General features: G+C 38.0%; 1 protein-coding gene across 1 annotated transcript; it reads left to right on the forward strand.

Annotated features, from left to right (window-relative positions):
* The first annotated feature begins 14263 nt into the window (after positions 1-14263).
* Positions 14264-55489, forward strand: LOC122107736 (serine/arginine-rich splicing factor 10-like). Its single transcript, XM_042679539.1, is given in 4 exon segments — positions 14264-14713; positions 54082-54214; positions 54649-55392; positions 55395-55489. Coding segments are annotated over 4 exon segments (1422 nt in total).
* Positions 55490-72089: the final 16600 nt, after the last annotated feature.

Consider the following 72089-nt stretch of genomic DNA (forward strand, 5'->3'; position numbering starts at 1 on the left):
TGATCACAGCATCTAGTGACTGCCCACTACACTATAAATTTGCTTTCCTGTGAAGGTGGGGTAGGGATTTTGTTTGTTTGTTTACTAATGTAGCATCTGAACCTAGCATGCTCCCTGAAAAATCACAGCGGAACACAGGGCTCCAAAATCATGTGTTGAATTCGTAAGTATATTTGCCAATTTCCATATTTGAGGGATTCAGGAATTGAGTGTTTCAAATGTTATACTTTTGCTATTACTTTGTGACTTAATTTTGACATGTAAGCATATATATTCAAAAGATATCTTCAAAAATGTGGATAAATACTTAAGATATACATTAATGATGTTTTTCATATCAACAAACAATTGAAATAGAAATATCCAACAATATGAGATTTGTCAGTAAGATTGTGATGTAGAAAGGAAAATCACATAAAGATTGAAATAAAATAAATACATGCATAAAAAGCCTGAATGAAATGCACTATTTTCCTAATTCCTATGAGAAAAGTGTGTGAGAATGTTGAAAGAGGTGGCATTGATCAAGACACACTGTTTTCAAAATTGCTTTGTTGAGTGGCAACTCCTTTGTATAACCTTAAAGATAATAAAAATATATATATTTTTAATCTGAAGGATCAGGAAAGAAAATATTCAGAGCAATTTAGTACATAAAATTGATCATTTTATGAATTTCGGGGAAGATGGCGGAGGAGAAGCTGGAATCTGAACAAGCTCTTGCATAGAAAACAGTTTCAGAGTTCCAGTGAACAGTCCCAAGCCAGAGAATCACACCAAGTGTGCCATCACAGGACAGAGAGTTAGTCAAGAGAGGGGAAGCCAAGCAGACACATCTGAGCAGCTGCCGCTGCGGCGGCAGGGTCGCGGGGCGACCACCGCCGCGGAGGCATACCTGAGACGCAGTCCGGGACGAAGGAGCCAGACGCAGCAGACGAGCGGATTCTACTCAACACCAGCAAGAACCGACAAGGAGCGGACAACTTCATCTAGCACTTTGCAGACCAGAGACGACCCGGGATCCAAGACTCCGCGTGAGTAGAAGCCCCACTTCCTCACTCCTTCTCTGGGAGCAGAGGAGGGAAGGCCACCCCTCCCCCCCCAGCACCGGTGATCTCCATCTTGGATACCGACAAAGCTCGGAGGAGCGGCTAGCTCCAGCTCAGGCCTTGGAATAAAACGAGTCATTTAGCAGGTCACAAGAACTTAACGGCGAAGTGACCTCACAGACTCAGTTCCATCCAGGGAAAAGTCACCCAGCTCAGGCACCAGCCATTGGAGTGGCTCTCCTCACCGGGTAACCAGAGCCAGAGGCTGCCCCTCCCTCTAGCAGCCACCACAATCAATTGAAAAACAGAAACCCTGAGAATGGCTCCAGGCTGGATGCTGTGAGTTTTTTTTTTTCACAAAATAGCCCCAGGGAAAAGCTACTGTTCATTGAAAGGCCTCAACTCTACCCTGAACCTAGCCTCATCACTGCATCCCCCTCTTTTGTGATTCTCAAAGCAGATCACCCTCCCAGTAAACTAACCTGGGAGGGGGATCTCAAAAACTTGGGTAAAGCAGAGCATTTTTCTGCTTGTTCCAACAAACTGACTTAAGAAACCAATCAAGCCACAGGACCTCAAGCTGACCAGAGACTCCAACCAGACTCTGGTTACAGACAAAAGGGAGATACAGGACTCTTCCCACCCCTCCCAAAAAAAAAAAAAAAAAAAATCAAAGAACTTTTTTTTTCTTCTTCTTCTTTTCTTTTTTTCTCTTTTCCTTGTTTTGTTTTTTTTTTCATTTTTTGTTACCTTATATATATATAAAATTTTTTTTTGCTTTTCTAAAACTTTTATTAATCTTTAATTTTTGCCTCTTCTGAAAAAATAATTGTTTTCCATTAACTTTTTTTTTTTCTCCTCTTATAATTTTTATTTTAGGAATACGTGAATGTGTGTTTTCTTTTCTTTTCTTGTCTTCTTTCTCTTTTTCTTTCATTCTTAATTATCTTTTTGTTTTTTTTTCTAGCTCTACTGAACTTCTGATCTTTTCTTCTCACTTTCCTATCCTTTCCATCTTTTCCTCTTTGTTCATCTTTATGTGACTTAACTCTTGTCCTGCACATCCTCAGATAAACCCGTAGTTAACCAGTAGACCCTATCCCCCATTGTGTACACACTTAATCCACAAACTTATTACTCAATTCAAAACCTCTGAGACTTAAATTCATTAATAGCAGTACTACCTCTTTATACCTATATAATATTTTAAGCATTTTTTTAAAGTTTTTCTCATCTCCTCTATGTCCCTCCCTTTCTCTCAACATATTCATATTCCTCTATAAATAGATGGTCTTTTAATCTCTAAAATAACATTAATTTTTACGTTTCTATTTTATTTTCTGGTCTCTTTCCATTCCCCTTTCCCTTTCTTCTTTTTCTCTCTCTCCCTACTTACATCCTACCCAACCTATTTCCTGCATTGTGATTAGGACATAGTTAACTCTCCCTGTGCCTCCCCACACCAATCTATTCCTATTTTTTACCCACATCTCTCCCTAACCCTAATAATTTCTGGTTTTCCAAATTCTTCTCTGCGGTTCGAAGTCCTTTAACATATAGTTGTTTGATGTCGAATAGATGTATCTGTTGAACTAGATTGTATCTGTAGACTATTGACTGTACAAATGCAAACTTTGGTTGATGGTTGCCTTAAGATAGTGTTCTAGCACAAAACTGGTGCTATCTTCATCTCAAATGGGCAGAGTAAGCCGGAAAAACACAAGAAAAATGGCAAATTCGGGTATCTCAATTCCCAATCTTGATAATCAGGGGTTAGAACAGATAATGAATAATCCAGAGGAGAGTTCCCAAACAGCTCTACAAACACTGCTGGCAAACATGATAAATGAAAAGTTTGACAACGTACAAAGGACTCTGTATGAGCGTGATAGGGAGAGAGAGGAGGCATCCCAGAAGTTTATACAGGAATATCATAAGCGTGAGGAAGCTACTCAAAAACTGATACAGGATTTGCGTGAACAACTTGAGAATACTCAAAGAGAAAGGGAGGAATGGCGTGAGCAGGCTGAGAACACTCAAAGAGATCTGCAGGAATCCCACGAACGGGAGGAAGCTAATCAAAGAGTAATACAGGAATTGAGAGACCAGATAGAGAACACACAAAGATCACTAAAGGCATTCATGGAATCCATTAACAAAGAGCTGAAGGAAGTCAGGGAGACCACAAAGGGAATGCTGAATGGAACCCAACAGAAGGAATGGGAGCCCAAAGAAACCATAACCAATCAACTAAGCGATTTGAGGACAAACACTGAACACCAAATTAAGGAAGTAAAGAAATTCATACAAGACCTAAAACAGAGCTTCAACAAAGAACTTGAAGCCATCAAAGCTGACCAACTAGAAGGAAAAGAGATAAAAAACAAAGTAGAGAGTCTTGACAGCAGGTTAGACCATGCAGAAGATCGAATCTCAGGGATTGAAGACAGCCTAGATATTATAGAGAAAGAACATACAACCATCCAAGACAAGTCCAAGAAATATGATAGATCTATCCAACACCTGGAAGACACCATCAGAAGGCCTAATCTAAGGATAATGGGTGTAGAGGAGCACCTAGAAACAGAAGTTAATGGTCTAGGAAATTTGTTTAACAGGATCCTAGCAGAGAACTTCCCAAACATGCAAAAAGATAGGCCTGTCCAGATACAAGAAGCCTTTAGAACCCCAAATAGACCAGACCAGAATAGGACATCCCACCGCCACTTTATAATCCACACAGGATCAACTCAGAACAAGGAAAAGATCCTTAAAGCTGTCAGAGAGAAAAGGGTAATCACTTATAAAGGGAAACCAATTAGAATCACCTCAGATTTCTCAGCAGAGACAATCAAAGCAAGAAGAGCCTGGAATGATGTATGCCATGCCCTAAAAACAAACAACTATCAACCAAGAATACTGTACCCAGCTAAACTCTCCTTCATAACTGAAGGCCAAATAAAAACCTTCCATAGCAAAGAAAAATTGAAACAATACATCTCCACCAAACCAGCCCTACAAAAGATTCTTAAAGATGTCCTACACATAGAAAACCAACAAGACCGCAATAAAGGCCAAGAAACTGCACCCAAACTGAGAATCCAAGAACCATAGGAAGAACCCAGTTTTCGCAGCCCCCACGAAGGTAGATAACATGGCAGGAACTCCCAAATACCTCTCAGTCCTATCTCTAAATGTTAACGGACTGAACTCTCCAATTAAGCGACATAGACTGTCTAGTTGGATTAAAAAACAAGACCCTTCTATCTGCTGCCTACAGGAGTCACATCTTGCCCGTAAAAACAAACACATTTTCAATGTTAAAGGCTGGAACAAAATCTACCAAGCAAACGGACCGCATAAACAGGCGGGAGTTGCAATCCTAATATCAGATAAAATAGACTTCAAATTAAAATTCGTGAAAAGAGATAAAGAAGGTCGCTACATACTAATTAAAGGATCTCTCCTTCAGGAGGATATTACAATTCTAAATATCTACTCGCCAAACAATGGAGCACCCAAATTTATCAAAGAAACACTACTTTCCCTCAAATCCCATATAGATCCAAAGACATTAATTGTTGGGGATTTTAACACACCACTCTCCCCACTAGATAGATCAACTCGGCAAAAACTCAACAGAGAAACCGCAGATCTAAACAGCTGCATAGATCAACTAGACTTAAGAGACATTTACCGAACATTTCACCCAGCAGCATCAGAATACACGTTTTTCTCAGCAGCACATGGAACGTTTTCTAAAATAGACCACATTTTAGGCCACAAAGCAAACTTGTCTAAATTCAGAAACATTGAAGTTATACCTTGCATTCTCTCTGACCACAAGGGAATAAAGTTAGAACTCAACACCAAAAGCCACCAAAGAAAGTCCGGTATCACATGGAGGCTGAACAACACACTGCTGAATCATGAGTGGGTCATGGAAGAGATTAGAAAGGAAATTCAAATGTTAATGCTATTCAACAAAAATGAACACACAAAATACCAGCTCCTCTGGGACACAGCAAAGGCAGTACTCAGAGGCAAGTTTATAGCTCTGAGCTCCTACATCAAAAAATTGGAGAGATCTGAAACTAACAATTTAATGACACATCTAAACCTCCTTGAAAAAGAGCAGCAAGATAAACCCCAATCCAGTAGACGGAAAGAAATAATCAAAATTAAATCAGAATTAAATGAATTAGAATCCAAAAAAACTATAGAAAGAATCAACAAAACAAAGAGTTGGTTCTTCGAAAAACTTAACAAAATTGACAGACCCTTAGCAAATCTTATCAGAAAAAGAAGAGAACACACCCAAATTAATAAACTCAGAGATGAGAATGGAAACATCACCACGGAAACAACCAAGATTCAGAACATTATAAGGGAATACTTCTCAAAACTTTATGCTAATAAGTTTGAGAACTTGACAGAAATGGACCTCTTCCTAGCAAATATTGACATGCCAAAACTAAACCAAGATGAGTTAAACTATCTTAACAGGCCCATATCAAGCATTGAAATAGAAACAGCAATAAGAGACCTCCCAGCTAAGAAAAGTCCAGGACCAGATGGTTTCACAGCGGAATTTTACAAGGCCTTCAAAGCAGAGCTCACACCAATTCTCCTCCAACTCTTCAATGAAATTGAAAGAGAAAGCTCACTACCGAACACATTCTATGAAGCCATCATAACCCTCATCCCAAAACCAGGCAGGGACTCATCAAAGAAAGAGAACTATAGACCCATTTCTTTGATGAACATTGATGCAAAACTTCTCAACAAAATTTTGGCCAACCGACTTCAACAATTCATCCAAAAAATCATACACCACGATCAAACAGGATTCATTTCAGGGATGCAAAGCTGGTTCAATATACGCAAATCAATTCATATTATTCATCACATCAACAGGAGCAAGAATAAGAACCACATGGTTATCTCAATAGACGCAGAAAAAGCATTCGACAAGATCCAACACCCCTTTATGATGAAGGTTTTGGAAAAATTAGGAATCCATGGAACATTCCTCAATACAATAAAGGCTGTATATGACAAACCTACAGCCAGCATTATACTCAATGGTGAAAAACTAAAGCCATTTCCTCTTAACTCAGGGACAAGACAAGGATGCCCACTCTCTCCACTTCTCTTCAATCTAGTATTAGAATGCCTAGCTACAGCAATAAGACAAGATGCAGACATAAAGGGGATCCAAATAGGGAAAGAAGAAATAAAACTCTCCCTCTTTGCAGATGACATGATCTTGTATTTAAAGAATCCCATAGACTCCACTCCCAAATTACTCAAGCTGATTCAAAACTTTGGCAAAGTAGCAGGTTATAAAATTAACCCCCAAAAATCAATGGCTTTTCTGTATGCCAACAATGAGAAAAGTGTGGCTGAAGTTAGGAAAGCAACTCCATTTGTAATAGCCCCACAAAAAATAAAATACCTAGGAATTAACTTAACTAAAGAAGTGAAGGACCTCTATGATGAAAACTTTAAAATCTTGAAAAAGGAAATCAACACAGAACTTAAAAAATGGCAAAACCTCCCATGCTCCTGGATTGGAAAGATTAACATCGTGAAAATGGCAATACTTCCCAAGGCTATCTACAAATTCAACGCAGTACCTATCAAAATTCCACCCTCATTCTTCAAGGAAATAGAAGAGGCAATCCAAAAATTCATATGGAACAATAAAAGACCCCGAATAGCAAAAACGCTCCTCAACGGAAAGAACACGGCTGGAGGAATATCAATACCAAATTTCAAACTCTACTATAAAGCCATAGTAATCAAAACAGCTTGGTATTGGCATAAGAACAGACCTCAGGACCAATGGAATAGAATTGAAAACCCAGAAATGAACCTACAGACCTATAGCCATCTAATCTTCGATAAGGGAGCTAAAACAATAGAATGGAAGACAGACAGCCTCTTCAGTAAATGGTGCTGGCAAAACTGGTTAACTACATGTAGAAAACTAAAGCTAGATCCTTATATATCACCCTGCACCAGAATCAACTCCAAATGGATCAAAGACCTTGAACTCAAAGCAGACACTCTGAAAACATTACAGGATGGAATAGGAGAAACCCTGGGTCTCCTTGGCTCAGGCCGAAATTTTCTGAATAGAGACCCGGAAACACAACAAATCAAAGAAAGGCTGGACAAATGGGATTGTATAAGGTTGCAGAGCTTCTGCAGGGCAAATGACATAGCTAGCAAGATCAATAGAAAGCCCACGGACTGGGAGAAGATCTTTACTAGCCATACAACGGACAAGGGTCTCATATCTAAAATATACTTGGAACTCAAAAAATTAAACCACCCAACAACAAATCCTCAAAGAAACAACTGCCCAATAAGTAAGTGGGCGAAAGACTTAAAGAGAAGCTTCTCTGAAGAAGAAAGAAGGATGGCCAATAGACACATGAAGAAATGTTCAACATCCCTAGCCATAAAAGAAATGCAAATCAAAACAACATTGAGATATCACCTCACTCCAGTTAGAACAGCAAAAATCAAGAACTCCAACAACAACAGATGCTGGAGGGGATGTGGACAGAAAGGAACCTTACTTCATTGTTGGTGGGAATGTAAACTTGTTCAACCACTTTGGAAAGCAGTATGGAGGTTCCTCAAAAGACTCCACATAGAGCTCCCCAATGACCCAGCAATCCCACTTTTGGGCATTTACCCAAATGATCACAAACAAGGCCACACTAAAGCTACCAGCACAACTATGTTTATTGCAGCATTATTTACCATAGCTAAGACATGGAACCAACCCAGATGCCCCTCAGTAGATGAATGGATCAAGAAGATGTGGTATATATACACAATGGAATTCTATGCCTCCATCAGAAAGAATGACATTGCCCCATTTGTTAGGAAATGGAAAGGCTTGGAAAAAATTATATTAAGTGAAGTAAGCCAGGCCCAAAGAAACACAGGTCCCATGGTTTCCCTTATTTGCAATATCTAGTATAGGTATGAGTCAAGCGGAAAAAGTCAGATAATGTGATGTTAGGAAAACGAAACCTCAAATATGTATTTTAATGTTTTTGTTTCTTTCATGCATGTGTTTCTAACGCATTTATAAGATTATTTCTGTGTTGCTTTGTATGTCCCTCCCCCACAGTGTAACCCCCGCTTTCACTATATTTGATGTCAGTATAACATGTGGAGGAGATGGGGACAAACAAGTCGTTTAAGGATTCAGGTGGACCTGTTGCAACAATGAGAAGTACAAAATGTCATGTCAAAACCAGCTTTACAATGTCGGTGGGGGGGGGGTATGATTGGGTGGGAGGGAGGGGGGAGGCTGGGAAGGGAGGTGAAGGGTAAACAAAGGAGGAGGCTGCAATGCTTGGTAAGAAATGTATGCATTATCCTGCCCATGTAATTGTAACCCTTCTGTACAGTATGTTCTCAAATAAAATAAAATAAGATTTAAAAAAAAAAAATTGATCATTTTTCTTGGCCAAAATATCTTCTTAAATATATTATTTTAAAACTCCACAAACTGGAAAAGCATTTTCCCTAAATTTCATAAAAGACTCAAGCCGTAATTTCAGTTCTCTTCTCTCTGTTATTAGCATTTTGCACAGATGATCTCATCCTTCTTTAACCGTCCATAGATCTCTTGGTTATCTTGTACCTCCTTGGCTATTTGTTCTCAGTTTCCTTCTCACCTTCCCTAACTATAAATGTTGGAGAGATCAAAGGTTCAGTCCTTAAGCTTTTTCCTCTTCTCCATTGACATTTACTATGTTCAAAATATCATCCACTATCTCCTTTTTTATTTAATTTTATTGTCAAGGTAACGTACAGAGGGGTTACAGTTACACACATAAGGTAGTAAATGCATTTCTTGTCAAACATTGTTACCCCCTCTCTCATTTTTCTCCCACTTTCCCTTCCCCCTAATGCCCCACCCCACGTTGTGAAGTTCGTTTCCAACATGTTGTCTTGTGAGTATCACTGATGCATTGGTTTCCCGCTTTGTCCTTTGCCTCATCATTTTGTTGTATCTAACTACTAACATCTTATCTCCATTCTATCCACTCCTTTGAACTTAGCCACCTACCCTCAACTCTCTACCCATGAGCTCCACTGTAATATCTAATAGGCATCCCATATTCAACATGATCAATCCAGAATTGATATACTTTAATTCACAATCTGCTCTTTCTCCAATATACTCCTGTGTTTTCACTCTTTAATTCACTCTTCCAGTTGCCAAAACTGTCAGTACTGAAGTTATCCTATTTCTCTATCTCCCCAATCCTTACACAAAATCTACTTTCAGATCCTATTGTCTTTACCTTCAAAGCAGCTTCAGATCCTAAGCTTGTTTCATGGATTCCAATACAGGTCTAGAAGTTAGAAAGCATCTCTCACCTATACCAATAGCCACTTCATTGCCCTCCTGCTTTCAGCCTTTCCCTCCTCTCTTTCCAGCTTGGAATCCAGAATTATTTCCTTAAAATATGTCAGGTTATGACATTGTAAGCCATCTAATGGTTTCCCATCACTCTCAGAATAAAAGTCAAAATCCTACAATGACTAATAAGGCAAACAGAATTTGTGTGTAGAAGAGGGATAGAGGATGGAGAGAGGATGAGAAAGAGAGGGAAAGGCAGAATGGAGGCAGAAAGAAGAAAGAAAGAAAGAATGAAAGAAAGAAAGGAAGAAAGAAAGGAAGAAAGAAAGAAGGAAGGAAGGAAGGAAGGAAGGAAGGAAGGAAAGAAGGAAGGAAGGAAGGAAGGAAGGATGCTGAACGGTATATTTTTATGATTGAGCTTGATATGCTTGTCTTATGTTCCATTGACTGAAGGTCAATTATGGCTCCTACCTAACTTCAAGAGGTGCTAAAAAAAACATCATTTTTTGTTTTGTACCACAAAGAGAAAATGCATTGCTGATCATGCAACCAATTTCTTCTACCATGTTATCAATAGAAAAATGTTAAACATGACACATTTTTATGTTGGAATATTATGTATTTATTGAAATTATACTGTTGTAAAAGTTCTAATATCAATGGAAAATATTTAGGACATAACATTAAATGATAAAATACTGTAAATTAGAATGTATGCTATGCTCCTAATTATGTGTTTATACACACACACTTGTGCTAATTTAAAAAAAGACTAAAAGAACTTTCAAATAATTCAGTGGCTTTCCATGAATGACAGAATTATAAGAGATTCAGCTTTTCCTTTTATAATGTCTGTATGTCAAAAAATGATGCAGTTCTATGAATAGAACTTTTATGATGAGAACGTGATAAACTTTTGTTTAACTATCATTTACTTCATGATATAATTTAGAAACCATATGTTGGATAGCTTTTGCAGACAGTAGGACCGTGAAACTGCAGGAGCAAATTCTTCTATGAATTTTGTGAATTACACGTATTTTATAGTCACAGCCCAGCAGTGACTGCTAATCCATGATGGGAGTCTGTCCTTATCGAATTAGCTCAATACATCCATCTGTAAAATGGAAATGGTTAAGTTGTTGTTTAGAGTAATAATAGAAAAATTGTGATACATTTAATGATAAATCTGGATAATTAGAAATTAATATGGATTAATATGACTAAATGGAAATGCATAAAAGCATACAGGTTTAGCCAGTTTCCCACTTCACTTTTCATACTGAATTTACATGAAGTCATATTTCCTCTAGCTTCTTAGTTCGTATAAAAACAAAACACTCCTCACCTTTTCTACCATAACTCATATATTTTCTTTCTACTGATATTGTTTGTTGAATCACCTTTCCCATTCTCAAAACCATTGTTAGGATACTTACAAACTGCCAAGCTGGAGCAAACATAAAAATATGTGGCCCCAGTGCATGCAGGACTCCTTGGCAGAGCCCCCAGGACTGGTTGAACACTTTTCCCAGGGAGTTCAGTCAATAGAAAATCTGACTATAGGATTGTGCAAGGAGCTTGTCTGAGATGCGGAAGAGGGTTCCTGCTGGGATTCTGAAGGATATAAGAGCAGACAAGAAAGGCAAACCAGGTGTGAAATATTGAAGGCTGTGGCTAGAAAGGTTCATTTGCTATGGAGAGCAAAAGTAAAAAAAAATCTACTCAGGAATTCTGAGCACTGCACTGACAAGAATAGAAAATGAGATCTATTTTTCTCTCCCCAATCTTCCTAATAGGACAATGACAGCTTTTGTCGACTCTTGGAAGAGCTGGATGAAAGCAGGATTTGAATTTTCCCTGAGGCTGTCAGCTCACTTCATTTATTACTTTCCCTAAGGCCAGGCACACGTGGCTCATGCCTGTAATCTTACCTACTCAGGAAGCTGAGATCTGAAGATCTCAGTTCCAAGCCATCCCATTCAGAAAAGTCCCTGTGAAACTCTTTAATTAACCCTTCAAAAACTGCAAGTAGAGCTGTGGCTCAGGGTGGTACAGCATTAGCCTTGACCAAAAGAGCTCCAGGACATTGTGCAGGCCCAGAACACACACACACACACACACACACACACACACACACACACACACACACACACACACAAGCACACACACTCCCCTAAGAACGGTCCATAATATTGTTTTAATATTTATTATTTAAATGAAATTATCTTTTCTAACCAAATGGCTAGAGAAGGGTTAAAATGGAGCTTAAGAAAATCAAGTCATTGAGACCTGGTTATATGGTGACGCTCTCACAGGTGGTCCTACTACATGTCTCTGACCAAACTAAGATCTAGGGTCACTGCACACACTTTACCTCACGTGACCCACTCCAATCAAACTCAATAGCTAAAGACTTTTCCTACTACGAGAGGAATATCCCAACAGGCAAACAAGGAAAGCAAAAAAGAAAAACACTGAGTGAGACCCCTGCTGAGCAGCAGCCCCGCAGCTCTGCACCATGCAGATTTTTTGTTTTTTTGTTTTTATCAGTTGTGGGACTTGATCTCTGGGCCTGGGCGCTGTCCCTCAGCTCTTCAGCTCAAGGCTGGTGCTCTACCACTTGAGCCACAGTGCCACTTATGGCTTTTTCTATTTATATGGTGCTGAGGAATGGAACCCAGGGCCTCGTGCATGCAAGGCAAGCGCTCTACCACTGAGCCAGCTCCCCAGCTCCACTTTCTGCAGATTTTAAGCAGAGAAGCACCCAAAAACTGAAGAGCTAGCTCAACACCAGACCCGCGGAAAGTCACGAGGGAAACCGGAGACGACCTCAGAGTTGGCAAGCAGACCCTGGCACCAACCCGCCCGCTGGGCATCTACAGAGGAGTGAACTCAGCAAACACAGCCATTGCAACCGCCAGAAATCAGCACCACCAGGTAAGTGCCCCGCAGTCGCTGCCGGAGTCAATGGAAGGTCCTGTGCCCGCAGCGCAGGCAGGATCCCCATAGACCTCACCACCATCCACCAAGCTAAGGGGCCCTGCCAGCCCACCGTTGACACGGCCCTCAGCCACTGGCAGCCGCCCCACCCACCACCGCTGCTGCCCAGCACCACTGACACCCACTGGATTCCCTACCCCGCAGAGCAAGACCCTTCAGCTGTTGCAGATGCCAACACCCCCAGTTGGGTCTACTCCCTAAGTGTGGCAATTCTCTGTAGGGTCCCAAAGCCCTCTGACCCAAGGCCCCACCCAAAAAGGAGGGATCACATCAGAAGTGAACTCAGATCTACGCTCTGTTCTTAAACCTCCTGTAGCTACCTGCAGTGATAGCAGACTACAAATCCCAATTCCCCCACTCCTCGCCATCAGGCCTGAGGGTGGAATTGTAGGTAGCAGTCACCTTCCCTTCTCAAAAGTCCATCTGGATCCAACCAAGCCACGAAGAAAGCAGCCTATTGCAAAGCGTACAAGGTTTTATCAGGAATCTGCCTAGAGAACCATGTAGAGATTCAGGCTCCCCCAAGCAAGCCGAAAAACATACTCTTTAGATTATTTTTAGTTTTTTTATTTTTTATTTTTGATTGTTCGTTGTCTGTTTTTGTTTCTTTTTTATTGTTTTGTTTTTAGGATTTGCTATTTTATTTAAATATTCCATTTTTCACCATTATTTAGTTCTTTCTTCCATTTTTCATTTTCCTAATTTTAATTTTTTTTCCTCTCACTTCTTTCTCTTCATTTCTCTTCACATTGTACTGCTACTCTATCAGAACTAACCTGTTCTATACACAAAGTAAGGCCTTCTATGTATGTAAACATAATAATTACAGAAATTATCTTAGGTTAATCAACCATATAAAACTTTTTCTAATATCAGCAATTCTCCCAAATATACATATATATAAAATTACTTTTCTTACCTTCATCTAGATTTCTAAGATTTTCCTTACATAATTTTCTTCAAATTCTTTTCTACCTCTAACATTCTGAAACAAGGTCCCCTATTCTCTTCTTAACTACACATACCTGTCCACTAAGCTGTTCTTCCCCCTCTACTATCACTACACCCAACTTTTCTTTTTCACTTAAGCTTATATCTCTTCAATCCTAACCCTTCTCTTCTCCATTTTCTTCAGTCCACTGATCCTTACCAGTTTATATCTGACCCAACTTGCACTTGGTTCCATTTTGACTGAGTACAAGGGACCCATCTTGTTAACACTAAGGTGAGGAATACTTATCAGCCAAACTCAGATCATCTCACAAGCTACAACTATGTGTAATCTCTACCCCAGAACCACAACATCCTTCTCCAAGTAAAGAAAAAGAGAGCTCAATAGGGAAACACCTATGCATAATTGTGAAACCCTAAGTTCTATACATCTACACAACACTAGGTTGGCTCCTGCCCTAAAAGACTGTCCTATAGTCATATTGGAGTGGCTATTGTCTCCAAAAGAGTAGAACTAACCACAAAAACGCAAGAAACATAGCCAATCAACTAACTCCAACTCCATTTCCACATAAAAAAAAGCTATAGAGCAGTCCAAGAATGACCTAGAGAATAATGTTCAAGATATTTTAAAAGCATGGCTGGGGGCCTGGAAGGTGGCTCCGTGGTAGAGAGCTTGTCTTGCATGCATGAAGCCCTGGGTTCAATTCCTCAGCACTACATAAGCAGAAAAGGCTGGAAGTGGTGCTGTGGCTCGAGTTGTAGAGCACTAGTCTTGAGCTGAAGAGCTGAGGGACAGTGCCCAGGCCCAGAGTTCAGGCCCCACGACGAACAACAACAAGAAGAAGAACAACAACAAAGCATGGCTGGTAAATCTGCTGAATTAAAAGTTGGAGAACATGACGTGGCCAACCAGAAACTAATAGACGACTTTATGGTCTCCACAAATAAAAGGAGAAAGGACCTCCAACAAAAGGAGAAAGAGGCCAATGAAAAGATAGAAAACCAGCTAGAGAAGTGGAAAGACAATCCTAAAAAACAACTCCAGGAGGTAAGGCAATCTATTCAAGACTTAAAAGAAAACTTCAATAAAGAGCTTGCCACCATTCAGAAAGACCAGCAAGAAGGAAAGGAGATAAATAGCAAAGTAAAAAGCCTTAAAAGCAGAATGGAGGAAGAAGACAGAATTTCTGAGGGAGAAGAAAATTTAGACTCCATAGAGAAAGAACACACAGATATTCATAACAAAACCAAGAAACATGACAGATCATTGCAGGAACTACAAGATACAATCAGAAAGTCTAATTTGAGAGTAATAGGTAGAGAGGAAGGCCTGGAGAGGGAAGCCAATGGATTAGGAAATATATTCAACAGAATCCTAGCAGAGAACTTCCCAAATATACAAAGGGCAGGCCTATCCAGATACTATCCAACAAGCTTTTAGAACCCCAAATAGATCAGACCAGAATAGGACATCCCACCACCACATTATAGTCCATACAGGATCAATAGAAACTAAGGAAAGAATTCTTAAAGCTGCCAGGGGAAGAGAACAATCATCTATAAAGGTAAGCCAATCAGAATCATCTCAGACATCTCAGCAGAGACCATGAAAGCAAGGAGAGCATGAAATGAGGTATGCCATGCCATAAAGACAAAGAACTACCAACCAAGAATAATTTACCCAGCTAATCTCTCATTCAAAGCAGGACAAATAAAAACCTTCCACAGCAAGGAAAAACCGAAACAATATATCACTACCAAACCAGCTTTACAAAACATCCTCAAAGACGTTCTACACATAAAAAAAACAACAAGAATGGAATATTGGCAGTGAAATGGCCCACAAACAGAGAACTACACAATCACAGCAAGAACAATCAAGGCACAGTGCCCTAAAAAATGGATAAAAAGGTAGGAACAGACAAACACCTCTCAGCCCTAACTCTCAATATTAATGGACTTAACTCTCCAATTAAGCGACATAGATTGTCTAGTTGGATCAAAAGGCAAGATCCTTCCATCCTCTGTCTTCAAGAGACACACCTTGCTCACAAAATAAACATATTCTGAAAGTGAAAGGCTGGAATAACATCTACCAAGCAAATGGTCCCCATATACAGGCAGGAGTTGCAATCCTAATCTCAGATCTCTCCTGATCTGAGGATCTCTCCTTCAGGAGAATATTACAATTCTAAATATCGATTCACCAAATTCTGGAGCACACAAATTTATCCAAGAATCAATACTTTCCCTATAATCCCACATAGATCCAAAGACAATAATTGGTGAGGACTTTAACACACCACTATCCCTGCTGGATAGATCAACCCAGCAAAAACTCAACAGAAAAAGCTCTGATCTCAACAACTGCATAGATAACTAGACTTAGACATCTACAGAATATTTCATCCAGCAGCATCAGAATACATGTTCTTCTCAGCAGCACATGGAGCCTTCTCTAAAATAGACCACATTCTAGGTCACAAAGAAAATTTGTCCAAATTCAGATACATTGAAATTATGCCCCACATTTTCTCAGACTACAAGGGAATAAAATTAAAATTCAACACCAAAAGGCACCGAAGAAAATCCTGTAACACATGGAGGCTGAACAACACACTGTTGAACCACCAGTGGGTCATGGAAGAGATTAGAAAGCAAATTCTACTGCTCATGATATTTAACTAAAATGAGCACACAAACTACCAGCTCCTCAGTACAGCAAAGGCAGTACTCAGAGGCAAGTTTATAGCTCTGAGTTCCTACATGAACAAATTGGAGAGATCTGAAACCAACAATTTAACAAGGCACCTAAAGCTCCTTGAAAATGAGCAACTATTTAAACCCCAATCCAGTAGATGGAAACAAATAATTAAAATTAAATCAGAATTAAATTAATTAGAGTCCAAAAAACATAGAACAAAGAGTTGTTCTTTGAAATTAACTATATATATATATATATATATATACATATATACATATATATGAAGAGATGCCTCTCTTTCCCCCCAACACACACACACAATGGAATTCTATGCCTCTATCAGGAAGAATGACAATGCTCCATTTGTTATGAAATGGAAAGGCTTGGAAATAATTATACTAAGCGAAGTAAGCCAGACCTAAAGAAACTACCTCTCATGGTTTCCCTTATTAGCAATAAATAGTATACATGTAGGATAACCTTACCAGACAAATAGAAAAGGTTAAAACTATGCACATATGACCACATAAGGTGGTGTGAAGGGAAATGAACCCCCAGATAGATAGAGACACAAGAGATTTTATTTTTCTTGCTGTTCTTTTTAATGCACTTATAAAGTGCTATGTAATTTTTTTTTGTTTCTTTGTATGTTCTTCCCCCATGGTATAATCCCTGTTGTCACTGTATTTGATTCCAGTGTCCTGCATCTTGTATATACATTTTTCTAATTTGGGGAGGGGAAGGGAAATAACAAAATGCTGAAACAAGGATACAGGTTGACCCATTGTAACAATGAGATGTACAAGACACTTTTTAAAAAATGAACTCTACAACTTTAGGTGTGGGAGGAAGGGAGGAGGTGGGGAGCAAGGGATGGCTGGGAAAAAAAAAACAAAGAAGAGGGTAACAATGCTCAAGAGGAAATGTACTCATTACCTTACTCATGTGACTGGAACCTGTCTGTACAGTATCTTTACAATAAAAAAAATTAAAAAACTAAAATCAAGTCATCTCCAGGTGCTGGTAACTCACACCTGTAACCTTGATCTGAGGATTGAAGTTCAAAGCCAGCCTGGAATGGAAAGTCCATTAGACTCTTATTTCCAATTAACCAGCAAAAAGCCAGAAATAGAGCTGTGCTTCAAGAAGTAGAGCTACAGTCTTGATCAGAAAGAGAACTCAGGAACAGCATATGGGCCCTGAGTTCAAGCCCTACTGTTAGCCTAAAAAACCAGCAGGGAACTACCATCTCTTGTGTTTGACCCACCATGGTGACAAAAAAAACTTTTCTTTCACTACTATCCAGAGCCATGTCCATAGAAGACTTCCTCATCCTTCCTCTTGATGTATATGTAAGGTACAGGGACTCAGAAAGAGAGAGCCACAAAAGAAATACACAGGAAAAGAAAAGCAGAAAACAATTAAGATTTAAGTACATTCCTCCCCTTTCATGTGCGATATATATATATATATTAGTAACAATAAGCTATTTTATTTCTGTAGTTAATATTATTTTTTAACTGTGAATACAAAGCTAGGAAATAAAGTAACAAGAGAGCTGTCATTTGATGAGAGTAAGAAGCGGTGCTTATCGCCCACTTTCTTACACATCAGCAACTTTCCTTTTGTGTTCTCTTTATTACCCACATGAAAATTCTTTGTGGGTTGTACAGAATACTCTCATTGCTGTATATTTTATTTCTGTCTGCATATCTTACTAACAAACAGTTCTCTAAAGAAAGATATTTTGGGCTGGGAAGATGGCTCAGTGGTAGAGCGCTTGCCTTGCATGCATGAGGCCCTGGGTTCGATTCCTCAGCACCACATAAGCAGAAAAAAATAAGCTGGAATTGACGCTGTGGCTCAAGTGGTAGAGCGCTAGCCTTGAGCTGAAGAGCTGAGGGACAGCAACCAGGCCCAGAGTTCAGGCCCACGACCGGAACCCCCCCAAAAAAAAAAGAAAAAGAAAAAAAAGAAAGATACTTTATGGAATAGAAACAATGCAACCAAAGTATTGGTTCTGAAAAGAAAGATCTGCAAATCAGCAGTATCAGCGGGGGGAATGCTGCTTTATAAGGCTTCCCTTCCTGTGGCCCTGCTCTTGACTCTGGACATTATTTTCAGGTCATTGTTCAGACTCAAGATGAGGGGTATGGCAAGATTTTGAAGCAAGTTTCACTTTGTTACCTCATCACACAAAAAAGATGGTGTATGGCTAAATAGTTACAGATCGATTAAAGAAAATAAAATTGGAAAAAAAGAGAGAGAGAAAGAAAGAAAGAAGGAAGGAAGGGAGGGAGGGAAGAAAGAAAGAAAGAAAGAAAGAAAGAAAGAGAAAGAAAGAAAGAAAGAAAGAAAGAAAGAAAGAAAGAAAGAAAGAAAGAAAGAAAGAAAGAAAGAAGGAAAGAAGGAAAGAAAGAAAGAAAGAAAGAAAGAAAGAAAGAAAGAAAGAAAGAAAGAAAGAAAGAAAGAAAGAAAGAAAGAAAGAAAGAAAGAAAGGAAGGTAGGAAGGAAGGAAGGAAGGAAGGAAGGAAGGAAGGAAGGAAGGAAGGAAAATAGAGAGAGAGAGAGAGAGATTTCATGGGAGTGAAAAGAAATAAAGATGTGAAAGCAGCAGCCCTCTGCTAGAACTAAGCTCTCTTCTGTGAATCCCTGTGTATGACTTGTCCAAAATGATGATTGATTTTTCCTTCCTTCTATGAACAGATGTCTCTCTTTCCCACTAGTCTTTTTTACCAAGAAAGGCTTCTAAGTAGAAGTGCCAACCAGCAGAAAGAAGTGAGCAATTTTGGATTTGCTGTCAATTAGCTTTGAATACATTATTCTCAACATTTTCTTTTCTATGACTATATGTGATATAGTAGTTGAGATTTTTATTTTTATAAATAAAATACTTCTAAATGGATAACTTGTGATTCTTTTATGATGAGTGAGATAAGCAAGGCTCCCAAATTCAAATTTCATCTTTACACTGATCTGTAGAATCAAAACCTAGATAACGATGATGACAATAATGATAGTGATAATAAGGCATAAATATAAGGAGGTATTGATGCAAAAGGAAACAGGGAAAGGACTGGATGCCAGTGTTTCCCCACAGTAATCCTAGCTACTCGGGACACTGAGATCTGAGGATCTCCATTCAAAACCAGCCCAGGAAAAGTCCATAAGGAAAAGTCCAAAAGGAAAAGTCCATAAGCATCTTACTTTCAATTAACCAGCAGATTCTCATATCTCCAATTAACCACAAAAAAAGCCAGAAGTGGAGATGTAGTTGGAATGGTAGAGCACTAGCCTTGAGCAAAAGAGCTCAGGGATAGTGCCAAAGCCCCAAGTTCAAGTACAAGTACTAGCATAAATAGAGGGGGAGGGTGGAGGGAAAGACAGAAGGAAGGAAGGAAGGACGGATGGAAGGAAGGAAGGAAAGAAAAGGAAAGGATACTGAGAGGTGAGTAGGATTAAGATATCATACATGTATATGAAAGCAACAAATGAAACTCACTAAACACTTTTTGAAAAAGGAAATGAGAGGTTGAATGATCAGGAGTTGAATTGCTGGGTCATAGGGAAGCTCTACGCTTAGTCTTTTGAGGATCCTCCATACTGCTTTTCAGAGTGGTTGAACAAGTTTACCTTCTCACCAACAGTGTGATAGCATTCCTTTTTGTACACATCCCCACCAGCATCTGTTATTATTAGTTTTCTTGATAATGGCCATTCCAACTTGGGTGAGGTAGAATCTCAATTGGGTGGGGGGGGGGGGTGGCGGGGGGGGGGGGGGGATTTACCCAAATGACCAGAAACCAGCCCACACTAAAACCACCAGCACACCATGTTTATTGCAGAACTGTTTACCATAGCTAAGACATGGTATCAACCCAGATGCCCTTCAGTGGATGAATGGATCAAGAGAATGTGGTATATATACTCAATGGAATTCTGCCTTCCATCAGAAAGAATGATATTGCCCCATTTGTAAGGAAATGGAAAGATTTGGAAAAAATTATATTAAGCAAAGTAAGCCAGAATCAAAGAAACATAGGTTGCATGGTTTCCCACATTTATAATAACTAGAATATGTCTAAAATATTGTTAGGAGAAGATGACAATGGCTCAACAGCTAAGTGCATATGACCATGTAAAACAATGCTTAACGAAACTAAGAAATGAAAATAAGAGGATTTTTTATTGTACTATTTGCAGCTATTTCTTTTCTTCCTTTTGCCCCTTTGGTTTATTTCCTGTTGTCACTGTTTTTTTTTTAAATTTCTATACCCTTTGTCTTGCATGTTTTTATCCAATTTGGGGAAAGGAAGAGGAATTACCAAAACAATGGGACAAAGAGTGAACCAATTCATCAGTGATACTCACTAGATACTATGTTGGAAATGAGCTTTGCAACTTAGGGCCAAAGGGGTCAGGAAGGGAAAAACTAGGAGAAAATGAAGGAGGGAATAACATTTTTTTTAAAAAAGAACTGTACTCATTACCTGACTTACCCTACTATACCACACTCAGGCATATATCTAAATGAATATAATTCCACATACATATTTATAACAACAATATCCACAATAATCAAATAATGGAATCACATTATGAATGGACATAGAAAATATGATATATATAAAATGGAGTTATATTCAGCAATAAAAGAAACAAAATACATCATATGTGGGAAATAAATGAAATTGGAGGCCATCATGCTAAGCAAAATAAAGAAGAGTCAGAAGACTCATATGTGAAAACTACATGCTAAGAAAAAGACACCAAAGTGTAAGAAGGACTATTTGGGAAATGGAAGAGGATGAACAGTAAAGTGTTAAGAAGAGAAGAATAGGGAGGGTAAATAGGATCTAGTAGTATATGCATGTATAAAAATGTCACAACAAAATCTATTGTTTTATGTGATTAATATATGCTAATTAAAAAACAATTGTAGCAACTTAGTTAAGTCACTTAACCTATGTTCACTCCAAGACAAGTCTGGGATTATACCAGAGAGCATGAGTTTTCTGTTAGTTTTCTATTATGGAACATATTAAGCCATAGTAAAATTTTAGTGGCCTAAACAAACCCACAACTGTTTTCTGTGATTTTGCAGTTTGGATGGGTGATTCCTCTCTGATCTGGGATGGTTTAGCTCAGAACCTCAGATGGCTTTCCTGGTGCTAGATGGTCCTATATAGTTTTACTCATATTTGACCAATAACAAGCTAGTTATCTAAGGTTTGGCTGAGATTCTTCTTGGCTGCTCCATGGTTCTCTCATTCCCCAGAAGACTGGCCTGGCTTTCTTTACATGTGGAGACAGGTTTCCAAAAGACAGTAGGTTGCTAAGGGTAATGCACAGGCACTTTTGTGTGTGTGTGTGTGTGTATGTGTTGCCCTGGGGTTTAAACTCAGGGCCTGGGCACTGTCTCTGGGCTTTTTGCTCGAGTCTAGCGCTGTATCACTTGAACCACAGCTCCACTCCTGGCTTTTGGATAGTGGATAATTTATGGGAGATAAGAGTCTCATTCATTTTCAGCTCTGGCTGGCTTCAAACCATGATCCTCAGATCTCAGCCTCCTGAGTAGCTAGGATTACAGTGTTGAGCCACCGGCTCCCAGCCTGCATAGGCATTTTTAAGCCTCTGCTTGCATTACTTTTTCAGATGTCTCATTGGCTAAATGGAGGATGATAACTAAGGCAAGATGAAAGAAAGAGCTTGATGGGAGAACACACCTTGAAAATTATTTTTGCCCATTTTGCACTTACCAAACTACATTGGAAAGAGCCTTGCCAGTTATAAAATATATTGCAGGGACTGGGAAGGTGGCTCAGTGGTAGAGCACTTGCCTTGCATGCCTGAGGCCCTGGGTTCGATTCCTCAGCACCACATAAGCAAAAAGAAAAAAGCCGGAAGTGCTGCTGTGGCTCAAGTGGTAGAGCGCTAGCCTTGAGCTGAAGAGCTGAGGGACAGTGCCCAGGCCCAGAGTTCAGGCCTCACAACCGGACCCAAAAATAAAAAATATATATAAAATATATTGCAAATTTTAAAAATGTCATTGGCTTCCTTTTTACCCAATTCAAAAATACTTTTATTATAGCATTCCACTAAGGGTCCTTCATAACCTGCCACAACTTCACTGACTCCAACTGTTTCATCTGAATCATTGATTATTATTAAAGTCACTAATTAGTCTTAAAATGGGAAGGAGAAGAGCTAAGGGAAGGGCAGAAACTTGAAGATTCACGGACAATGTGAAGGCACCAGGATACACGGCTAAGTAAGCTTTCAAAATAGTCCAGGAGGTGTCAGAAAACACTAGCTTTGGTCTTCCCCTGCTGACCTATTGTGAAGGTGGCAGAACTTGAGTTAACTGCAGGAACTGACAGCACCTATGCTAAAAGATTTTGCATAAAGGTAATAATGTCCTAATTCAGGCAAGCAGGGCACACCGCATGCTCTGAGGAAAGCTAAGAAGAAAGCAGGGACTTGAGTAAGAAGTGAACTGGAAAATCTAACCTGAGTTATAGAAGGGCTCCTGTAATGGAATTCATCAGCTGGATACTGTCAAGAGGAGTTAATTGATCAGTCAATGGGGCCAAACAGAAATGATAGGTCAGATGAACAGCCAGAATAATAAAAGGCAAACACTAGTGCCAAAGTGCTAAGCTATTCATAGCAGAATCACAGTCTCTAGCTGAGGACACTGGGAGGAAGATTTAGCTTTCTCACTCACCTCCCTGAGATGATTAACAAAACCCAGGTTAAATCTAAGGCCACAGAGAAGCTGTGTGATATTCAGAGCATTTTTTTTTGTCTCAGGGTTGTAATGTGCAGGTTGTATAATTGTAGTGACCCAACTGCTTGGGTCAAAGTAGCAAAGAGGAAAAGCTGAATGATCCTGGGAGAGACATTGCTGATAGTGAACATCCAGCACTCACTCTAGGGACATGGGGCCTGCACCAGTATACACTATTGTGGATCCTGCTGTAGCAGAGATGTTGATAGACTTCTTACCCTCTTACTACTGACTCAGGTGTTGGATGAGTCATAGTCTAAAAACAGGGGTAACCAGTGACCTCTATTTAAGAGAAGCAAAGAGCTCTAAAAACTGGCTTTATCTCAGATCTGCTTACCTATTTAAAAGTTGAACAGACCAATGGCTCTGATAAATGTCTATGGAGAGATGCCTGGATGAAAAAATTCAGTTTTATGGGTGACAAAGTCATGATCCTTTTCTTCCCCATTAACTACCTGGGATAAAGTATGATCCTAATCCGACCTACCTAGAAGGATGTTGGGAGAACTAATGAGTTGAATTAATGCACACAGACTAGAGAATAGTGCCTAGCATATGGTAATTGCTTGGTGGCTGCTATCATAAGTCTGTCTTTCTTCTAAGATTGACCATTTACCATGGCATTTTAAGAGTCAGGTCAGATTTCTTTCATCCAGAGATCTTAACAACTTTTCTCTTTCAAACTGTGTGTCCATCCAATTTCAATTAATATTAAGCAGTTTGGCTAGAGCCTCTGAAAAGGGAATTATTTAATAGTTCTTACTGAAGTTTTTTTTTTCTTTGTCCTTGGCAGTTCAAGCCAAGTCCATCTATCACAGCAAAAGGAAAGGAACAAACAAGAAACAGCTTGTAAGCATGAAGTTATGATACATTTGGAGATACTTTCTGGTGCATCTTTCTGGAATGAGATTAGTCAAGGGTAAGAGAACACCTAGGAGAGGGAAGAGCATAATCATTAAAATACAGCATATCAAAATATCAAAATATGGGAACAGGGGGAGGATGGGAAGGGATGGGAAGGAGAAACAAAGGAGGAGGCTACAATACTTGGCAAGAAATGTACTCATTATCTTGCCCATGTAATTGTAACCCCTCTGTACAGAATTTTCACAATAAAAAAAATAAAAATATGTTAATAAATTTACTATAAAAGGAAAAATATAATGCTTGAATAATTTCACATGGATTTGAATAATTTAACTTCTGATCATTCTTTGTCAATTGTACTCTCTCAGCTATCTTGTCCATAACACTTACACCCAAATGTCCAAAAAAATTAAAATTCCCAATGTTTCTCATGGCAAAAAGAACACTTGTATATTTATCCCTAAATCTCACTTTTGAAAATAACTACCTTTTCTAAATTTTCCCACAACCCAAAGGCTCTCATTTTTTTTGGAGGGGGTCTGGGAGAGGGCCTGAACTCTGGGCCTGGGCACTGTCCCTCAGCTCTTCAGCTCAAGGATAATGCTCTACCACTTGAGCCACAGTGCCACTTCCAGCTTTTTTTTTCGGCTTATGTGGTGCTGAGGAATCGAACTCAGGGCCTCATGCATGCAAGGCAAGCGCTCTACCACTGAGCCACCTTCCCAGCCCAGGCTCTCATTTTTTTAATTAAGTTAGTTCTTATTTTTACTTGAAGAATAACATACACTCAAAAAGTATACAAATGGTAGATATTTGTCTCAATGCAATCATTCAAAAAGGAACTCACCCACATTCATCAGCTAGTATAATAAATAAAACATTATCACTATCCCCAAAAGAAACAATATGTTGTTTCCTATCACGAAGTACTGCCTTGCCTGTTAACATTGTGATTTAGCTGTATCTGATTATTTATTTGTAATTTTACCAGATCAGCTCTTCTATTGTCTAAAGCAAAATGCTGCAGGGATAAAGGCTTCCCAGAGTTAGACCCTTGTCTGCCCCCAGCTTATTAAAAATGGTTTCTGATCTTCTTCATTGCCACTTTGGTATTTACCCTAAACACTGTGATTGGCTTAAATTACCAAGTTCCAGCATTCCAAGGGCTCTATTTAAAACCATTTCTATCAGCCATGAGCTCTTAAGTAAGACTTCTCAGAGGTCAGCTGTGGCAAAAGGCTGCAGAGAGCAGTATGGAGAATTAGGAATTCTAGGATGGTCTAGTGGTAGCTAGATTTTAGATACTGCTTTTTTTCTCCATAGCACCTAGAGATTGGAGGTGTTGGAAAGAACAAAAATATGAGTTCTTCATAGTGAAAAAGATAAAATCAGAGGATAGTATAAAATGGATGGATACCTCAAGCCTTGAACCACTTTAAATTTAGTCTTTAGAGAATTTGCCTTTACATTTCATCATTTATTCCTGACTTTAGGTATTGATGCATTTGACAAATGAGGGATTGGAGACTTTAGGGGAAGGGGACTATTGCCTTGTTCAAGGTCACAATGCTAATAAATTATCGAACTGTGAGGTTTTTCTGATTTAGTGAAGTTCTTTCACTAAGTCATCTTTTTGTTCAGTCTACCATCTAGGTTTGATTAATAGAGGATCCATTTGAAGGTCCAGTTGTAATGAAATTGATACTCATATGAACAAATTCACTATGAGAAAACATAGTGCTGTTTTATGAAAAGTATAGTGAGAAAAGCATAATGAGAAAAGTATAGGGCTGTTTTATGGAAATAAGCCATGTTAGGTTCTGAACCTAAGTTCCCAAAAGAGAAGGAAAGGAAAGGGGAGGGCAGGGATGTGGAGAGAGAAAGGGAGGGAATGAGGCAATGGGAGGGAGAAGGGGAAGGAGAAGTATTGTATAATATAGAAACTAAAAGAGCAGCCACTTGTATTACCCATTTTGTGTATGCCAGTTCAGAATGAACTACACAAAAGTTTCTCTGGCTATAAATTACATGTAGCAGATCTATTTAGTTTAGTTCAATGTAAATTACAGAATATTTTCATCAGTTGAGTTCACATTCTATTATATACTTTTCTAAACCTTAAAATTCTTTAAGATGGTGCAGAGACTCCTGCATATACTTCCAGCAATTTAAGGGTCTGAGGCAGGAATATTACTTGAGTCCAGGAGTTCCAGACCAAATAAAACAACATAGCAAGAATCCTGTCTCTAAATATTAATTTTTAAGAAGCATAAATGGCTTACGACATAGCTCAGTAGTAGAGGGCTTGACTAACAACATGAAAAAGACTTCATTTGATCTCTAGAACCTCAAAAATAAAAAAAATTGAAAAGTCATATACTACAGAGATAAATGAGAAATGGTTATTCATCATTATAAGCTATAAACTCTAACATCAAATATTTTTGAAGTTATATAACATGTTATACTCAACTTGTGTACATTGCTAGTTATGTGGTAGTAGTCAGTTACACCATGGAGCTTTCCCAGCTATAGGCTAAGGAAGTTTCCTAAATGGTTGTTAGAATGCACAAACCTATGAGCTCCATCTGATGGCTTTCTAAGGACACTCCCTGCCCTAAAGAGTACCCAGTGTTCTTCTAGCAGAAACCATCAAACCAAAGATACAGACAAGGGCAGGCGTTGGTGGTATAGTGGTTAGCATAGCTGCCTTCCAAAGATACAGACACTAATGTATGTGTTCTCTTAGTCTGCTTTGACCTTTGTCTTCTGAGAGAAGAGTATCTTCTGAGAGAATTGTGTCCCAATTCTCTCACTCAAAATGATCAATTAAATATGTTAAAACAAAAATCTACTTCAAAAGACCCATGAAGTAAAGCAGAACCACGTGGAGTGTTTATAGGAATTTATAGATGATCTCATTCAATTACACAACTCTATAAAAAAAAACAAGAAAGTACACCCAATTAAGTGGTTAGAGCAGTTTAAATGTTAAAGTAATGAGTAATTATTCTTTGTGCAGGAGAGCATCAGATTAAAATGGTGTTTCAGAAAAATTAGTAAGACTATAAAACATCAAGGAACAACCAGGAGAGAAAAGTATAGCTGGATATTGCAATAATCAAGAAGCTAGATAAGAAAATATTAAAAATTGGGGAAGGACCAGGCGTTTGTGGCTCATGCCTGTAATCCTAGCTATTCAGGAGGCTGAGATCTGAGGATCCAGTTTCAAGCCAACCAGGCAAAGAAGTCCATAAGACTCTTAGCTTCAATTACAGCAAAAAAAAAAAAACAAAAAACTGGAAGTGGAGCTCTAGTTCAAGTGGTAGAACACTAGCTTTAAGGATAAAAGCTAAAAGACAGCACCCAAATCCTTAATTCAAACCTTAGGATTGATGCACAAAAAATTAATTCCTGGGCACTGGTGGCTCACGCCTGTAATCCTAGCTACTCAGGAGGCTGAGATCTGAGGATCGTAGTTCAAAGCTAGCCCAAGCACGAAAGTCTGTGAGACTCTTGTCTACAAAAAAAAAAAAACACCAGAAAACCGGAAGTGGCACTGTGGCTCAAATGATAGAGCACTAGCCTTGAGCTGAAGAGCTGAGGGACAGCACCCAAGCCCAGAATTCCGGCCCCTCGACTGACCAAAATAATAATAATAATAATTAATTTACTTGGGGCTGGGAAGGTGGCTCAGCGGTAGAGCGCTTGCCTTGCATGCCTGAAGCCCTGAGTTCGATTCCTCAGCACCACATAAGTAAAAAGAAAAAAGCCGGAAGTGACATTGTGGCTCAAGTGGTAGAGCACTATCCTTGAGCTGAAGAGCTGAGGGACAGCGCCCAGGCCCAGAGTTCAAGCCCCACGACTGGAATTAAAAAAAAAAAAATTAATTTACTTAGAGGAGGTAATGATAGTCACATCTTAGAACAAGAGAGGGGGGAAAACACTTCTGTTACTGGACCCAAGTCCATTTACTTGATGCTCATAAACAACCAATAGTGCATAAATTGTTAGACAAAAATTTATTTAGAATACCAGAAAAACAACAAAACGTTGAACTAGTACCCTGAGTAGAGGTAGGGACACAGCATGTATTTAAACCGCTTGTTAATCTCAGGCACATAGGAGAAAGGAGATTTAGGCTAGGAAAGGATTAATGACCAGAAGCCTGTAGGTGCTGTTTTGGGGTGTGGAAGAGAGTATTGTGAAGCGTGGTGATTGATACCCACATGATCACAAGGTAATAATGTCTCTGAAAACACTGAAAATACCTTAGTCTTATCTTGTGCCTGCAGCCTTAAAGTAGGAGGAGAGAAATGAGGTAAATGTAGGTAAGTCATTCTCATCCTACCAGTCTCAGACAAACTTTCCTTAATTGACTAACATGCCTAGTCTGAAATGAGTCAAACTCTGACCCAGGCTTAAAGTAACCAAAAGACAGTTGCAATTAGCAGAGAGTCTGAGTTCATTCACCTTGCTGGTGTCAACCATTGGTTACCTGCTCACAGTCCCAAGGGAAGAGTCAGTGCTTTCAAAACAAGTGATCTTCAAGTCCCTGAACAGTATCCTAGGCAACCATTATCATTATAACTCACCTACAGGTGTCAACTAGAGAAAAATTCGTGGAGACTAATTATAATAGATTGTCTAATTGTAATAGATTGTCTATAATAGATTATGTTACCTCCACAATTAGTGATATTTTTTCAAAGTTAACTAGAAGCAGATGAAGCTTCAGGGTTTACTTAGGTTTTCCTTTGATTATAAGTTCTTGTCTTCAAGTTTTTATGAAGGCTGAGAGAGCTCATTAAGTGATAAGGAAAGGAAAACAATGAACACAGTTTTGAATGTGAGTCAGTTTCAGTTTTTCATTGGTCTAGAGAATTAAAGAGATGTAGACGTGGAAGGAAACTAAGAGATTCTTGTTAAGGAGTCACTATACTAGCTCATTTTTCTATAACCAAAGGCATCTTCTGACATTTTCTTTGTCCAGCTATGAGGCAAAGAGTCAGTCATTTCATTCTGCCTCTGGAATCTTTGTGCCTTCCCTTACAGCTGTCATTTAATTGGGCTTCACCATGCACTTCTCAAAGGTCAGACTTTTCCTCCCAGCTCAAATCTAGCGGTAGCTACACAGCCAACACTCCTCTGCCTGGCAACCTACCTTTGTCATTTTCCCACCACTTCCACTACACCCTCTTAGCCCTTTGTATTGTCTTCCTAGAACTTCTTTAGCTCTGCCATTTTATATAAGGGGGAGAGGAAATCATTTCATTTCTTTGTTGTTGTTGTTGCTGGAGTCTTGAACCCTCATTAGGCAGGAACTGCATCACTTGAATTATATCATTAGTTCTTCTTGTTTTAGTTATATTTTTAGATAGGTCTTACTTTATTCCTGGGCTAGCCTGAACTGCGATCTTCCTGTTTATATTTCTCGTCATAGCTAGGCTGACAGGTGTATGCCACCACATCTAACTTTTTTGGTGGAGGTGGGGTCTTGCAAACTTTTTGCTTCAATTGACCTTGAATCTTTATCCTCCCAATCTCAGCATTGGACATACGTAGGATTACAAGTTTGATTTATAATGTCTTCCCTACCTCAAACCTGCTTGGGTTACACATTTATTAATGCTACAAGCCCCGCTATATGCCAGACAGCTATTGTCATACCTTTTTTTTTGTTTTTCCTTTCCTTAGGAAGAATGTTTTGTTGTCCTCCTGATTAGAAAGGAAAGCATGGAAAAATTGGGTTCTTTCTCTAAGCAGTAAAATGGGCCCTTGGGTAGTTAGTGAAGTGTCTGGCTTGGCATCTGCATGCTGAGAAGGTATGCATAAGCATAATTTTAGTGCTTTTAATGAGGTCTCTCTATCCTTGACATTCAGAGCCAAATGTATCTACCAGACATGGAAAACAACAGGGATAGGATGCCATCTCTGAAAAGCTGGATCTTAAAAAAAAAAAACCCAAATTTGCAATGCTCTTTGAATAAGACAGATCTATGATCTGTGATCAGACACTTCTTGATTTCTTTTGTTTAGCATTGAATCTATCAGTTTCTTAAATCTCTCACTGATGAAAATACAAACATATATGTAAGTGAATAGTCTATAACTCTTCAGTTACAAAATGAAGACAAAATTTAGTTTTGCCAATTGGATACTTCCAATTTTAAAAGAAAATCTATGATCATTACTGGAATAAATGAAGATTTTTATAGAAAAATATTATGCCCAGAAATAATCTTCAGATTGATGAAAAGTAAATGAATATTCATAAATACTCATGCTCTAGGAACTGTACTCCAAATTTTCCATAAAGCTGAGTTCAAATAGGATGAATTAGAAATAAAACAAGTCAAATGCTAATGTATTTTTGAAATTTTTATGAGTTATTAATTATAAAGCAACAAAAAGAGTGCTGGGAAATGGCTACAGTAATAGCTAAAGTTATTTCCAACACCTTGACGGCTTGTTTTCCTCAACTACAGTAGTAGCCTTGTTTGAAAGCCCAGGTTAAGCCTAAGATTGCATTTACAAAGCAGTGGCTTGTTACTTTATCCAAGGTGTTCAATTACTAATACCATTAATCTTCAATTTGTGTGTGTCGAAGACAGTAAGATACCTGAAAGCTAAATGATTTTTATTTAGTTTTCTGTAGATGATTAGTAAAAAATTTTCAAACTAAACCCAATTCATGACTATGAGAATTTATGCTATGGATATTATCATTGTTCAACAATGAAAATGAATTATTCTTACACTGTCTGTATGGCTTCACTCTCAATAAAAGACATTTAAATTGTCAAGTAAACCTATTACTCTCACATTCTCCTTTCTTCTACCCACAATGTAATCTGTAGAAAAATGTGGGACTTTGCTCTGCTAAGGTAAAAATACATTATTTGGTTGCAATGAATGTGTATATACTCAGGGACAAAATATGGGATCAGGCTCACCACCCCATGGTCCACTTGGGTAATATTGATCTTTTCTGAAGTAGAGTTTCATGCAAATATCAAAGAGAATAGAAATAGATGTGGAATCAAGAAAAATTGTTTTAAAATTTAGTGTTCTTCTCATCAAATACAATTTTTTTTAGGTACTATCGTGGGCCTGAACTCTGGGCCTGGGCACTATCCCTCAGCTCTTCAGCTCAAGGCTAGCGCTCTACCACTTGAGCCACAGCGCCACTTCCGGCTTTGTTTTTCTGCTTATGTGGTGCTGAGGAATGGAACCCAGGGCCTCATGCATGCAAGGCAAGCACTCTACCACTGAGCCACATTCCCAGCACTCATCAAATATAATTTTATTCCCTGGCCCTTTCTGATGTATTGGAAGCAAAGATTTCAACAAGAATTCAGTTAGGTGCCATGGAAAACTAGTATACCAAAAACATCTGCCAAAATGTCCTTTGAGAGCAAATGTCACCTTTGGGAGTCAGATCCTTCCCTATAGGCAGTAGAAGGGCTGGGAATCAGGCACTGAGTGCTCTGGTCTTGCCTCTACCCACTGCTCATTTCCTGAGGCCTTAGCTATCACTTGAGTTGTGAGAAGTAATATAAATAGGTGAATGTAACTTTCCTAATCTCTTCACAGAGTGGCTGCCAGTGTCTATAACTGAGGAATATACAAGAATATGTGTTAAATCTGCACTGTGGTAACTTAGCTAGGCTGGTGCTACATTTCCAAGAATTCTCTTCCCTAATCATTCTTGGTGAGTAAAGAACACAGCTATCAGAAAGTTGGAAGTTGGAAGTGAAGAAGCAGGCATCCTCACTTTTTACATCTGGAAGTTCAGGGCAAAACACAAGGCACTGTTATACCTCAGGCATAGTGTTTCTCTACTAGATGCCCTGGGAGATGTGGTGCATCATCCAGCTAAGCTTCCTCAGTTCCAAAATACTTTCTGATCCTGTTTCAGCTTCCTGGACTTATGGGCCAGAGATTTGTTAAGCTGTTAAACTCCAAATTCACCTATAAGTCACCTCTACATTCAACTTGGAGGCTCATAGATGTGGAGATATGGACAAATATTCTAGTCCATCCTAGTGAACTAGCTTCCCAGTTCCTTATTTCCTCTGCCTTTTATCCATCTCTTTCCCAAAGGTCTGCCCTCCAGATTTTAGTATGAAATCTTAGATGCAGAAGATTCAGCCTATCAGAGATACATAGCTTCTACAATCTAAGGTCAAAACTCTATAATATATTCTTTACTATGAATATGTCGATATGGATGGATGGATGGAAGGATGGATGGATACCAGTAACTGTGGCCTATTGTCTGTGCCCTATTGGTTCTGCTCAGTTTGAACTCTTGAGTGGTAGAACACATTATTCTGAAAATATTAATTGTTTATATCAATATTCCCAGCACCAAATACATTACTCAACATAAATGCTCAACCAATTATTAAATAAAAGTATTTATCACAAGCAATTAATAAACAAATGATACTTTGACAATCTATTAGTAAGATACATTGTTCTCTGAGGAAACAATCACCTTAATTAGATCAAATTTTATATAAGATTACTATGCCTTACTAACTTTTCAATTTAAAAACATTCCTATTTATTTTTAATATTTTTAATGTTATTTAATATTTAATGTTATATTTAATGGGGAAGGCAGGAAGCTCTTTGTAGTTAGCTAATGGTAATTGCTTCAGATTATAAGTAGATTTTTTTGTCAGTCATCGGGCTTGAACTCTGGGCCTGGGCACTGTCCCTCAGCTTTTGAGCTCAAGGCAAGTACTCTACCACTTGAGCCACAGAGCCACTTCTGGTTTTCTGGTGGTTTATTGGAAATAAGAGTCTCACGGACTTTCCTGCCTGGATTGGCTTTGAACTGCGATCCTCAGATCTCAGCCCCCTGAGTAGCTAGATTTACAGGCATCAGACACCGGTGCCAGGCTATAAGTAGATTTTTATGGTGGGAAAAATAGCAAACACATTGAAATGGTTTTATGGCTTTTTAAGTGGGAATCTTTTTGTTGTAAAAAAGAGGGGTTACGGTCACATGAGTAAGGCAATGAGTACATTTCTTGTAGAGCATTGTTACCGCCCTCCTTTGTTTTTCTTCTACTATCCCTTCCCTCCCCCACCTCCCAGTTGTAAAGTTCATTTGAAACATAGCGTTTGGTTTTTTTTGGAGTTCATTTCAATTAGCGTCATTTTATTTTTTTATTTATTTTGTTTTTATTTTTTTATTGTGAAAATACTGTACAGAGGGGTTACAATTACATGGGCAGGATAATGAGTACATTCCTTATCAAGTATTGTAGCCTTCTCCTTTGTTTCCCCTTCCCAACCCTTCCCATCCTCCCCCCACCCCCCTACTCAATCCTCCTCCCCCCTCCTCCCCACCTAATCCTCCTCCCCCTCCACCCCCCCCTACCAAAGTTGTAAGGTTCATTTTCTTTTTTTTTTAATTTAATTTAATTTTTTTTTTTGTGAACATACTGTACAGAGGGGTTACAATTACATGGGCAGGATCATGCGTACATTTCTTATCAAGCATTGCAGCCTCCTCCTTTGTTTACCCTTCACATCCCTTCCCTCCCCCCCCACCCAATATTCCCCCTAACCCCTCCCACCCCCGCACCAACGTTGTAAAGCTCATTTTCAACATGATCTTGTACTTCTCGTTTTTGCAACAGGCCCACCTGTATCGTTAAACGACTTGTTTTTCCCCATCTCCTCCACAAGTTATATAGACATCTAATATAGGGAAAGCAGGTGTTATACTGTGGGGGAGGGACATACAAAGCAACAAAGAGATAATCTTATAAATGCATTAGAAACAAATGCAGGAAATAAAAAAGCATTAAAATACATATCTAAGGGTTCATTTTCCTAACATCACATTATCTGACCTTTTCCACTTGACTCATACATATACTAGATATTGCAAATAAGGGAAACCATGGGACCTATGTTTCTTTGGGCATGGCTTACTTCACTTAATATAATTTTTTCCAAGTCTTTCCATTTCTTAAAAAATGGGACAATGTCATTCTTTCTGATGGAGGCATGGAATTCCATTATGTATATATACCACATTTTCTTGATCCATTCATCTACTGAGGGACATCTGGGTTGGTTCCATATCTTAGCTATGGTAAATAATGCTGCAATAAACATTGTTGTGCTGGTAGCTTTAGTGTGGCCTTGTTTGTAAACATTTGGGTAAATGCCCAAAAGTGGGATTGCTGGGTCATAGGGGAGCTCTATGTGAAGTCTTTTCAGGAACCTCCATACTGCTTTCCAAAGTGGTTGAACAAGTTTACACTCCCACCAACACTGCAGTAAGGTTCCCTTCTGTCCACATCCCCTCCAGCATCTGTTGTTATTAGAGTTCTTGATTATAGCCATTCTAACTGGGGTGAGGTGGTATCTCAATGTTGTTTTGATTTGCATTTCTTTTATGGCTAGGGAGGTTGAACATTTCTTCATGTGTCTATTGGGCATCCTTCTTTCTTCTTCAGAGAAGTTTCTCTTCAAGTCTTTAGCCCACTTATTTATTGGGCAGTTGTTTCTTTGAGGATTTGTTGTTGGGGGATTTAATTTTTTGAGTTCCAAGTATATTTTAGATATGAGACCCTTGTCCGTTGTATGGCTAGTGAAGATCTTCTCCCAATCTGTGGGCTTTCTATTGATCTTGCTAGCTATGTCTTTTGCCATGCAGAAGCTCTGCAACTTCATGCAATCCCATTTGTCCAACCTTTCTTTGATTTGTTGTGTTTCCGGGTCTCTATTCAGAAAATTTCCGCCTGAGCCAAGGAGACCTAGGGTTTCTCCTATTCCATCCTGTAATGTTTTCAGAGTGTCTGCTTTGACTTCGAGGTCTTTGATCCATTTGGAGTTGATTCTGGTGCAGGGTGATATATAAGGATCTAGCTTTAGTTTTCTACAAGTAGTTAACCAATTTTGCCAGCAATAAGGTTCATTTTCGACATAATGACTTGTACGTCTCATTGTTACAATGGGTCCACCTGTATCCCTATTTAAACCATTTGTTTTTCCCCTTCCCCTCCACTAATTATACTGACATCAAATACAGTGAAAGCAGGGGTTATACTGTGGGGGAGAAACATACAAAGCAACAAAGAGATAATCTTATAAATGTGTTAGAGACAATGGCAAGAAAGAAAAAAAACATTTGAATACATATCTTAGGGTTCATTTCCCTAACATCAACTTATCTGACCTTTTCTGCTTGACTCAGACATATACTAGACTTTGCAAATAAGGGAAACCATGGGACCTGTTTCTTTGGGCCTGGCTTACTTCAATTAATATAATTTTTTCCAAGTCTTTCCATTTCCTAACAAATGGGACAATGTCATTCTTTCTGATGGAGGCATAAAATTCCATTTTTTATATATATCACATTTTCTTGATCCATTCATCTACTGAGGGGCATCTGGGTTGGTTCCATATCTTAGCTATAGTAAATAGTGCTGCAATAAACATAATCGTGCTGGTAGCTTTAGTGTGGTCTTGTTTGTGAACATTTGGGTAAATGCCCAAAAGTGGGATTGCTGGGTCATAGGGGAGCTCTATGTGGAGTCTTTTGAGAAACCTCCATACTACTTTCCAAAGTGGTTGAACAAGTTTGGACTCCCATCAACAATTCAGTAAGGTTCCCTTCTGTCCACATTCCCTCCAGCATCTGTTGTTATTAGATTTCTTGATTTTAGCCATTCTAACTGAGGTGAGGTGGGATCTTAATGTTGTTTTGATTTGCAGTTCTTTTATGGCTAGAGAGGTTGAGCATTTCTTCATGTGTCTATTGGCCATCCTTCTTTCTTCTTCAGAGAAGTTTCTCTTTAAGTCTTTTGCCCACTTATTTATTGGGCAGTTGTTTCTTTGAGGATTTGTTGTTGGGAGATTTAATTTTTTGAGTTCCAAGTATATTTTAGATATGAGACCCTTGTCCGTTGTATGGCTAGTGAAGATCTTCTCCCAATCTGTGGGCTTTCTATTGATCTTGCTAGCTATGTCCTTTGCCATGCAGAAGCTCTGCAACTTCATGCAATCCCATTTGTCCGACCTTTCTTCAACATAGTGTTTTTTGAGTATCATTGTTACAATGGTTATCCTGTATCCTTATTTCAGCATTTTATTTACCTTCCCCTCTCCAAATTAGATAAATGTATATACAAGATGCAGGGTACCAAAATCAAATACAGTGACAACAGGGGATATACCATGGGGGGAAAGAACATACATAAGAAACAAAAAGATCATGTAGTACATAATAAACAATAATAAAACAGGGGCTGGGAAGGTGGCTCAGTGTTAGAGTGCTTGCCTTTCATGCATGAGGCCCTGGGTTTGATTCCTCAGCACCACATAAGCAGTAAAGGCCAGAAGTGGTGCTGTGGTTCAAGTGGTAGAACCCTAGCCTTGAGCTGAAGAACTGAGGGACAGTACCCATGCCCAGAGTTCAGGCCCCACGACCAACCAAAAAACAATAATAACAATAAAGAAAAACCTCTTGTGTCCATATTTTGGGGTTCACTTTACTTAGCATCATCTTATATGGTCATATGTACATAGTGTTTGAGCTTTTCTGCTTATCTGATAAGATTATCCTAGACGTATACTAATTATTGCAAATAAGGGAAACCATGGGACCTATATTTCTTTGGGTCTTGCTTACTTCACTTAATATGATTTTCTCCAAGTCTTAACACATATGTATTTAAAAGTTTTACACAAGCTGAATTCTTATCAAAAAAAGGATAATTATAATTTTTAATCATATAAAGCCTTAAAAATATTTTTCCTGGGCTGGGAAGGTGGCTCAGTGGTAGAGCGCTTGCCTTGCATGCCTGAGGCCCTGGGTTCAATTCCTCCACATAAGCAAAAAGAAAAAAGCCGGAAGTGGCGCCTGGCTCAAGTGGTAGAGCGCTAGCCTTGAGCTGAAGAGCTGAGAGACAGCGCCCAGGCCCAGAGTTCAGGCCCCACGACCGGATCCAAAAAAAAATATATTTTTCCTAATTACAAGTATCATGCTTTAAATTTACCTCAGAGAAAATAAATAATATTAGTTTAATACCAAAGGTTTATAAATCCAAAGAACTAGAGGTATACCTAATCATGGAAGCAGACAGCCACTGAGTTTTTGAGATATGGAAATTCAAAATATTGAAAGCCAGGAAGGTAGAACACTGTGTGTAGAAATAGTAGTAAGTGGAAACCTAATTCATAGAGGGATGGGAGAAAAGGAAGAATAAAAATGCTGGGATTTCTGGACCAAGATTATGAGCCATGAGTTCAGATGTCCACTCCTCTAGATTGTCTCACCCCCTTATTCTGCACAGTCCTGAGTCATACTTCTATAGATAGCCATGGCCTAAATCCCCAGCCAAATGGCCATGTTTTCTATTTACATTCCAGTCCAAAGTTCTCTCTGAGGTTAGAGCCACAGACCCCTAAGTTTATTGCACATCAACTCATGAACATATTGCAGCATCTTAAATTCAGTGTGTCCAGAACGTATTTCTTTTTCTTGTATTCCTTTCCTCTGGGGATTCAGTGGCAAATTAAATGGTCTTTGTTCACAATACATTTGTAGTCCAGGGCAGCAGTATATAGCTCTAGCTGTAGTTTGAAGAGAAAAGATAACTAAAAATAATGAATCTTTACATCTATTAGATCAGTTAAAATGCAGGCTTCTACTAGCATAAAGTCTTGTGAATTCATCTTCTCAGTCTGGCCTGCAACTGTGATCCTCTCAATATCAGCCTCCTACTTAGCTGGGATGACAGATACACACCCACTGCATAAGCAGCTATTGGTCCAGAAAGGGCTCTCACATCTATGACAGGTCAGCCTCAAATTATAATCCTATTACTCTCAGTCTCTCAAGTAGCTAGGATTACATATGTGATCCACTCATTCCAAAGTCCAGATCACCTGAATGTAGAATTTTTCTTTGCTTTATCTCTTCACGGTGAGTCTTTTTTTCCTGCTAATTTCTATGTGTCTCCTGATTTTGTGATAGTGTGTATAATAGTGAAGCTAAAAAGTAACACTAATGCTGGAAATTTGAGCCAATTTAACCAAAGGCTAGGGTTTTATTTATTTATTTTTAATTGCTATGGTTGTTTTCTGTGCTAGCTAATCTTGATTGCCCACTTAACTAGATTTAGAGGCACCTATCAGACTGGTAAAGCACACATCTAGGTCAGTCTGTGAGGGCATTTCCAGAGAAGATTAGCTAAGTCCAGGAAGCTACACTCGGAAAGTAGATAGCACCATAGTGTAGGCTAGGGGCTCAGATGAAATAAAAGAGGAGAAAGCCCACTAACACGTGCTTTCTCTTTACTTCCTGGCTGCCATTATAAAAGCTGTTCTGTTTTGCCTCTCCCTACCTGGCGTGACAGACTGAAGCCTCTGAAACTATGAGCTGAAATTAAATCATTTCTCCCTTTAAGTTGTCCTCTCTAGTAATTTGGGCACCACTATGGAAAGCTAAGTAGCAGACATTCAGTGTTCTTCTAGTTTCAAAACCCTGCGGTACTGCCTTTTATGTAAAGTTGAGTTACTGGAGAAGAAATGAAATCACCACATTGATTTAGACTAACAAGTCTAAATCCCTGAGAATATAGATGAATTCAAATTCCCAGGAGCATTTAGCTATCCAGCTTGCACAGAAAACCAGGAATCTGTTAGGCAGATAATTAGCTTTTAGGTCTATACTCATACTAGTTTATGGAAGCTCAGCAGTCTTACTTGAAGGTCAAAGCTATAGACAGTAAAACTTAAGGACATGTAAAACTAGAGTAGTCTGGCTTGTAGTTTAGTTTGTGCATATTCCAAAGATGATCTCATCTGATCCTCATACGTATTATTGATGTATAGTTGTATGGTCATGCAATGTGTAACATGACCACAAAGATTTGGCATGGAGAGGACTCCTAGTAGCCTTTCCAACCAAGCTAATGTACATTCCTGAATTTACAACTGCAGATCTGGAATGAGGGGATTTGTTCAAATTTGTATATAGATGTCAAAGTCAGTCATCTGACCAACTGTCAGGCAAGACCTATATTTCACTGTTATGCCAAGGATTAAAAAAAAAAAAAAGGGAAGACTTTTTTTTAAGAACATAGAAAATAACCTTGAATTGCTTAAAGGTGTTTCATAATACTTCCCTATCAGATAATATAAAATGTTAACTATCGATGAAAGCCAAAATATCAACAATAATGTTAATGAAATAAACTATGACATCATTGGAATCTTTTAAGATATATGTCATGTTCCATTCTATTTTTTTCTCTATAAAAACAGTGTTTTTCATTTTAGAAAAATTAGCTGCATATAACTTGCCAACAAAACTTCTAGGAAAACAAAAAGGAATCTCTAATTTCTGAATGTCAAAATTCCCAGTGAGAAGAAATGCTGGAATTACTGAGGCTTTCTTCATTTTTGGAAAGAACTGCTGTCTTAGTTCAGAAGACAAGGAAAAGATTAAGTAATATCAGTATATATCAGGGAGAGGGACTGACTGAAATGCTGGCTAACATTACTAGAAAACTCTCATCCTTTAATTAGAATAAGAAACCACAGCCAATAAAAGAACAACTCATGAGAGGAATGACTTCTGGGCCAGGGCTTATTGCAATGAACTAGATTCTACCTTGATGATAAATGGACAGAGAAATGTTAAAAAAAAAACAGCAGAAGGTCTTAGGACAAAGCCAGGGGTTGTAAACATAGTAGCATAGCCATTCATGGGGAAAGGTAATATATCCTTTTGAGAAAAGAATATGTTGCTACTAGGGATTTCATCAAGAAAGTGGATCTCTTTTTCTATAGGCATTTATCAAATAAAAATCATGTTCACAGACTGGAATAGGTTTCCGGTACCGCTGATCCTAAGAATAGTACTTTAAAAGTCAAATGTTTTGATTTAAAGTGGCACTGAAGCAAAAAGAAAATAATGAGTCAAGTGAAGACACAACCTACAGAATGGGAGAAAATATTTGCCTAAAGCTTCTGACTAAAGGTTAATATCAGATTACATAAAACACTAAAATCTAACTAAGTAATATAACTAAAAACAGGAAAAGTTCTAGTTAGGTATTTCTCAAGGAAAGAAATACAAATGAACTGGAAGAACTGTAATCTTAGTTACTTGGGAGGTAGAGATTAGGAGGATCATAATTAAAGACCAGCACAGACAAAAAAACAGTCTCTAGATTCCATCTCAATCAATTAAAAGCTGAGCATAGTCACAAATGCCTGTCATCCTGGCTGTATTAGAAATGTAAATAGGCCAATCTCAAGGCATAATAGAAGAACCTTTTTAAAAAATAACAAAAAGTTTCCATTACTTTTTTTAAAATTTCTGTGCCCTTTGTCTTGTACATAAGTTTATCTGATCTGGGGAGGGGAAGGGGAAGCACAGAAATGGGTGGACATCAGTGAAACCCACTAGACACTATGTTGGAATTGAACTATACAACTTGAGGGGTTAGGGAAACCTGGGAGAGAATAAGAGAGGGAGAATATACACATTACCTGACTTATGTAACTGTAACTCTCTATACACCACCTTTTCAATAAAATTTTAAAATTAAAAAAAATTAAAAATAACAAAAGGGGCCGGGCGTCGGTGGCTCACACCTGTAATCCTAAGTACTCAGGAGACTGAGATCTGATGATCATGGTTCAAAGCCAGCCCAGGCAGGAAAATCCATGAGACTCTTAATCTCCAGAAAACCAGAACTGGTGCCATGGCTCAAGTGGCAGAGCACTAGCCTTGAGCTAGAGTTGAAGAGCTAAGGGACAGTGCCCAGGCCCAGAGTTCAAGCCCCACGATCAAATAAATAAGTAAGTAAGTAAATCAATCAATCTATCAATCAATCAATCAATCAAAAGGGGAGTTGAGCGGGAAAAAACTAGGAGAAAATGAGGGAGGAGTAACACTGTTCAAAAAGAAATAGGTTCAGCATCTGACATATGTAACTCTAACCTCTCTGTAAATTACCTTTATAATAAAATTTTATAAATGACAAAAGCAAAAAGGTTTGGGTACATGGCTCCATTTGAAGATAGAGTATCTGTGTATTGAGCACACAGGTTCTGAGTTCAAAACCTGATACCAGCAATAAATAAATAAGAACAAGAAAGAAATGTAAATGGATGAGAAATATACAGGGAAAAGTGGTCAGCATCCTTAGATATGAGGGAAATGCTAATCAAAACTCAGAGATTATCTCATCACAATTAGAATGGGTATTCTCAGGAAGACTACAATTGCATGCTAGTCAAGAGGTGGAGCAAAAGGTACTTATAAACACTGTTGGTCAGAATGTAAATTAGGACAACCATTTTAGAGAACAGTATAGCAGTTCCTCAAAAAACTGAAAAGAGATCTCAGATGATCCAGCAAGGTCACTCCTGGGTAAAATTCAAAGGAAATGAAATTAGCATAAAGTGAGGTACTTACATACCATATTTATTATGGCACTATTCCTAATAGCGAAGAAGGGTTATCAGTAGATTAAAAAACATAAGCATATACAAAATGAAATATTATTTAACTAGAAGAATGAAATCTTGTCATCCATAGGAACTGAAAGACATGAAATGAAATAAGCCAGAGATAGACAAAAGCCTATATTTTCTCTTTCATATGTGGAAGCGAAAACTAATTGGCCTGACTGTAGACTAGCAATTATTAGAGCCTAGGAAAGATAAGGAAGGAAGGTTAAAGGTGGATAATAAATTTCAAGACATAGTTAAAAAGAAAGAAGAGGGGCTGAGAAGGTGGCTCAGTGGTAGAGCACTTGCCTTGCATGCCAGAGGCCCTGGGTTCGATTCCTCAGCACCACATAAGCAAAAAGAAAAAAGCCGGAAGTGGTGCTGTGGCTCTAATGGTAGAGTGCTAGCCTTGAGCTGAAGAGCTGAGGGACAGTGCTAGGCCCAGAGTTCAGGTCCCACGACCCTACCCAAAAAAAAAAAAAAGAATTTAAAAAAAAAAAGAAAGAAGGAAGAGTTCTGATGATCCACAGGGCAATGAGATGGCTATATCACACAATAACCTATTTTGCATTTTATAAAGATGTAGAAAAGGGGCTCAAAGTCTCTAAATATGAAGAAATGATGAGAAATTCTACTTGCCCTGATTTGATCAACATATTAAAGGCAAAGGTAGACGTACCACACTGTATCCCATTAATGCGAACAACTAATACACATATTCGTTAAAAGAAAATCCTACAAAATGAGAAGCCGAGAGCAATGTCCACTTCACCAAAAGTGATGAAAATAGAATTGTACTCTGAGTCATCTGAAGACTGTTATAAGAACAATTAGTGTTTTAGATCAATCTTGCCAACATTTTTAATGCCTTCCATTGAAGTACTATTTTACTTCAATTTGTCAGGATTCAAATATCTTTATGAAATAGATGCTGCCCTTCCCGTATTCTTGGCAACTTGTGATGAAAAAGACTCGTGCTACAATTTGGGAGGGAAAAATGTGTTTCATTATAATTCTAGCAATTAAAAGAATAAGACATTTTGCTGTCGGAAACAAGTCAACTGAACCCACATCTCTCCTATTGATAAGGAAAACCTCTCACTATCAGAACCAGCTCAAGCTATACTGCCAGAACTAGCTTGAAAGTAATTTTCAAGAAACTATAACCATTAGGGTAAATCAAAACCCAATACATCTGTGTTCTACCCAATAAAAGACTTATATCCTATCAGTCAGAGCTCAGAGTTTGGAGTAGACACTCCTCTGGGCCTGGCAGCATAATAACCCTAAGTTCTCCAACTTTCTAAGTGGTGTTTGGAGCCTTCCCATCATTTCCTGCAACATTTTGGTGATATGTCCAGGAACCAAGAACTGTCCTGGCCCCTTGAGCCCCGTGTGCAGGCCTCTGCTCATCTAGGAGCAAGCGACATTCCTAGGTTTGAACAAGGCGGGGCTAGCTGATTGCTCTTTGGGTCCTCTTTCTCCTGGAAGCCTGCAACACCAAAAGATGATACTCACTCAGATTCAGTGGCGAGAGAACCAACTCTGCACCTCTGCTTCTGAATCAGGTTTCTCTGACCCAACCAACTAATCCAACTGTCCCGTCCAATAGGACAGAAGGGAAACTAGTCAACTCCCATGGCCCTTTCTAACCACAGCCGCCAAGTTAGAGCCATCTTTTAGGACTCATCAGTTCAGGACTTCTCTTTACAGACAGCCACCAGGTTAGGGAATTCCCAAAGTGTGGGCAGGGATTGTTTTAGCCTCGTTCATGAATATGTTTCCGTGAAACTACTTGTGTCTCCAAGGCCAAAAGCTACAGAGTCCAAGTGAGCCCTAACCTCCAGTTCCATGGAGACTTGATATGCCATAATGGTGATTCATGTCTCATAACACTTTTCAGCCAAGAAGCACCTAAGCTCCTGTGAGAGGCATGGCCAGGAGAATGACACGGGTGAATCTCTCTTGTCTGACACTAAAATGGGGAGGAATCTAGGTGGGAGTCATTCAAAACCAACAATCGTAGATTGTAAGTAGAAGCAGGTGTGGTGACCTTGCATGTAATCCCATCACCCACTAGACCAGGTATTCAGGCTCAGGCTCAAGGCTCACCTGGCTGACTCAGCTCACTCTTAATAATTTTAAAAAGGGCCTTGCTTACTTCACTTAATATAATTTTTTCCAAGCCTTTCCATTTCCTAACAAATGGGACAATGTCATTCTTTCTGATGGAGGCATGGAATTCCATTGTGTATATATACCACATTTTCTTGATCCATTCATCTACTGAGGGGCATCTGGGTTGGTTCCATATCTTAGCTATAGTAAATAATGCTGCAATAAACATAGTCGTGCTGGTAGCTATAGTGTGGTCTTGTTTGTAAACATTTGGGTAAATGCCCAAAAGTGGGATTGCTGGGTCATAGGGGAGCTCTATGTGGAGTCTTTTGAGGAACCTCCATACTGCTTTCCAAAGTGGTTGAACAAGTTTGGACTCCCATCAACAATGCAGTAAGGTTCCCTTCTGTCCACATCCCCTCCATCATCTGTTGTTATTAGAGTTCTTGATTATAGCCATTCTAACTGGGGTGAGGTAGTATCTCATTGTTGTTTTGATTTGCATTTCTTTTATGGCTAGGGAGGTTGAACCAGGCCCAAAGAAACATAGGTCCCATGGTTTCCCTTATTTGCAATAGCTAGTATATGTCTGAGTCAAGCAGAAAAGGTCAGATAAGTTGATGTTAGGGAAATGAACCTTAAGATATGTATTCAAATTTTTTTTTCTTTCATGTGATTGTTTCTAACACATTTATAAGATGATTTCTTTGTTGCTTTGTATGTCCCTCCCCCACGTTAATAACCCCTGCTTTCACTGTATTTGATGTCAGTATAATTTGTGGAGAAGGGAAAAAACAAATCGTTTAAATAAGGATACAGGTGGACCTATTGCAGCAATGAGATGTACAAGTCGTTATGTCGAAAACGAACTTTACAACTTTGGTGGGGGGGGGAGTATTGGGTGGGGGGCGGGGGGGAGGATGGGAAGGGATGGGAAGGGAAAACAGAGGAGGAGGCTACAATGCTTGATAAGAAATGTACTCATTATCTTGCCCATGTAATTGTAACCCCTCTGTACAGTATTTTCACAATAAAAAAAATTTTAAGGGCTAATTTAGTGATTGCAAAAGCAAGATGACTCCGTAGGCATCTTTGGACCCCCTGGTCTATGGAATGGCTGCCTTGGGCTGCCTTTTGGTATGGATTGGTCCCCAAAAGTTACCCTCCATGTCCCCACTATTAGGAAAGTCTACTGTCTGGTGACAGGTGAGCCTGGTCAACCAGGACTTAGACTCCTGGCTATCAGTTGCCTTGGGCCTGCCATCTTGGGTCAGTTCTGCATAAACTCACAAGCCCTGTATACAGAGTTATAAAAAAATCTGGGCCTCAGAAGGAAAAGAAGCTCATTTATCAGAGTGACCCTGAAGAAGAAGCAACTCTGTTTCACAGCTGGTAGGGATGCCTGGGCCATTGGCTGAAAGCCTGCCACCATCAGCCTCACCTCAGCCAGTGGAACCAGACCCCAAGGCTGTGGACTGGTACCTCAGGCCTGCATAGTAGGCTCAGGCTTAGCAAATCCAACTGGACTTCACAAGACTGGTGACTTGGGAAGTTTGTTAAAGCAACATGGCAGAGAAAGAGACTACATAGATGATACTACAGGAAGATAGTGCTTAAGCCATCTCAATTCATTTCTGTTCTGCCTTTCCAGTTTGAGAGGTTAGAGTCTGGCTTTGGTTTTAATATGGGGAATTAATGGTCTTTGAAGATGGTTTTCTGACTGGTTGGCCTTTTCTTCTGTTAAGTTCTTCCCACGCAGCTTCAGAAGTGGCCAGAGTTGGCTCCAGGTGTTCTGATAATTCATTTTCTCAGTATTGTTCCAGTGGAGCCCTGTAACTGTGTCTGTTCTCCAGAAACATGAGGTCAATGGAGATGAGGTAAATACCGGTCCAGCTAGCCTATTCAACATCAGAAGGGAGGTTGGTGGAGGCTCCCTGATCAAAGTCTCTTTGGTAACCCAGTATTATGAGATGGGGCAGGGAAGGATTAAACTGGAATCTTTGCTAGAATATTATTAATAGATTGCTAGATTCCCAACTCTTGTGTGTGCTCACATCAGTCGATGGTATAGTTATCAGGCTCAACAGACCAAAGAAAAAGGCTTTGCAAAGGGACTTGAATAAATGAGAAGTGGTTTCCTATAGATAAGAAAGAATTTGGAGAGTGAAAATCGTCTTAAATGTCTGTTCCAAAGGCGAAAAATTTAGAGAGACCTCAGGGTCTCAGGGTGTTCAGGAAGGTAGCAGATGGTATAAGAATGCCTGCACACTGATCTAAAGACTTTTTTCCTAAGGTCAAAGTCAATGCACTGAAGAAAATTTGTGATGTAAAACTAAGCCAAAGTTCATTTTAAGTGTCCATTTTTGTCAGAGTTCTTCAGATAGTTACCTTTTTAACTAATTAACACTGAAATGTTAATTGTTGCTGTATACTATTTCTGTTCTCTAAGCTGTAGGCCACCTTGAATAAAAGACTGGAAAGGACACCAAGCAGAACTGTGTCCCTGTGTCCCTGTGTTTCTCATTGTAATCAGAAAGGCTTAGTGGCGTATGCAATGCAAAGTGAGAGGAAGACAACAGCCCTGCTTTACTCACTCCTGGGATGACCAACCCACACTTGGCAGAAGCTGAGGATAGCCTTCTGGAATCGAGTATTGGTGATGGCTGATGTGGCTGGACTGTGTATAAAACCTGTAGGATGGATGTCTAGACTGTATATATACAATTCCTGTAAAGATCACCTTTTGTCAACATAACAAACAATGGTACTCTCTCTGAAGTTAAAAATTATGTTTTATAATGTTTATAGTACAGTCCAAAGAAGAATTTTTTTCTTTGTTCTCTTTTCACTATATACCCTGTGCAAGATGCTCATGGGCATAAGAATGATGGAGAAATAGATCTCTGTATTTGAACTTTGGTTTAAACTTGGTTTTCATGATGTAACTAAAAATAAATTTCCTAAGTTAAAAAAATCTGTTTTGACCCCCAAGATTCCCCTGAGGAAATGTGGTTTGAACAGGGGGCCCTCTGTTATCAGAGTTTTCCAGGAGCTGTTTGGAGGATGGTTCTCAAAATTAGGCAGGCTCCAGACCTTAACAGCAGGGTGTTCAAATTATTCTGTATGTACTGCCCCTCATAATTCACTAAAATAATATTTGCTAGTACATACACATACATACTAGAAAGCAACAAAAGGGAGACTAGTTAGGAAAACTGCCACTATCAGAACTAGCTCAAGCTAGTATTGCCAGAACCAGCTTACAAGTAATTTTTGAGAAACTATAACCATTGGGATAAACCAAAACTCAAACCACCTGTGGTATACCCAATAAAAGGATTGTACTCATGTCAGTTGGAGCTTAGAATTTGGAGTAGGAACTCCTCTCTTGGCCTAGCTGCATAATATACCTAGCATATTATGATCTAGAAATCCCAGACTTAGTTGTAGACTCAAAATACTTGAATGTTATACGCATGAGATACATGATTTTTTTTTAATTTTTAATTTTATAAAGGTGATGTGCAAAGAGATTACAGTTACAAAAGTCAGGTAAAGAGTACATTTCTTTTTGGATAATGTTACCTCTTCTCTCACTCCCAGTTCTCCCCAACCCATCCCCACCCACAGTTATATAGTATATAGTTCATTTTCAACATCGTGTCTAGTGAGTACCATTGCTGCATTTGTTCAGCATTTATCCCTCCATTTCTGCAGATACATGAATGTTTATATATAGATACATGCATAGATAGTTACATAGTAGATAGATGTTCAGAGCTAGATGGTCTTTTACAAGAGTAAAAAAAATGGAGAGAATCCAAACATACCTCAACTGAAGAATAAATGAACAAAAATATATGCCAGCAACATAAAACAGTGAAAGATATTATAGCACCAGAAAAATATTAAATCAACAACAAATGAAATGACTTAGATAAATCTTGATGACATGTAGTTGAGAGAAGCCAGACATGAACGTTAAGAGTGTATGTAAAGGGATTAAATGATGATGGTTAGTTCCTAGACAGACATTTCAAGAAAATCTAGTGCATGAGAACAGATAACAGGTGCTGCGATACCAAAGAACTTGGCAGAAAAATCCAAGATCACAGAGTGTGCAATAGAATTTGAAGCTAGAAAATCTCCAAAAGCCCATGTGATGGAAGCTTAGTCCTTAACCTAACACTTTAAGTAGGTGATGGAAACTTTAAGTGGTACCTAGTGAGAAATTTTCTGATTGATGGAGGCATGCTACACAAAGGGATAACAGGCCCCTAGGTTCCTCCTCTTCTTATGCCCAGGCCATGAGGTGAACAGTTTTGCTACCATGTGGCTACCATGATTTACTACCCTACTACAGGCCCAAAAGAAGTACAGTCAACTAACCACAAACTGAAACTTCCACAAGTATAAGTCATAGAGGTAGAAAGAAGGTATTTGTCTGATGAGCTAGATAAAATGGGCCTTACCAACCGGGATGTATACATGCTTCCCCTAAATTATTAACATGTCATCGTCAATTAATAGTCTTAATGACTTTGTTCTCTAAGATTTGGAATGCTTGCAAAGGTCAAGTGAAAGACAAAACAGCAATTACAACAAGATGGCCACAGTGAGGTCAATCTGTATCTGTACAGTAGTACTAGTTGGCAGGGGGCACGGAAAGATCTGGAAATATTCTATAGTTAATCTATGCATAGATTTCCCAGGAGTATACATGTATTAAAAGTTGTTAGGTAGTATGCTACAGATTTATGAACCTAGTTTACACATTTTATTACTCAGCTAAAAAAATAGGAAAAAAAGGTAGAGTATTGAACCTAATGGTAGTGGTATAAAGGCAAGACTCAGAGTCTCGACAGGCATCAGAATCACCTCCTCCAGTCTCCTTTGTTACTTGCGTTACTGGTAACAGAAACGACTGAGAGGAGATAAAGAAGTTATTCTAATATTGGAATTAATAAGGTTTATGAGATTTGTAAATTAAACTTGAACCAAGGTCCTCATTACATTCAAAGGATAGTAGATACATTGTGATTCACAGAAGCCTATGATACGCATGGAGGTCTGAGTGTCCTTTCAAATTGCTCCTGAGATCCCTACAAGCCACTGATAGGTAAATGCTTGCTACCAGTAATACAATGTAGATCTACCAGATTTTGAGAAAAAAAAAGTGTTTAGGGAAGAAGCAAGCAAAATAGTGTAGCTTTCATCATTTCAGAGTTGTGCTAGTTCTACGAAAATAATCGGTGCTTAATTTAAACATTAACATGAGAGTTTTTAAAAAACAAAATCTTTGACATTCCTCTTGTCAAGAGCCTCCACATGGACAATAACAGAGGCTGAGTTTGAACTGCAGAGCATTTACATTATTTTTTAATTATATTGCTATTTTTGTTCAAGGTTCTTAATAATCTTCTTTCACTCACATAGAATACTGAGGAAATCCCTCCCATGCTTCTAAGATAACACCAATTAATTCCCTTCATCAGTGACCCAGAACTGCAGGGCCTCATATTGCAAGCTGAAGATTACCAGTCTTTTGCAGAAGGAATCGTTTTTTATTGGTTTCATTAAAGCTATTTTGTTACCTTACTATAAAAAGAGCGGTAAGATATAGCATCATGGAGGAAACAGCTCAAAAAAAAAAAAAAAGGTCATTACATAAAGGTTGTCTGTACCCTGCATATGCAGTCACAATAGTTTAAGATAAAAATCTGGGCTTAGTCTAAGTTAAACAAACAGCCTTTCTGTGACTTTACCCCTCTCAAATTCCTGTAGTGTCTTCATTGAGCCTTCATGGGATAGTCTATTTCCTCCTTTCTGGTTTTGGTTCCAGAAGGTCTCTAGCCAAAGGCAATGAAACTGATCCATGGATGTGGTACCTTGTACATCTCTCCTGCTTTCCTGCTATCTCACTTGTACTCTAATTTGATCATGTTAGTGAATATGCAATGAGATGCAATGATTGCAATGAGATGCAACCATGTCTTCCTTTTCTTTATTTTTATTTTATTTTATATTTTTGTGTATAGATCCTGGAGCTTGAACTCAGTGCCTAGATGCTGTCCCTGAGCTTTTTTGCTCACAGCTAGTACTCTACCACTTGAGCCACAGCTCCACTTCTGGCTTTTTTGTGTGTAGCTAATTGGAGAGAAGAATCTCAAGGACTTTCCTGCCCAGGATGGCTTCAAACCACAGTCCTTAGATCTCAGCCTCATGAGTAGCTAGGATTGTAGGCATAAGCCACCAGCATTTGGCTCTCTTTCTCTTTTTGAAGCGGAACCCTGCACATAGCCCCAAATTAGTCATGAACTGAAAATTATACCCTCAACTTCCCTCCTAAGAGATGAGATTATGGGCATGAGCCACCACACCCGGTCATCAATCATACCCTTGATACCTTTATGCTACAATGCAAAGGACCTGAAGCAATGAGACCTTATGCCTAGCAGATACTTTAATCAATAGAATCAATATTTTTGTACTTTTATTAGTGCTTAGTTTTCATTACCAGTATTTCATAAACTCAAGTTAAACTGAGAGTATGGTCTCTGCATAGCCTACATATCCACTTTCTAATCCACTGTCCTTGAACCAAATATGTGTGTGTCAACTTGTCTTCCTTTACTGAGACTAGAAGTCTGCTAAGTGTCATGAGCAAATGAAATACACATGACCTGATTCCTGGGCAGACCAAAAGGTCAAAATGACCCTCCAACGTATCTACTTACTCTTATACATTTACCCAAATTTCATCTCACCGAAGTGAAGGCAAGCTATCAGCTTCTTAACCTGTCAGCCCAGGAAATAATCAATATATGGACTGTGAAACCTTGCTTGTATGGGGTTCTTTACTCTTTATTTTAACATCAATCCCAGAGTACTAAAGATATAACTAAAGTAACTAGTAACAAGTAGCAAGTAACTAAAGATGGTTGCAGGCACAGTTCTATAAAAATATATCATCTCAACAAAGCTATTTAGTATTTGGTATGTCAACATGACTATTTAGTATTACCTCCTTTAGAGGTGGTCTTCTGGTTATTTTAATTGTTTAGTACTGAATCATTACATTTCTCCTTACTCACACCTGCTGTCTTCCTGACAGCTCCCCTGGTCAAGAACTCACTAAATAGTAAAGATACAACACATTCTGGGAGACAGGAGACAGGAAAGGAATGTGGTCAGTAACTTACAAATCACATGCTATTACAAAGAGGCATTAAGTGTTCATTTCTTCATCACGCTGTGTATACGTAACCAGTAAGCAAAAATGATTGATTTCTTTTTCCTTTTAACTTTCTATAGCCCAGCAGAGCCTGAAAACATACCTCCTACATGACATTGATTTTGTTTCTCACTCAATTTTATAGACACAAGAAAGTCACAAAAATGTTTTCATATTGTAACTTAGTCCAGAGATGACTTTACTGTGTTCAGTTGTTTCTTGGTAAGGAGCACTAGCATGGAGTATATTTTTGTAACTACATTGTTCCCCTCTTCCTCTCTCTCTCTCTCTCTCTCTCTCTCTCTCTCTCTCTCTGTGTGTGTCTCACTCCCTCTCTCTCATGCAAAGAAAACTCCCTGAAGGCTGCAAAGTTAGCAAGCAACCAGAATGTCACAGATGTTTGTGGTTTGTGACAAGGTAGTGACTGACATTTCAAATGTGTGTTATCTCCACCATGAACTGCACCTTGACTTTACTGTGCATCTAGAAAGCAAAATCCACCAATTATTCTCCTCCAAGATAGATGTTTATGATTTATCCATGCTTTTCCAGAATACAAGTATTGTTCAGCTTATAGACAAGCTCTTTGAAATCTCATCCAAGCCTTAAAGAAATTTAGAACTGGAAAGAAAGCTTTTAAAGCCATCAAAATTATTTTATAGACCTAGTAAGATTGAAACCAAACAGTCTACCACTGGCAAATTTGGGATAGGTACAATGTGCCTGACACCTAGCCCTATATTCTTTATTTGATTTTTATTCTATCCCTTGAGAACTGGTCCTTACAGAGTTGAAACTCCCATTTGTCGGATGCCACATTGATGCATAGATACAGTGGTTGATATTGTAGGAACCACCTACAAGTGCCTAGAGTTTAATGTGAGGAACTCAGGTATCAACTAGTTTGGGTTGGTAATGAAAATACTTAAGTGACTTTTAGGTAACCTTTATGAAACTGAAGGTGAAGTTTGTGTGTTGATATATTATGAGATCATGGTGAGGCTATCATTGAAAAACTCAGTTGCAAAGAAAATAGCATTCTAATTTCATGGTGTATTCTTATTTCCATTCTTTGAAAAGAGAAAAAAAGAAAATTCTATATTTAAAATATGCAGTATGAGCTGGACACTAGTGGCTGGTGACTATAATCCTAGCCACTCAGGAGGCTAAGCTCTGAAGTTTGAGGTTTGAAACCAACCCAGGCAGACAAACTTCAGAGTCTCATATCTCCAGTTAATGAGTAAAAAGCCAGAAGTAGAGGTGTGGCTCAAATGGTAGAGGACCAGGTACAAAAATTGTGTCCTGAGGAAAATCCTAAGCTCGTGAAGCTAAAATAAGAAGGAGGAAAGTAAGAGGAGGAGGAGGAGGAGGAGGAGAAGGAGGTGATGGTGGTGGAGGAGGAGAAGGAGCAAGATTATTACTGACTTTTTTTGCCTCTACATTTTTTTCCAGTTTGACCTTGCAGTGACTGCTGAGATGCCTCTCTGTTCTCCATGTACACCTTATTCTAGTTTGCACTCCAATCCTTAGTCCCACTACTGCCAGAGATATAAAAGATCCATCATCAGAAGGACACATTATTTCTAGGCAAGGCTCACATTTATTACAACCTGACAAAGGTATTTCTTAAATCAAATGTAAGCAGGAAAGAGACAAGGGATATAGTGTAGTAAAGATGTGAGATTTATGACATCAAATCAGGGCTTAAAATAAATGTTCTGAGTCCAACTCAAACAACAAATCTAAAGAATGACCATCAAATCAACAGCAAAGGGAACACAAGATCTATATGCTCCTGAGTAAGTTAAAGAAACCCAAGATACCACTCTAATATAGATTTTCAAGTCTTCCCAGCACCCGAATATCTCTTTATGCAACCTAGATAACCCTAAGAATACCTCTAATTACTTCTTTCTCTTTATCCAAAAACAGGTTAATACTATTTATATAGTTATGAAACTCATGGGCTAAAAAGAATAAAGATGCTTATTTGTTTAAATACTGCCGAGTTGATTTCTTGAATTGTTGCAGAATACGAAAATGATGTTATTTTAGAATTCCTGATACATACTGTTTACTTAGTTCACATGTGTCATTGCCTTCCATCATTATTTAATATTTACTTAATAAGATTTCCCTAGGACAGCACTCAAATATATTCTGACTGGTTTTAGAATTTAATATGAAAGACTTCAGCTGAATAATGTTGTGCAGAAATCTTGACTATATTAGCAACAGTTAGCCTTTCATAGAAATTCCAACGGATTTTGTCTGGGCAATCCCAAAGAGACATCATAATATTCTAAAAAAAAAAAAGCAATTGTTTGTATAACAAAAATATTAATTAAATTAGGAGTAAGACCCAGTAGTTTATAAATCAATTTCAAATATCAGTCTTTTTTTTTATTGTGAAAATACTGTACAGAGGGGTTACAATTACATGGGCAAGATAGTGAGTACATTTCTTATCAAGCATTGTAGCCTCCTCCTTTGTTTACCCTTCCATCCCTTCCCATCCTCCCTCCCCCCCACCCAAGCCTCCTTCCCCCCCCAAGTTGTAAAGTTCATTTTTGACATGACAACTTGTACTTCTCATTGTTGCAACAGGTCCACCTGTATCCTTATTTAAACAACTTGTTTTTCCCCTTCCCCTCCACAAATTATACCGACATCAAATACAGTGAAAGCAGGGGTTATACTGTGGGGGAGGGACATACAAAGCAACAAAGAAATAATCTTATAATTGTGTTAGAAACAAATGCATGAAAGAAAAAAAACATGTAAATACATATCTTAGGGTTCATCAAATATCAGTCTTGCCATGAATCTGTCTCACAACAAATGTTCCTCATTCATTCTAGCTGTCATTCTCCTCAAAGCAACCTTCCCTCTTCTAATACCGTTGGTCTATTTGGGTGCCACTCACACCTTTCAGAAACCTGAGGGACTCATCTTCTGTGTTTATTTTCTGTTTACTGTACTTAGGTTTTACTAGAATCTGTCTGCATTAATCTGTATTTTCCCCTTTTACCTTTCAAGCCGGCAGTCTTATTTGATAAGTTATTACTAGAGGTTTCTCAGTAAGAGGTGTGAAAAAATACAGTATTTTTTAAAGAGATCTCTTATGAATGTATAAAAAAACGAGATAAGCAGAATTGTAGTCCTTGAGAGGCTTTGTATGAGAATGATGAGGAGCTGGAGTCCTGGGAATATGAGCAGGTGGAAAAGAAGAAGATGAGATTTTTCCTGGAATGAAATGTCTGCAGAGTTTGAGCACGTCACCTTGTATTTCCCTACATGGACCACTGAGGAATTTCTCATTTTGCCTCATCTCACTCATCCTCTTCAGTATCTTCCCTAATGGTCCCAACCAGGCACCTAAAATCAGTGTCTGAATTCAATCAATAAAAGCTTTATCCTTTCTTTCTGGTTCCATATGGAATTATTTGATTATTCCAGAAGAAATTATTTGATACACAAACTGCATCCTTACAATGTTTAGAAGGCTCTCAACTTCAGTTTCAACAAATGGAATGGAAGAAAATCCTTTCAACAGAATCTGTATCAGATTTCCGGATAAAACAAAAGGAGGGTATTAAAAAAAAATGATAGCTCTTACCCTGCATGGAAAAATAGAAAGAAACTTCCCAAAAAGGAAAAGAAATCAGTAACTTTTCTTTCAGATAACCCAAAACTTCTTTACTGATTAAAAATGATAAAATTGAAAACTTTCCAATTGAAAACATTTTCCCCTTGCTTCATGACTTCATAACCTTCCAGTGCATTAATGCTTTTGAGATCATTTATTTTAAACATTTGTCATTGAATTATCTCATGGAATCCTTTGTTTTGTGCTGCACTTCTCACAACAGCACTGAAATAGAGGTCCTTCTGTATTAGCAGGAATCATGAAGAATGTCTGTCTTGGAAGCAGGACAACATTTACAATGTTCCCCAGAGAATTCCATGAGGTCATCTTGAGGAAACACGAGGTGAAAAGAAAGGTGTTTTTGTTTTAAATTAAAGTGAGAGGAGCCTTCTGGCTGCGCGCGTCCTGGGAGCCGCCGCCGCCGGAGCTGCGGGCCGAGCCGCGGACGGCAGAGGCTTCGCTGCATGTCCATGCGTCCCCGAACACATCTCTGTTGATCAGAAATGTGGTGGACGACACCAGGTCTGAAGATGGTCGTTCTGGCCCTATAGTTGCTGTGTATGTTCCACTTGATTTCTACGATCAACGTCCAAGAGGATTTGTCTATGTTCAATTTGAGGATGTTCGTGATGCTGAAGATGCTTTCCATAATTTGGACAGAAAGTGGATTTGTGGATGTCAAATTGAAATAGATTTTGCACAGGGAGATCGGAAGACACCAAACCAAATGAAAGCCAAGGAAGGGAGGAATGTGTACAGCTCTTCACGTTGGGATGACTATGACAGATACAGACGTTCTAGAAGCCGAAGTCATGAGCAGAGGAGATCAAGAAGTCCGTCTTTTGATTACAGCTATAGAAAATCTTACAGTCCTAGAAACAGTAAACTGACTGGAAGACCATGGCGTAGCAGAAGCCATTCCGACAATGATAGATTCAAACACCGAAATCCATCCTTTTCAAGCTCGAAATCCAATTCAAGATCGTGGTCCAAGTCCCAGCCTAAGAAAAAAATGAAGGCTAAATCTCGTTCTAGGTCGGCATCTCACACCAAAACTAGAAGCACCTCTAAAACAGATTCCAAAACACATTGTAAATCTGGCTCAAGATATGAAAAGGAATCAAGAAAAAAGAACCACCTAGATCCAAATCTCAGTCAAGATCATAGTCTAGGTCTAGCTCAAGGTCGTGGATTAGTCCTAAGTCCAGCGGCCACTGATAGTATAAACCATGATACTTTCTAGGCACATATCACTCATTTATTCATAGTTTGGTACTTAAATTATCGGGAATACAATGTTACAATGATGCATAAAAACACTTGTTAGTTTTCTCTGAACCAGGCAATGGTTATAATTAAAATGATATGGTATTGAGTAGCCACTCTTAAGAGTCTGGTTTGTTTAATGTTATGGGCAGCTACCCATTTGTGGTGTCTCTGTATATTTTTGGAAAGATTCTCATTTTTTATTCTTGAAGTCTTGGTGAAAAGATTTGGTTGACCATAATTTGCAACATTGTCTTATTAAAATTTCATATTAATATTTGGTAGAACTGTGAACTTAGAAATGTAGCTTGCTAATAAGATAGAATGATACAAAAGTGAAGTTGTAGCCACATTACAACACTTACTGCTCAGACACATTTAGGTTCAGGGTGGACCTTTACACCTTGTGAAAATGTCTAGGCCTGTGATTATATATGATGCAGTGTGGAATAGTTCTTTTGTTAACCCCACTGTCGTGGAGAATAATGCCAACTGGGTCAAATAGCATTTTCAGGAAAATTTGAGTTTTTCACTGAAACATGCGGAGCCTTCACTGTTTTGGTTTTTTAATTTTTTTTTCTGGTTTCTAAGATTTGAAACAGAAGAATTCCCTTTAAGATTTGAATTTGCCAACAGCAGAAATAATTTTAAGGGGAAAACGTTTTTAATTTAGTCTCCAATTTAACGAATATTACTTAGTTTTCTTACTGCTATTAGAAGCATTAGTTTCAAAGTAGGTTTCCTGTGTGTATGTATGTGTGTGTGTGTGTGTGTGTGTGTGTAGTGTGTAGTGTAAAAATAATTGAATTTTGATGCTCAGAGCACTTGGCACGTGCATTTGTATCAAAGTCTGCCTGCCTCTTTGGGGGGGAACTTGTTCTTCACACCTCAGTTTATTTAATGTGAGGCAAGTTGAAAGACACTCATATTCCAGCTGATTCTGTGGTGCCATGAAACTTAAAATAATTTTGGAAAAAGGATTAGTTTTAAGCAAGAGCTTCATCTCTTAGTTTTTGATTATCAATATAGTATCTGACTTAAATGAGGAAGTAATACTCTTAATTATTTATAATTTCTAGTCTTTCTCTGAAACATTAGAGAAGTAATTAAAAGTGACTTGAAATGTCCAGGGTCATTTCAGAATAAAATTTAGCATTTTTGAAAATCTCAGATATGAGTAAGAAATGTGTTGGGGAAATGATTGCTTTTGGAGGGTTACTTCTTTAAATTTTGGTTTTAGGGGGCTGGGAAGGTGGCTCAGTGGTAGAGCACTTGCCTTGCATGCTCAAGGCCCTGGGTTCAATTCCTCAGCACCACATAAGAAAAAAGCCAGAAGTGGCGCTGTGGCTCAAGTGGTAGAGTGCTAGCCTTGAGCTGAAGAGCTGAGGGACAGCACCCAGGCCCAGAGTTCAGGCCCCACAACTGGACCCAAAAAAAAAAATTTTGGTTTTAGAAGTCTAGGCCCTGCCTGTATAAGAACAAAGATTTTTTAATATTGTTTGTGGACTGTGTTTAAAGGATTGATTCTAGAACCTTTGTATATTTGGTAGAATATCTAACTTTGATTTCTTTACTATTTGCAGTTAATGTTCATGTTCTGCTATGCAATCATTTATATGCATGTTCCTTTAATTTTTTAAACATTTTCCTGGATGTGTAGTTTAAACAACAAAAAAACTCTGTTTAAAACTGTAGCAGTAGTTTGCAGTTCTAGCAAAGAGGAAAGTTGTGGGGTTAAACTTTGTATTTTCTTTCTTATAGAAGCTTCTAAATATTTATATGTTCTTTTTAACAAATATTGTGTACAACCTTTAAGACAGCAATGTTTAGATCAAAAACGAGACCCAGCTTATTTTCTGCTTGCTGTAAACTAAGCAAACATGCTATAATAAAAACAAAATGAGCCGGGTGCTGGTGGCTCACGCCTGTAATCCTAGCTACTCAGGAGGCTGAGATCTGAGGATCGCGGTTCAAAGCCAGCCCGGGCAGGAGAGACCGTGAGACTCCTATCTCCAATAAACCACCAGAAAACCGGAAGTGGCGCTGTAGCTCAAGTGGTAGAGCGCTCGCCTTGAGCTGAAGAGCTGAGGGACAGCGCCCAGGCCCAGAGTTCAAGCCCCACGACCGACAAAAAAAAAAAAAAAAATGAAGGAAAAAAATTAAAGCTCCAAATTAACAAAGTTATAAGTTATAGTCTGTTCTAGATGCATAGTGGTTAAAATGAATGAAGCCTGACGTCACAATTGCTAATGAGGCTGTCTCACACAGCACCAAGATAACAAATCAAGCTTTCTTCCATTCTTACAGAAAGATATGCAGCTATCATTATTCTCTTAACTCATCTTCCTGCACAACTTCTAATGAAAGTGACATTTTAATGAGAGAAATATTATACAAATAAAGTATATTGGAATAGCTAGTTCCCTTGTTAGAAAGAAGTCTTCAGACCGTAATGCGAAGAATTTGAACAGTCAATAAATGAACATGAGAGGAGGCAGAGAATTAGGGAGATGAAGAATTAAGAGTGGGAAATTAAGATTATTAATACCATACTCTATCTCATACAGAAAAATACGCTCAAGTGCACTGACATGTGATATTGTTTTCTATATAATAATTACAAATTTTCAACTGTCTTTCAGCTGAATAATAAATTATAGTATGGTCAAAAAAGTGATTAAATAAGGCTATACCAAATCAATGGGTTGAATCTACCAACCCTAATTTTTTAAAAAAGGATTCCAGGACAGAAAGGACCTTCATATGATTTATTTACATAAAACTATTTTTGAAAAGCCAGGAAGCTAGTCGGGCGCTGGTGGCTCACGCCTGTAATCCTAGCTACTCAAGAGGCTGAGATCTGAGGATCGCGGTTCAAAGCCAGCCCGGGCAGGAGAGACCGTGAGACTCCTTTCTCCAATAAACCACCAGAAAACCGGAAGTGGCGCTGTAGCTCAAGTGGTAGCGCGCTCGCCTTGAGCTGAAGAGCTGAGGGACAGTGCCCAGGCCCAGAGTTCAAGCCCCACGACCGACAAAAAAAAAAAAGAAAAGCCAGGAAGTTGTTAGTAAAAAACACTGGTTATTAATATTATTATTAAAATAAATTTAAAAAATAAAAGTGGTGTCTCTAACTTCTAGGAAGTGAGGGATGCTAATTAAGAGGGACCATGAAATTGGTTTCTGAGGAGCAATTGTCTAGTTATATATGGAGCTTATGCTGCTCTCATGGATAGTCACTTTGTTGGTAACTTAATGACCTATCAGTTGTTGCTTTACCACTGTTTTAGATATTGTATTCCACAATTTAAAAAAGCGTTAAAGGGCTAGGTATTGGTGGCTCACACTTGTAATCTTAGCTACTCAGGAAAATGAGATCTGAGGTCATGGTTCAAAGTCAGCTAGGGCAGGATAGTCCATGAGACTCTTATCTCCACTACTTAAAAAAAAGCCAGAAGTAGAGCTGTGGCTCTAATGGTAGGTCCTGAGTTCAAGCCCCAGGACTGACACAGAAAAAAAAAAAGTAAAGCACTAAAAGACTAAAGGAAAGATATACATGTCCCTCTTTTAAATTCTGAATATTTAAGCAACAACTGAACAGAGAGGGGAAAAGGTACCACATTCATGTTCAGCAATAGGAGAAAATAAATATCCTCTTTCTCCAAAATGTGGAAGGACTATAATTCTATTATGTGAAATACAGGTAAAAAGTATTGGTCAACTATGAGAGAGCAAGGGAAGGGGTAATATTGTCCAAAAAATGTATTCTTTTCCTGACTGTAACCCCTTTGTACATCACCTTTATAATAACAATTTAATTTTTTTAATTCTCCCAATCGTGGGCTTTCTATTGATCCTGCTAGCTATGTCTTTGCCATGCAGAAGCTCTGCAGCTTCATGCAATCCCATTTGTCCAACCTTTCTTTGATTTGTTGTGTTTCTGGGCCTCTATTAAGAAAATTTCAGCCTGTGCCAAGGAGACCTAGGGTTTCTCCTATTCCATCCTGTAATGTTTTCAGAGTGTCTGCTTTGACCCCGAGGTCTTTGATCCATTTGGAGTTGATTCTGGTGCATGGTGACATATAAGGATCTAGCTTTAGTTTTCTACAAGTACTTAACCAATTTTGCCAGCACTATTTACTAAAGAGGCTGTCTTTCTTTCATTCTGTTTTTTTAGCTCCTTTATCAAAGATTAGGCGGCTATAGGATTGTGGGTTTATTTCTGGGTTTTCAATTTTATTCCATAGGTCCTGAGGTCTGTTCTTGTGCCAGTACCAAGCTATTTTGATTACTGTGGCTTTGTAGTAGAGTTTGAAATTTGGTATTGATATTTCCCCAGCACTGTTCTTTCTTTTAAGGATCATTTTTGCTATTCGGGGGCATTTACTGTTCCATATGAGTTTTTGGATTGCTTCTACTTCATTGAAGAATGAGGTTGGAATATTGACAGGTATCACATTGAATTTGTAGTTAGCCTTGGGAAGTATTGCCATTTTTATGATGTTGATTCTTCCAATTCAGGAGCATGGGAGGTTTTTACAGTTTTCATCGTAGATGTCCTTCACTTCTTTAGTTAATTCCTAGGTATTTTATTTTTGTGGGGCTATTACAAAAGGAGTTGCTTTCCTGATTTCAGCCACACTCTTCTCATTGTTGGCATACAGAAAAGCCATTGATTTTTTTTATACCCTACTACTTTGCCAAAGTTTCTAATCAGCTCAAGTAATTTGGGAGTGGAGTCTATGGGATTCTTTAAATACAAGATCATGTCATCTGCAAAGAGGGAGAGTTTTACTTTATCTTTCCCTATTTGGATCCCTTCTGTGTTTGTATCTTGTCTTATTGCTGTAGCTAGGCATTCTAATACTAAATTGAAGAGAAGTGGAGAGAATGGACATCCTTGTCTCGTTCCTCAGTTTAGAGGAAATGGCTTTTGTTTTTTGCCATTAAGTATAATGCTGGCTGTAGGTTTGTCATATACAGCCTTTATTATATTGAGGAATGTTCCATGGCTTCCTAGTTTTTCCAGAGCCTTCATCATAAATGGGTGTTCAGTCTTGTCAAATGCTTTTTCTGCATCTATTGAGATAACCATGTGGTTCTTATCCTTGCTCCTGTTGATGTGATGAATTATATTAATTGATTTTCACATATTGAACCAGCTTTGCATCCCTGAAATGAATCCTGTTTGATTGTGGTATATGATTTTTTGGATGAATTGTTGAAGTCGGTTGGCCAAAATTTTGTTGAGAAGTTTTGCACCGATGTTCATCAAAGAAATGGGTCTATAGTTCTCTTTCTTTGATGAGTCCCTGCCTGGTTTTGGGATGAGGGTTCTGATGGTTTCATAGAAAGAGTTTGGTAGGGAACTTTCTCTTTCAATTTCATTGAAGAGTTGGAGGAGTATTGGTGTGATCTCTGCTTTGAAGGCCTTGTAGAATTCTGCAGTAAGTCCATCTGGTCCTGGACTTTTCTTAGCTGGGAGATCTCTTATTGCTGTTTCTATTTTGATGCCTGATATGGGTTTGTTAAGTTGGTTTAACTCATCTTGGTTTAGTTTCAGCATGTCGGTATTTGCTAGGAAATCGTCCAATTCTTCCAGATTCTCAAATTTATTGGCATAAGGGTTTGAGAGGACTTAATACGTTCTGAGCTGGAAAATACCAATGATCATGTCATCACTGTTATGTCATCAAATGGTCATGTGGTCTTGAAATCCCCAATCATAAGATAGTTTTTCTGGGTTGTTGAGCACTGCTAATTATTCTACAACATGGAGATGTAATCTAGGAGATGTGATCTAGCCCTACCAATACAAAGAGGCAATAGGTAAACTTTAGGACTTCACTTTGTCAAACATCTTTTCCAGTTCTTTCCCTTTACCCATTCACATTCATGAATTCTCTGTCATTGAGAATTGTCAAAGAAAAGGAAATTGTAATGGGAGTCTTAAAATTCCCAGGAAATACTTCTCAATTTTTTTAAGAAATAAAGATGGCTTATTACCATGCTAGTAGCAGTCTTTACAAACCTATCACTGATTAGATATCCTGTCTGCTAACAGGACCAACTGTAACCTTCACATCTCTCAAGGGCTATAGAGGTTCTATTGACTCTCAGAAGACTAAGATAGAAAAGAACTTATAGACCTGAAAATCTGATGCTGTATTTTATTGTTCCTGGCTAGCCTCCCTCTAAAAGAATGAGAAGGAAGCTCTATTATATAAGAAAAACTGGATCTGTGTGGGTGGGGTAAGACCATTCAATGAGCATATGATTCTGAAACTAGAATATTTTGCTGGAAGTGAAAAATACCAATAGAACCTGCAACAGTAGAGACCAAAACTACTTTGTTTCTAACTTTGGAAGGAGAGGAAAGAGTAAAGGACAAGAGAGAAACAGAAAAGGAGAGACAGAGAGATAGTGAAACAGAGCAATAAAAAGAGGAAGATCTTCCTGAGGTTCATTGTCTTATATTATTTCAGCCTGCCAAAGTAACAAAGGTTTCCCCTGGCCCTGTAACAATATTAACAATTTACATTACTGAAAATATAGAGTGAAATGGGGAACATTTTTCTCTAAATTTCCTTTAGAGTCTTAGGCTTTCTTTCATTCCCAGTGTCAGTGTCAGTGGGTGACACATCCATAGGCATATATTATTAGAATAGCAACAAGAGGGCAGCATGATTGGTTATTTTATTCAAAATCTAAAATTTAGACAACATTTTATACACAGTTAAACTCCTCAAGCAAAACAGACTTTGAAAGGGAAAAGGTTCTGCCAGAAAACATTGGATGTTGTTCATGAAGCATTTCTTTGTTATATGTAACACCTTTTCTTACAGCTCTTACCAGAAGACATTAGTCATTTTCTTTCTGAACAAAAGCAGAAGAAAACAATAGCAGGGAGCATTTCCTAGTCATACATTGAATCCATTCCAAAATAGATATAAGTTCATTTGAATAACAGCTCATTAATTCTATGCTAGTTATTGCCTTTAAGTTTAATGAGGAGAAATACCAAATACTTGTAAAAAAATTATACAATCATATTCATTTTGCCATATTGTACATTTGGTTAAATTAAACAATAAACTCTTTACCAGACAGTGAAATCTAATTCAAATGCAGTGAACTACAGATAACATTGTTATGAGCATCTAAAGCTTCTGCTTAAAACAAAACCAAACTAAAAAAAAAAAAAAACACCAGCTTTTATCAAATGAGATAAATGACTCATTTCATGCTACATTGCTTATTAAAAATCACATCCAGCACCTTTTATTTTAGTGACTAATTTTCGAAGTACCTGGAGATGCCCTGAACTGTCAAAACTTCTTGCTCTCAAAACTGGCTACCTGGGCCACTAAGCCAAGGCATCTTAAGATTCTTGAGTTTGGTCATTGCTATCTATGTCAGCCCCATATTGATTGTGGGAATCAGGGCTTGGCTGTCTCTCTCAGCTGTTGCTGTATTTACAGACAGGGAATTATCTGACTAAAGACATTAATCACAAAACTATTTACCACTTGAGCATGCATTGCCTGCTGTTATTCTTAAAAACCCCAAAGTGTTTCTGTGAATGTATTGTTACCAATCTGTTCAAGTGTAGCTTTTCATGATTTTTTGACTCATTTTGATATTTCTCATAATTATTTTCCTTTCCTGAACTGAGTCTAATTTTGTATAATTCTTTTAGCTGTGGCTCTACAGCTGCAATTTTGATCCCAAATGGAATTTATTTTACAGACTTTTTTTCATGTCTCCAGAGGGACAGGATTGAGGTGTTCTAGCTTGTAGAAAAGGCCAAAGATGACGTTAAATATCCCACAATACACAAAACAGCTTCTATAACAGAATTATGGGGTTCAAAATCTCCATAGAGCCAAGGTGCAGATCATGGGGAAGAGTGATAATTATTCTAAAAATATCAAAATCAAAATTAGAGTCAAACAATTGCTATAACATACAACAAAGACTCGTGGCAAAAGTTCCTTTTGGCCTTTTGGGAGAAAATTTCATTTGTAAAAATGCTTCCCCTTATCCATCAGAAATCAGAAACCATGAACACACAGAGATGGCTCCATGGAAAAAGAAAATTGAAATAATGAGATTTTATGAATGCAAAGAGATGAAAACCAGTTGTGAGAAGAATTGGATAGAAGCAAATGACAATAGCAGAATTTAATATTGAAAAGTGAAGAGAGATTTGGTAGTATGAATGAAAGCAATCAACTAATGAAAGACAGACTTAAAAAAAGCTTTCAAGAACTTGGAGGGAAAGGACAAAAACGTTAAAATAATGACAGGGAAGAAAGAAATAAAGGGGAGATAAATCTCACATGTGAATTATAGGCATACTTAAAGAGCAACTCAGGACATTTGGAACCAAAACAGTGTGTGAAGATAAACATTTATACTTTCAGGCAAAAAGATGCAGACCCAGAGCAAGACAGTGGCTATAATGATGCTGTTTTATAATATGATGTTGTTTTATTTTGTTTTCAGCATTGGGATTTGAACTTTGTGAGGCAAGAATTCCACCACTTTAGCCACATCACATTTTTGGTCAGAGCTTCAGACAGTAATCTCCTTGCCTTTGCCTTCTGAGTAATATACGCTTGGCACCCCAGCTAGCTTATTTTTGAGATATAGTCTCACTGACTTTTTGCCCATACGATCATCAAATTGTGATTCTCCCATCACTGATTCTCAAACAAATATTTAAATAATAATTTGAATTTGAACTTGGTTTTTTTTTTTGCATGTAGAAAAAGTACAAAAGGTTGTTCTCACACAGTGAAAGTCAACAAATAAATTTTAAAACAATCTTTTGTTTTTTTTAAATCACTCAGTTATCCTTTAGCTAAGTAACAAATAAAAACTAGCAACTCAATGCACAAATTATATTTAATAAGCCTCCAACCAACACTAGTGCCATGAAGTAAAATCTAAATGGGTGATGAGGGTAAAGAAAACTAAATTTGAATGTTAGAATAATTTCAGGAGAAGGAGAAGATACATAACAAAAATAGCAATTTCAAAACAAACTCCAAGACATTAACAAAGTTAGAACGGTAAAAAGAATTTGATGTACCAATAACATATTACACTGTTTATCTTATAAGGGCAAGAGATAATTTAAAGATATATATCCTTGGGCTGGGAAAGTGGCTCAGTGATAGAGCACTTGCATTGGTTCGATTCCTTAGCACTACATAAGCAAAAAGAAAAAAAGCCGGAAGTGGTGCTGTGGCTCAAGTGGTAGAATGCTAGCCTTGAGCTGAAGAGCTGAGGGACAGTGCCCAGGCCCAGAGTTCAGGCCCCATGACCGGACCCCGCCACCTCCCCCCCCCCCAAAAACGATATATATCCTTCATGTTCAGAATGTATTAGACTATATATATAGCTATTCTTTAAGCATTGCTTGGGTAACAAACAAAAGAAAGAAAAAAGTCTGTGTGCCTGTGGATTGTGCCTGTAGTTCTAGCTACTCTGAAGGCTGAGATAGGGAAGATGTTGGTTCCAAGCCAGCTAGGGCAGAAAAGTCTACAACAGAGGAAACTGGGCCTGGTGTACCATGTTTATCCTCCCAGCAAAAAAGCAACATGTGAGAATTGTGATGTAGGCATATGCCTGAGCAGGAAGCAAAACCTTATCTTAAAATTAACCATTGTGAAAAGGGGATAAAGACATACTTGCACAAAGGCCATGAGTTCAAACTCTAGTATGCCAAAATAAAATGAAAGAACAGTAACAACACAAAACAGAAAGTAGAAAACAACCAATAAATTACAAGAACAGTGCAATTCGAAAAAGGGATTTAACTTCTTAAAAGAAGGATAAAAGCATTCATAAAATCCGTTGATTCAAACTTTAGCATTAGAGTTGGGAAGGATGCATTTAGGAACTTGATGTAGGTTCATGATGTATGACCAATTAAATTCAATTATTAAAAATGTCCTAAAATATACCTAAAATACAGATTAATAGCAATATTTAAATGCAATATTTTATGATAAAAACTATAGGCATCTCATAATATCCAATGAGGGAATAAGCCAATCATTGAATCTAATCACTGAAAAAATTTTTTTTAATTTTTATTTATTTTTTATTGTGAAAATACTGTACAGAGGGGTTACAATTAGATGGGCAAGATAATGAGTACATTTGTTATCAAGCATTGTAGCCTCCTCCTTTGTTTCCCCTTCCCATCCCTTCCCAGCATCCCCCCACCCCCCCCACCCAATCCTCCCCCCCCACCTCCCGCCCCACCAAAGTTGTAAAGTTCGTTTTTGACATGACAACTTGTAGTTCTCATTGTTGCAACGGTTGAAAATATTTTTTAAAAAATTATTTACTATTAGATGCTATATTTTTAAATAGTTTAATGGTGAACATATAGTTGTAATATAATCACTTAAAGAAAAATCCAGTGGGCTGGGAAGGTGGCTCAGTGGTAGAGCACTTGCTCAGTATGCATGAGGCCCTGGGTTCAATTCCTCAGCAACACATAAGCAAAAAGAAAAAAAGCCGAAAGTGGTGCTGTGGCTCAAGTGGTAGAGCGCTAGCCTTGAGCTGAAGAGCGGAGAGACAGCACCCAGGCACAGAGTTCAGCCCCACGACTGGACTCCAAAAAAGAAAAAGAAAAAAGAAAAAAAAAATCCATAGTGATGTAAGGAGATACACATACAATATGGTAACAGCTATTGTGTCTGCTGGCTTTTTATATTTTATTTGGTCTTGTATTTCCTAAATGTTATGCAAAGACCATTCATTGGACGGCTCACCAGATTTTGCTTTTGTTTTAGATACTAGAAGTAGATGATCAGATAAATAGTTTGGCACAAAACTGAAGGAAGGAACCAAAAAGAAAGCACATCTATAAGCTCAGACGTTATTAGCATACATTTTTATTTCACACTCATTTCTTCTCTCTCTTAAATTAGCAGTTTATAGTACTAGGGAGAAAAATTCTCTGCAGTTCTTTGCAGTTAACATCTGCATTCACAACAATTCCTAGTGATTCTTCCTCCTAAGAAGCAGCTGACTCTCCTTGGGTGTGGCTGCTAACTCACAAAAGTAAATTAAATTGACTATCAGGAATAAAAGAAGCAGGAAGCAAGGGATTTCAACAAATCTGTAGGTATTTTTTATAGGAAAGAAGATATGAATGAAAGTATGGGGGAAAAAAAGAGTCAAAATTTGGGAATGTAAAGCAAAAAAAAAGACCCCTAGAACTTGGAAAATTATGTAAAACGGACAATGATGATGAGATTTAGGTAGAAAATACATTAATTCATTAAAAGTAAGTAAATGGCAGAAGCACACACCAAGCTACAATCTTCCAACGGTAAATATTTACATCCTCTTCCCATAATGCAATGTGAAAACGAGCACAGAAGGGATTATGAGAGAAATGGAGCATCACCTACATGGAAAATGATATTTGGGGAATTAACAAGCCTCTGCAGATGGCAGAATAGACTTTTTCAAAAAGTCATCTCCCACAAAGTAACTATCAACAGTGCTTAATAGTAGAAAAAAGCAGATCAATGTCTTGATCTCAGAAAGCAATTTACATGCTGTGAAAATCACTATCCAGAAGAATTACAAGTCAAAATGTGGAAATAAAATACATATATAAAGCCAGGTGCTGGTGGTTCATACCTTTAATCTTAGCTACTCAGTAGACTGAAATCTGGAGGGTAGTTCAAAGCCAGTCCAGGAGACAATTTTCAAGAATCCAACTCCAATTAATAGCAAAAGGTCAGATGGGATATGTGGCTAACATATAGAGCACTAGCTGTGAGCAAGCAGACCTACCCAGTGCAAAGCACTGAGTCCAAGCCCCAGTGCCAGACACAAAAACAAAATACATACATGAGGATGAATATAGAATAAATAGACATCCAGATATGCAAAGATACAAATTTTAGTTAGCTGTTCAAATCCTTTATTAGGAAGTTAAGTTAAAAGATGCAGTCTTAGACACATGTGGTGGTGTATATCTATAATCCCAGCAGCAGAAGCAGGAGGATCAGAAGTCTGAGGCCAGCCTAGAAAAAAAGAGACCTTGTTTTTTAAAAAAGGAAAGAAGGAAAGAAAGAAATAATTTTATCACACTGTAGATGAGCATAGTTCACAATAATGTAATTCATACATGAATCAAAGCCACCTTGTACTCTGTGAATATGTACAATTACAATGTGTCAATTTGAAAAGTTTAAGTTGGTTTCTTATAAAAAGATGGTTAATTATAATTGATAAAATGAAATATTTGTATTTCATTACAGTTCAAAAGCAACAAAGTAGCAAATGGCAATAATACAACTATTTTAAAGAAAGAGAATGAAGCAGATGATGATGATCTAAATAAATTAAATCATAAACTACAAATCCAAGAAGCTAGACCTTAGATATATAAGAACCAAAATCCAAAGTAGGAAAATTTCCAGCACTGGATTAGGGGAAAGAAAATGCTGGGGTTTTTTCTTATGTTTAACATCGAATTAAGTACAAATACAGGATTTTATATGAAAATAAATTATTTATTAAATTAAGAAAGACATGGGGTAAAATTATACTTTGAATAGACAATCGTGTATGTATGTGTGTGTGTCTCTCTCTCCTCTCTCCTCTCTCTCTCTCTCTCTCTCTCTCTCGATATACATATATATATACATATATATATATATGTATATAATTGCTAACTGTTTCTAAGCCATCCACCATACTTTATCATGTTTTTAAATTTTTATTGTAAAGGCAATGTACAGAGGGATTACAGTTACATAACAAGTAATAAGGACATTTCTTTTTGAAGAGTGTTGCCTCCTCCCTCATTTTCTCCCAGTTTTTTCTTCCCAACAACCCTCCTTCCTATGTTGTAAAGTTCACTTCCATAGTGTCTGTGAGTATCGCTGTCGCATTGGTTCATCCTTTGTCCTTTGTCTCACCATTCTGTTATTTCCCTTCCCTTCTCCAAATCAGATGAACATATATACAAGACACAAGGTACAACAATAAAAAAAAAACAATGACAACAGGGGATAAGCCAAAGTGTGGGGGGCGGGGGATGAAGGAAAAAAGAAAGAATTTCACACAGTACATCAAAAAACTTCTTGTTTCCATATCTTGGAGTTCATTTTGAGTAGCATCGTTTTATATGATTATATGTACATAGCTATTGAGCTACTAGGATCCTCTGCTAGGACTATCCTGGACATACATACTAATTATTACAAATGAGGGAAACCATGGAGCCTATGTTCCTTTGGGTCTGATTTACTTCACTTAATATGATTTTTTCCAAGTCTTTCCATTTCTTTATGAATAGGGAATGACATTCTTTCTGATGGAAGCACATAATTCCAGTGTGTGTGTGTGTGTGTGTGTGTGTGTGTGTGTGTGTGTGTGTGTGTGTGTGTGTGTGTGTATACCATAGTTTCTTGATCCATTCATCTACTGAGGGGTATCTGGGTTGATTCCATAGCTTAGCTATGGTAAATAATGCTGCAGTGAACAAAACTCTTGTTTCCACTGCTTGGAGTTTATTTCAATAAGCTTCATTTTAAGTGGCCATATGCACATAGCTATTGAGCCCTTATGATCCTCTCCTAAGAATATCCTGGATAAATAGGATTGCATCACACTGAAGAGTTTTTGCATGGCACAGGACATAACTATCAAGATAAATAGAAAGCTCACAGAATGTGAAAAGACCAGCTATGCATCAGACAAGAGTCTTATATCTAAAATATACTTAGAGCTCAAAAAATTAAACCCACAGACAAATGGTGAACCAATTCAATATTCACTAGACACTATGTTGGAAATGAACTTTACAATGTGGGTGGGGAAGGAGAATGGGCAGGGAGGGAGGCGGGAGAAAAGGAGGGAGTGACACTGTTCAAAAAGAAATGTACTCATTATCTTATTTATGTAACTGTAACCCCTCTGTACATCACCTTTACAATAAAATTTAAATTAAAAAGTTAAACTCCCTCAAAATAACTCCTTAAAGAAACGTTATCATTTTAAATAAAAATTGGCATTGTCCATATATGTAATATAAAATAATTAAAGTATATAAGTTACAGATTAATGTTTTCAATCAAAACACGGTAGAAAGTGACTCCTGTGTATGTGGCTTATCATTTTCACTTTAGAAGTTGGATCATTTGAAAGAATACTGAATAAATCAATCTAAATGTCCTATAATAGCAGTGAAGATTTTAGTATAATTTTTACTGCATTTTTCCAAAGCAATTAAATATCTTTTATCAAAATGTTGGATAAATTGGGTACTAAAAATGTCACTTTTTCACATAAGCACTCTCCCAAGATACATAAAAATTTGTCTTTATAAAAGCAAGGCATAGACTAGATAAATTAAAAGATAAGAATTCAAATGGTTTACAGATTTATTTTGGAAATTGTATAATTACTTGGAGTATCTTAATTTGTTGGCAGAAAGATGTGATAAAATTTCTATTTTTAAACTGGGAAAGATTATAGCTTATTTGAAGTGGAAACATGAAAATAACTAAAAGTGCATCATTTAAGTTTGGGAAACAATTCAGAAGTTTTCTAAATACAAACAAGTTATTGATGGACATTTTGTCTTATAATTTTTTTCAAAGCCAATTACTCTGAATGAAGACAAAATATCAGAATTTAACAAAATACAAAATGATTGCTTTTTATTATTTCAAGTCTGTCTATTATTCAAAATATATTTTAAAACACAGCCAGGGATAATTTTTAAGTTCTAAGACTTTTTGAAGGAATTGTAGATAAAGATGTCAAAGTTGTATTGAATTTGTAGATAGCCTTTGGCAGTATTGCCATTTTAAAGATGATAATCCTCCCCATCCAGGAGCATGGGCGGCCGGCTTTTCCACTTCCTAAATTCTGCCTTAATTTCCTTTTTCAGGCTTTTAAAGTTTTCATTGTAGAGGTCCTTCACTTCTTTAGTTAAGTTAGCTCCTAGGCATTTTAAATTCAATGCAATACCTATTAATTTTCCAACCTCATTCTTCAATGAAATAGAAGAAACAATCCAAAAATCATTAGTAACAATAAAAGACCTTAAATATCAAAAATAATCATTAGCAGAAATAACAGTGCTGGAAGAATATCAATACCAAATTTCAAACTCTACTAAAAAGCCATAGTAATCAAAACAGCTTGGTACAGGCACAAGAACAAACCTGAAGACCAATGGAATAGAACTGAAGACCCAGAAATGAACCCACAGATCTATAGTCTCCCAATCTTCCATAAAGGAGCTAAAAAAAATAGAATGGAAGAAAGACAGTCTCTTCAGTAAATGGTGCTGGTAAAATTGGTTAATCACTTGTAGAAAACTAAAGCTAAATCCTTATAGATCACCCTGCACCAGAATCAACTCCAAATGGATCAAAGAGCTTGATGTCAAAGCAGACACCCTGAAAACATTACAGGACGGAATAGGAGAAACTCCTTGGCATAGGCCAAAATTTTCTTAAAAGAGACCCAGAAACACAACAAATCAAAAAAAGGATGGACAAATGGGATTGCATGAAATTACAGAGCTTCTGCATGGCAAAGGACATAGCTAGCAAGATCAATAGAAAAACCAACAAATTGGGAGAAGATCTTCACTACAATGGACAAGGGTCTCATATCTAAAATATACTTAGAACTCAAAAAGCTAAATCCCCCAACAACAAATCCTCAAAGAGAATTTAACCCACTGATAAATAAGTGGATTAAAGACTTAAAGAGAAACTTTTCTGAAGAGGAAATAACAATGGCCAATAGACACATGAAGAAATGTTCAACCTCTCTAGCCATAAAGAAATGAAAATCAAAACAACATTGAGATTCCACCTCACCCCAGTTAGAATGGCTATAATGGAGAACTCTAATAACAACAGATGCTGGAGGGGATGTAGCCAGAAAGGAACCCTACTGCACTGTTGGTAGGAGTGTAAACTTGTTCAATCACATGGAGATTCCTCAAAAAACTACACATAGAGCTTCCCTATGATCCAGCAATCCCACTTTTGGGCATCTACCCAAACAATCATAAACAAGGCTATACTAAAACTATCTGCACAGCTATATTTATCACAGCATTATTTATAATAGTTAAGATATGGCACCAACCCAGATGCCCCTCAGTAGATGAATGGATCAAGAAAATGAATATATATGTATATATTGGAATTCTATGCTTCCATCAAAAAGAATGACATTGCCCCACTTGTTAGGAAATGGAAAGACTTGAAAAATTATATTAAGTAAAGTAGGCCAGGCCCAAAGAAACATAGGTCCATGGTTTCCCTTATTTGCAGTAACTAGTATTATAAGTCTAGGACAAGCAAAAAAGGTCAAAAGCTATGTATATATGACCACACAAGATGATGTTAAGTGAAATAAACCCCAGGATAGGGACCCAAGTGGTTTTTTCTTTCTTGCTATTGTTTTTAAGTATCTAAAATGTACTATGTGATTTTTTTGTTTCTCTTGTATGTTCTTCCCCCACAGATAATCCCTGTTTCAC

Source organism: Dipodomys spectabilis, unplaced genomic scaffold, assembly GCF_019054845.1.
Source record: "Dipodomys spectabilis isolate Male_0828 unplaced genomic scaffold, ASM1905484v1 ptg000053l, whole genome shotgun sequence".
NCBI classification, from domain to species: domain Eukaryota; kingdom Metazoa; phylum Chordata; class Mammalia; order Rodentia; family Heteromyidae; genus Dipodomys; species Dipodomys spectabilis.